This window comes from Castanea sativa, chromosome 10, assembly GCF_040712315.1.
Source record: "Castanea sativa cultivar Marrone di Chiusa Pesio chromosome 10, ASM4071231v1".
Taxonomy (NCBI): Eukaryota; Viridiplantae; Streptophyta; class Magnoliopsida; order Fagales; family Fagaceae; genus Castanea; species Castanea sativa.
Window position 1 is genome coordinate 24963524 of NC_134022.1, and position 72089 is coordinate 25035612.

The 72089-nt window shown below is 36.5% G+C and overlaps 4 protein-coding genes across 4 annotated transcripts; all 4 read left to right on the top strand.

Annotated features, from left to right (window-relative positions):
* Window positions 1–2161: 2161 nt before the first annotated feature.
* LOC142614315 (tocopherol cyclase, chloroplastic) lies at window positions 2162–24123 on the top strand. Its single transcript, XM_075786912.1, has 10 exons — window positions 2162–2682; window positions 3272–3516; window positions 4586–4665; window positions 7881–7957; window positions 10933–11102; window positions 18119–18216; window positions 21210–21317; window positions 22163–22279; window positions 22556–22705; window positions 23677–24123. The coding sequence occupies exons 1-10, from the start codon at window positions 2393–2395 to the stop codon at window positions 23851–23853; spliced, it is 1512 nt and encodes a 503-aa protein (XP_075643027.1). The 5' UTR covers window positions 2162–2392; the 3' UTR covers window positions 23854–24123.
* A 10863-nt stretch (window positions 24124–34986) lies between these two features.
* Window positions 34987–40683, top strand: LOC142613999 (bark storage protein A-like). Its single transcript, XM_075786525.1, has 5 exons — window positions 34987–35245; window positions 35402–35469; window positions 35607–35762; window positions 36365–36616; window positions 40181–40683. The coding sequence occupies exons 1-5, from the start codon at window positions 35029–35031 to the stop codon at window positions 40556–40558; spliced, it is 1071 nt and encodes a 356-aa protein (XP_075642640.1). The 5' UTR covers window positions 34987–35028; the 3' UTR covers window positions 40559–40683.
* Window positions 40684–54848: 14165 nt separating this feature from the next.
* On the top strand, window positions 54849–57244 carry LOC142612275 (uncharacterized). The gene is made up of 3 exons (XM_075784389.1): window positions 54849–55842; window positions 55954–56330; window positions 56639–57244. Exons 1-3 carry the CDS (start codon window positions 54849–54851, stop codon window positions 57242–57244), a joined length of 1977 nt encoding a protein of 658 aa, XP_075640504.1.
* A 6337-nt stretch (window positions 57245–63581) lies between these two features.
* On the top strand, window positions 63582–66637 carry LOC142612276 (uncharacterized). Its single transcript, XM_075784390.1, has 7 exons — window positions 63582–63758; window positions 63810–64106; window positions 64359–64674; window positions 64774–64917; window positions 65091–65257; window positions 65804–65944; window positions 66098–66637. Exons 1-7 carry the CDS (start codon window positions 63582–63584, stop codon window positions 66635–66637), a joined length of 1782 nt encoding a protein of 593 aa, XP_075640505.1.
* The last annotated feature ends 5452 nt before the right edge of the window (window positions 66638–72089 follow it).

Here is a 72089-nt window from a genome sequence, read left to right on the forward strand (position 1 = left end):
ACCTTTACTGGGCCTGTTCGAGGAGATACTCCTCCTCAGACAACTCCTCGGCCCCTTGTAGCGCGGACTGACTTGTGGGCCTCGAAGACTCTGACTGAACGGACTTATACCAACAAACCAGGCCCAAGGCCCAAACGTGCATTTAAGTATTTTTACCCCCCACATGTGTGATGAGGCTAGTATACATTAATGATATTTCCAATTACTTCTCTAAACAATTTATGGGCACAAGAGATTTTTTTATTTTATTTTATTTTATTTGAGAAGAGGCTCTAGGGTTTTTTTTTTTTTGAGAGAGAGTTTCAACCTATGGCGTCCGCTTCTAATGATGCTCATTATCATTAGACCAAGACACCAATTGGTTTTTGGTATAGGCGAGGATTGAACTCCAAATTTTTTATTCAATTATTAGAGACTTTACTAGTTAAGTTAACTGGAACCTACAGGCTCTAGGAAATTTGATTGGATAAGATTTACAAATTACGAGAAGAATTATTTATAAAGACATTGAAACTAGATAATTCAAGAACAACATACCAATATAAATATAAACTCATGATCTAAATCTTAGACTTAATTTTAATTAGTAATTTAAGCATACATTTTTTTTCCTCATCAATTTACATATTTTATTTTATTTTATTTAACTGGTAGTTCAAACTAGCTGCCTGGAGAGACATAAGGCCGTGTGGTGTTAGCCCCTTCACCTTCACCTAGCTCAGCAACAGTTTCAGCTTTAATTGATCCGCCCACGCATGGTTGGAACTCTTACATTATTGACAACACTTTCTTGCCTTTTGAAGCCGAGCAAATCAAGTTTATTCCACTATGACTCACCAAGCAACCCGATCACTTGTATTGGCCAAGGAGCAGGGATAGTTCCTATTTAGTAAGCACAGGATATCACTGGCTGTGTGCAGAAGAAAATAAAGAAGCGACATCACCTTCAAATTCCGACAAGACTCACGGTTTTTGGAAAAAATTGTGGAAGGCAGATGTACCAAGAAAAATTAAGCACTTCTTATGGAAAGCTTGCTCAAATGCATTGCTCACAAAGGAGAATTTACTGCGGAGAAAAATCATTGCAGAAAGCTTATGTCCACTTTGCAAAAATCAGGTTGAATCTCTCCTCCATGCTCTCTGGGACTGTGCTTCTTTCCGTCAGGTATGGGATGTAGATTTTAGCTGGGTTGATCGCCAAAAAACATCCAAGGGATCCTTCCAAAATTTGGGGGAGTTGATCTTGATAAACCCCATCAACTGGAGCTTTTCACCACCATTACATGGTTCCTCTAGTCAAGGAGAAACAAACTTAGGCTGAAAGAGGAAGACTCCCTCTAGGCCGTGTTGTCTTGGAGGCAAGAAGGTACCTGTCACTCCATCAGCAACCGGTGAGCAAGTTCCTAAGACAGCAAGCACATGCAAAAAAAGAAAAGTGGACACCCACAGATCTACATAGCTTCAAAACAAACTTTGATGGTGCCATGTTCGTAGACACGGGAGAGGTAGGCTTGGGTGTGGTGATTCGTGACCATGCAGGAGAAATCATTACAGAACTCTCTGAAAAAATTCCATAACCACCTTCAGTCACATGCTTAGAACTACTTGCAGCAAGGGGGGCTGCCATTTTTGTCCATGAGGTAGGTCTTCAAGATTCCATATTGGAAGGAGACTCAGAAACAGTCATCAATTCCATTCGAAAAGGTGATATGTTTCAATCTGCTTATGGTCATCTTTTTAAGGATACTTTATTTTATGTACACTCCTTGAGGAGTTTCAATTTCTCTCATTCCTATAGACAAGGAAATTCTGTAGTTGATGCTTTAGCAAAGAAAGCTAGATTCTGTTCTGATCTAACCGTCTGGATGAAGGATGTTCCACCAGATATCAACACTTTTGTATTGGTTGACAAATCCTCTTCTTAATTTAATAAAACATTACGAGGCGGATTCTCAAAAAAAAAAAAAAAAAAAAACTTGTGATCTACTAATTGACCCACCGGCCACCACTAATCCTCATTAATGTTCGAGTTTTTCTTTATTTTATTTTATTTTATTTTGAGAATCAATGTTCGAGTTTAATAACTCTGGTTTAAATGAAATGAGATAGTACCCATATTTATCCGTTAATTAATACTTATACTTTCCTAGTTTGCCCGCCACGACCTCTCATATCAACCTTTCGTTTTAAAGATTTTCAGAACACACAGCAGTCTGTAACTGTAACACCAACACTAACACTGTATGCAATTCCACTCTCTCCCCCTCACGAATCACTACAAATGTGTACTGTCTACAATCTCACACTCCCAAATCCCACACACATATCCATTTTCATTTCACTTCTATAATCTCTCTCTCTCTCCGATCAAAAATTCCAAAACGAATTCGCAATGGAAACAAAGCTCGTCTCTCTCTGCCATCAACCTCGCCATTTCTCTCCCAACTTAGGGTTTCCATCCACAAACCTCAATTCCACACTCAAACTCAAGCTCGAGCTCCCTCAACCTTCTTCGAAGCTAGGTTTTCGAACGAGTCTGATCGTGTTCGCTTCCATTTCGACTTCACAAGGTGAATCTAACGCGTCCTCCCCCATTGGAAGAGAGAAGCCAAGCTCGGCCTCTGTTAGTCCCCTCTACGTGCCTACCCCTCCCAATCGAGAGCTGCGAACCCCTCACAGCGGGTAATTTATAATTCATAATCGTAATTTCGTTCCAATTCAATTTAATTTACTTTTGAGTTTTTTAACCTCTAGGGATTTGAATTTGGAATTGTTTCGATTTTGAATTTTTGTTATTAAGATTTTTTCCCTTGAATTAATTTTGCTGTGGATGAAATTGAAGCAATTGAAAAAGAGATCAATGACATTAGCATTACTAGGTTGTAACACGTGGTATTCATCTCGGTTTTCATGTTGAGTATCATGAATGATTTACTTTATGTGATAAATTATCGATTGTCTTAAAAGTTTTAAATGTTAGGAGATGGTGAATTTAATTATTTAATCTAACACAGTCCTTCACACGTGGGAGTTAAGGTGTAGACATTGATTGTCACGTAACCTTATGCTATTAGGAAATGATGAATTTAATTATTTAATGGATCTCAGGATGGGATATGTTTTGTTTTACAGAGCTATAATTCTTTAGTTAAGTGATTTGGGTTTTGTAAATATAATTTATCTAGCAGGTGACTACAGTATTTTTTTTGGGCTAATTAACAATCAGCTTATTTTATAAGTACACATAATTGTTCCCCACTTGTTGAATCAGGTACCATTTTGATGGAACCACTAGGAAGTTCTTTGAGGGCTGGTACTTCAAGGTCTCTATTCCGGAACTGAGGCAGAATTTCTGCTTCATGTATTCTGTGGAGAATCCTGCATTCCGTAAGAAATTATCGGCTTTGGAAGTAGCACAGCATGGACCTAGATTTACTGGAGTTGGGGCTCAAATTCTTGGCGCAGATGACAAGTATATTTGCCAATACTCTGAAGAATCTCATAACTTTTGGGGAAGTAAGTTTCTTTGCTTTAAGCTGTTCAACTTATTGTCTTTTCTTCAAAAGGGATTTACATAGCATCAGATCGTTCATGTTAGTGTAATCCTTGTTATCCTATCTTAATCATGCTAGGTTGTAATAATCATTTTGTCATCCCCTTAGTATTGCTTGTCAAATTAGCAACTACAGTACATTATTACTTGTTGATTTGACACACAACATTAATTGAAACACATTTTCCCCCCCCAAAAATGAAATTATTGGGATGTGAAGGGGGAATTCACCCATAACGGTGCTTTTTTCTCCCCATTTTATATTATCATTCCTAGGCAAGGTACTAAGATTGCAAAAAATTTGGTGAGGGGCTTGCATGTTTCCTTTGAGGTCTGGGAAATGAAACGTACATGTTTCAATTTGTATTTACTAAAAACTTAATGTATATGTACATGGATGTCCCTTGACATCAGTATTCATGGATGTTTTGGGGCATTGTAGTTGCTTGATCCTTTGCATTTGTTGACATTTGGTGGTTTAGAATATATTACTTTTTTATTTGAATTATGAACCACCGTATTGATGGTGTGATTTCAATATATTATTCAAGAGAATTATCGTATGTTGTGATATTTAGCCAATTTAGTTTAGTTTAGTGTTGTCAGGTGTCATCCATATACCTTGAGACAATTGAATGCATGCATTTGTCATTCTATGCAGGTGTTGTATACTCAGTGCACTTGCTATGAAAAGTAAACACGCTTTTATTCTTCAAGCTGTAGTTTTTGTTTAATTTCATTATCCCCTGTTCTCCCGCTCCCCCTTTTTCCAACAGTTCATTTTGTTGGAGTGGGGGGGCTTTTTGGTGTTACTGTTTGGATATTCTTTTGTTTATTTGAATGCATTTTTTTTGGCTTCTAGGTAAGGTAGTATGTTAGAGGTCTGCTCTTTTTAATTTTTTGGTGAACAATGTTCTCTAACGGTTCAAATCTATGAAATATAGTGTTGAGTCTTTCCATATTAACACAAGGAAAAAGGTTTGTTCAAATTCTATAGAGTCTTGACTCTTACTTACAATTTTTAATTCATAGGTAGGCATGAGCTAATATTGGGGAATACTTTTATTGCGGAAAAAGAATTGAAGCCACCAAACAAGGAGGTCCCTCCTCAGGTTGATACACCACTTTGGATTTTTATTTTTGTGCATAAATGTTGAAATGATTTTCTTTTGATCTTTTTTGATAGGCCAAGAATGTATTGACCCATTGTGATGAATTAATTGATTAATTAGCCAAGTTTATTAATTAATCAAATTAACATGCAAATGCGTGGTAGTACAAACAAATCACCAATTAACTAAAGTATGCAACAGAAAATAAATTGGCACGGTGATTTGTTTACGAATGAGGAAAACTTATACGGCAAAAACCCCACCGGGTGATTTTAAGGTCACCGCTCCTGAGAATTCACTATTATTACAACAAGCGGTTACAAGTAAAAGAATCCCAGTACCTTATACCAACCTTCAGTTGAACCCTTACTCCAATACCCAATTGAACTTGTTCTGTAGTGACAATTTCTCCTTTCAATGCACGACTCCTAGTACGTGATTAACCAATTGCGTGGATCCCAGTACGCGACTTCAATCACCAACTAGAGAAGGTTGTTGGCTGCAAAATTCTTCAGTTCATCACACGATGAAGATCGAGAAGCTCTTTGGTCACAAAATCCTATGATGTACAAACACAGCAGCTTCTTCACAAGAAAGATGAATTAGGGCAAATTCTGTCTTCGGTCACAATTTGCATGAACAAACTTTGCTCAACACTTGCGTAACTTGTGTCACCTTTGACGGCCCTTAAAATAATCCTTTTATATGTCTAGGGTTGTGAGAAAAGAAAACCTAAACATACAATCACGGATTGGATGAAAAACATACTAGAAATTCTGAGTTTCATAAACCTCGACAGATACCTTAGCTGTCGAGCAGCTGTCGAGCCTTGGGCTTAAACAACTCTTTTTAAACCTCGATAGATACTAGCTGTCGAGTTTTAATGAACAACACTTTTCACACTTGAAACTTGTGTAGAGTTGCATGGTTTTAACACTTGAACTTGAAACAAGGTTTCTTGAAGCATCAAACACATCATAGCTCTACCCAATTACAAGTAAAGTGCGTTTTGTCAAAGGATTAACCGATTACATAAATAGTGACATATGTTCCTAACATTGAGTCACATATGTCCTAACATTTTTCTACAAATCTAATGTATTCAATACAATCACAGATTTGATTGTAGTCCTTGGCTATAATCAATTGCACTCTAATCTCTCATTAGTAGCTATTTTGGGTTATTAAATGTTTAAGGGTTGTCAAAGAAAGTTCCTAACCCCCCATTTTGTTTTGTAAGCCGGTACAAAAGAGGGGGGGGGGGTTAGGTATTAGGTGTTTGAGAATATTTAATTATGTCTTGTTAGGCTAATGGTTGTGGAGATATGGCATGGAGAGAGATGCTCTTTGGAGGAGGGTTGTAGAGGCAAAATATGGGAATGAATGGGGTGGTTGGTGCACAAAATTTGTGTCAGGTGTGTATGGTGTAAACCTGTAGAAATTCATTACAATTGATTGGTTGAATTTTTCAAGACTCTTACAGTATGAGGTGGGTGTTGGTGTTAGAGTGAAATTTTGGGAGGATATGTGGTATGGGGATTGTACTCTTAAGGAGGTATTCCCAGAATTTTACTGTATTAGTTGAGCAAGGGAGTCTTCCGCTATGGAGGTTATGTGTTTCTATGATGGAAGGATCCATTGGGATGTTCAGTTATGCCATCCAGTGCATGATTGAGAATTAGAATCATTGGCATTGTTTATGAACATTATTTACTCCATGATTGTGCAGGGTGTTGGTCCTGATGAAGTTTGTTGGAAGCCAACTAAGAGTCTAGGTTATGAGGTGTGAGGATATTATCATATTTTATCCCCTCCCACTATCATATCATTCCCTTGAAAAATGGTGTGGCAATCGAAGGTTCCTCCTAGAGTAGCATTCTTTTTTTGGTCTGATTCTTTAGGTAAGATTTTCACTACAGATAATCTTCAGAAGAGGCGAATTATTGTCCTCGATAGGTGTTACATGTGTAAAAGGTGTGGGGAATTGGTGGATCATTTTCTTCTTCATTGCCTTATATCATATGAGCTGTGGTCACTGATGCTTTGCTTCTTCATTGCTTGCTTGTGAATGGCCTATTCTCAAGATTAAGTCTTTTTTCTTTCATACTCTCCTTTGAATGGAGTTTAGTTTTACCAACTTTTTCTTATTTTTCTCTTCATGTTTTACCTGATCATTGTAATTATGGTTCTTGATTATTTTGCCTTTATAGTACATTTATAGTGTACTTTGGTTGACTTTGTTTTTTAGTAAAATTTGTCATTACTTATCAAAAAAAAAAATTTTATTTGTCATTTAGCAGACCTTTTTTTTTTATCGTTGGAGTGCATTTATATGCATATCTGGTACTCTATACATATTTGATTGTGGGCAAACTTTGTCCTTTTATATTTGAACTTTAGAAATTTTTCTGTTTGAGTACTTAATATTCAGGGACGGAACCAGAACTTGGAGTTAGGGAGAGCGGTTTTATTGTTAGCTATATGTAGTGGCTTCGGTTTTTGGCTCTATTGCTTAGCCAGTAAAGGCTTTCTTTTATTATTATTATTTTTATGTGTGTAGAGTATGTATTTTGTTGGTAAGGACAAAATTATTTTGTATAAAGTTTTTTTAAAGGGCTAAGTTGTTTGTTTTGGTAAAATTGGAGATTAGTCTCAAATTTTTTTTTTTTTGCCTATTGTTAATTTTTGTTGTTAGGCTAATATTTTGGGCTCGTATTTTTTATTATTATTATTTCAGATCCATAAATTTTTTTATGGACTTTAAAAGGAGGAAAATACTAGATCTACAAATTTGTTTACAATTTTTTGTTGTGATTAGTGGTTATTAGTAAGTAAAAAAGTGATGTAAGTGGTGGACCCAGATGCAAACCAGTAAGAATTTGCTACCTCAATAGTCTATAAAAATATTGTAAAAAAGTTTGTAATTGTAGCATTTCTCTTATAATGATCAATAAGGGGGACAAAATGTAATTTTATTGAATGAAGTTGCTAAAATTAGTACCTAAATATATAGTTATATAATTATATTATTTTTTAAAAGAAATTAGGGGGGCCATTGCCCCCCTTAGTCCACGAATGGCTCCGTCCATGTTAATATCTTCCATGATTTCAAGTTGATAAAGCAAGAGAATGTATATTTGCATGAGAATATCAATGGCTTGTAAGTTGTAACACACAAGTTTGTTCTAAACACTTTTATGTGTTATTTTGTTCAGGAATTTAACAAAAGAGTGGTGGAAGGGTTCCAAGTCAGCCCATTATGGAATCAAGGATTCATTCGTGATGATGGCAGGTAACACAATTTTTTCTGGTCATGTATTGCGATCTGTTAGATACACATAGAATGCATATGGGTTATTTAGCTGAAATTCTGATGGTATAGTGCGCTTCCTTATTTGGGCCTTAAAGTGAACTGGGCTTTTCTAGTTTTTATCCCAATCATTTTTTTCAATAAAATCTTTGTCAGTTTTGGGATGAATATATATATATGTGTGTGTGTGTGTGTTTTCCTTAGAACAAGTAATAGCATTAGAAATTCTATAAATTCACAAGCAAAATAAACGAATGTCATAAGATTGCAACAAAGTTTTTGCTAAATAAAATCTTGTTACATGTCTTAAAATTTTGGATATATATATAAAAAAAAAGCAAATCTCAAACTATGTAAACAATAGAAGAAAAATAAGGGTTAAAGACTTCAACTTAAATCAATAAACAAATAAAGCACAAAAAAAAAAAAAAACATAAACAAAAGAAGAGAAAAGAAGGATTAAGCAATAAACCATATAACATATACTGATATACTCATACCCACATGCTAACTGGTTACAAGAAATTGAAAAGTGATTTGTTAATAGATTACCGTATTATAATACATTATACAGTAAAGAATTAAGTGATTTGTTAATAAATTACCATATTATCATACATTAAACAGTAAAGAAGTGAGAGAACAATGATTTTTTTTTCTTCTTTAGGTTTTCGCTTATTTAAATTACCATATTATCATACATTAAGTAGTAAAGAAGTCAATAAGGTAGACCTATTAATGTAATTTTACACAATTCACAAACCCAACCGGTTCACATGGTTTGCTTAAAACCTGTTGGGTTTTATTGGTCACAAAAAAAAAAAAAAACATAAACAAAAGAAGAGAAAAGTAGGATTAAGCAATAAACCATATAACATATACTGATATACTCATACCTACATGCTAATTGGTTACAAGAAATTGAAAAGTGATTTGTTATTAGATTACCATATTATAATACATTATACAGTAAAGAATTAAGTGATTTGTTAATAAATTACCATATTATCATACATTAAACAGTAAAGAAGTGAGAGAACAATGATTTTTTTTTTTCTTCTTTAGGTTTTCGCTTATTTAAATTACCATATTATCATACATTAAGTAGTAAAGAAGTCAATAAGGTAGACCTATTAATGTAATTTTACACAATTCACAAACCCAGCCGGTTCACATGGTTTGCTTAAAACCTGCTGGGTTTTATTGGTTTTAACCGGATTTTGTACATATTTGATCCAATTGATGGGCTGGACCGGTCTATGTGCTGGGTCACTGGGCTACTGGTCCGACTGGCCGGGCTGGGCCAGGTTTAATTACTCTGATTCAGATCCAAGTTCTCCTTGATGGGAGAACCTATCAATGCTACTAAGGTACAAGCCTCTTGGCCTTTGGGATAACTAAAATTAAGAGCATCTCTCGTAGCCTCTTCAAATTTTCACCCAAGTTTAAAGGAAGAAGGAAAAAAAAGAAAAGAAAAGAGAACATATTTTCTACTTTTACTTATCCACTTTTTAACACTCCCTCCAATAACCTCTCTATCATTTCTCTATTTTATCAAAATAATATGTTTTATGAGAGAGGGAGAGAGGGAGAGAGAGAGAATCACATCGGCGGCACCCCTCCGCCGCTCTTGTCCTTGCCACTCCCATGTTAGCCCTCCACTGCGCATAGTTGTCCTTGTCCTTGTCCTCCTGACTTGCAAAAGATTATGTTGTTTTAACTGATCAACTGTGTTGATGAATTGGGCTGGGTGAGGAGAGAGATGTCTGAGAGAGAGAGAGAGAGAGAGAGAGAGAGAGGAAATAATGGGGTTGGGTTCTGGGTTCTGTGATGAAGAGAGAGGAAGGCGCTGGGTGAGAAAAAAATGTTGGTAGAAAGAGAGGGGACAAATGAATATTTTAATCAAGAATTTTTTTACAGAGCTACTCTCTTCAAAACAAAAAAAAAAAAAAAAAATTGATTAAATGGAGAGATTGTTGGAGTTTGATTTTGTGGGTTTACTCTCCAAAAATGAAGAGAAAAATGGCTTGAGAGAGTCTATTAAAGATCCTCTGATTATTGGAACATAGGACTATACCTCAACCATCTGAAACTTTTTCATTGAGGTAACATAAAAAGAACAAGAAGAAAAAGCCTCCAAACTTTGTCTTAAGAGTTCACCTTGGGGCAACCCAGCCAAACCAATCGGAGACCAACCAAGAATTTGGGCAAACCAAGGTTCAGACTTTGCAAACTGTGGTGGGCCTATGTTGAAAAAAATCTTACCCAAGATAAATCTGGGCTAGGCTAGGGTTGAATTTTTTTTTTTGGGATAAGTAGGGTAGGGTTGAAATTCTTACAACCCAACCCAACTTGTAGCCAAGACCCATTAGCCCAGCCCATAGCCCAACTTGTAGTCCAACCTCCCAACCCAAAAAATAATAGAAATTATATTATTTGTAAATAAATGTAAATTAGATGTTAATTTTTGATTGGCTATCATTATTTGATTAATTTCATGGTTATTTGATGTTGTTTTACCTTAAAATTATTTGTGGCTCTTTTATTTTCTTCTTTAAAGATATTTATATTTAAGTTTTTTATTCTTAGTTTTGTATTTGAAATATATCAATCTTTATCTTATTTGTAATACTTTGATATTTGTTCAGTTTTTAAATGATGAGTAAGGAATAAATAATTTATAGCATGTAAATACTATAAGTTAGACCCAACCTTGGATTACAAGCTAGACAGAGTTCAAAATTTTCATACACTCTGGGTCTGGCTGAATTGTAGGGATAGAAGGTTGGGCTGGGTAGGGTAGATCATGAGGTTGAAAAGCTTGGGTTTAGCTTAGGTTAATCTCAAACCCAAACCAGTCCTTTTGGGTTGTAGCCCAATTTGTCAAATTAGTAATGATTTAGTGTGAGTTTGCTCTTCATTTATTTGATAGATGTGACTTAGCTTTTCTTTGACAGGTCAAATTATGTGGAAACAGTGAAGACTGCTCGTTGGGAGTACAGTACCCGCCCTACTTATGGCTGGGGTAATGTTGGGTCCAAACAGAAGTCCTCAGCAGGCTGGCTGGCAGCTTTTCCAGTCTTTGAACCCCATTGGCAAATATGCATGGCAGGGGGATTGTCAACAGGCATGGCTTCTTCCATGCATTGGCTATTAATATCTGGCTTTTTAGCTCACAATTATCTTTTTGCTTTGTCATTCACATTGTTACTGGTTGTGAATCTTTTCACTTTTGGTTAGGCATAGTCATTCTGATATTTGAACTACTGATTCTAGTTAATTACTTACGTACAATGCTTACACCTATCAGTATAAGTAATAACTTTAGTGTCTGTTTGGAACAACTTATTTGATTAGCTTTTATGTACAGCTTTTTTAAAACCTTATTTTTTTCCGCACTTTTTCAAAGTATAAGTATACTTTAACACACTTTCAACAAATAGCAATCAGCTGGTGCCAAATGCACACATAATAATTGGTATTAGCATATCTGCATCATTTGCTGTGAATACCAACTCTTCACCCCCTCCCCCTTAATATCTGTTACTTTGATCTTCATGGGGGTGTAAAACTGAGAACTTTTTGAGATTAGGATGTGAATGTAGAACACCATTGCAAAATGTGGATAGAAAGCTAGAGGAACAGTTTTCTAATACTTCACGCCAATCAAGGGCTCACACAATACATCTACTTCATCCATGAATACATAATTTTTTAGTTACTAAGAGATCAGTCGCAATTTTTTCTTATTAATAAGTGATCAATTACATTTCTATGCCTAGTTTTATTGGTTTCCTATTAGAACTAATGGTACATAACATGTGTTTTATTATTTGGATCTCTTGAACTGTCAAAATTCATAGTTCAAATACAAAAACCTGGATGAATGTGAGTTTAATGCTTCACTAACTAGTGACAATGTAGTTGTTTATAAGTATGAATGGGAAGGGCTGAGAAATCATTTTAGGAATCTAGAACACACGGTGATTGGGGTTAATCCTAAGCAATTGTTCACGTTCAGGGAAGGGGATACAGCTTACACTTTGCAACTGGGGTTCAACTCATTTGGGCAGTATTTATTAGTGACAGAGCTTAAGGTAGGTGGGATGCGGAGAACTATCATTATTCCTGCTGGAAAATTACAAGAAGGATGGAGAACTTTTGGGATTGAATTAAGAAGGCTATTGGAACCTTCTCAATATGCGTTGGGAGGATTGAATTTGTACCGTACAGGTCTAAGCAAATCCCAAAATATCGTCCTGCCATGTCCTATGTGGAAGTTGCCAAAGCACCAGTGCAGGTAAGGTTGAAGCATATTCAGCAGCCCTTCATCAAAGAAAAGGTTAAGGACGGTATTGTGAAGACTATTGTGGAGCTTTCGAGTGACAATTCTTGCATGCAGGTAGTAGTTTCTGAAACTCAGGCCAAAAGTTTTCCCCAGGTAGCCGTGGGTGGTGGTGAGGTGGAGAAGGTGGTATTAATGGTAAGAATAAAATTGAGGAGAAAATTCCGGAAGGAAATAATCTCAATATTCCTTTGATGTACAATTTGACTTCAAAAATTGTTGAGTTTGGAACGTTGCGTGATAGTAGGAAGGCACGTTGGCTAGGGAGAGGGATGATTGTGAATGTGAATGAATTTGGAAAGAGGCGGGTATCTTGGGATGGTGTTAAGGGTGATAAGCAAGCTGGCAAATGGGTAGCAAGTAATAATGCCCAGACTAAAATAGTGGGACTGGGCCCATCCAAGCAGAAAGCCCAAGCTCTGTTGGGAAATAAAAAACCCATATTAGGCTTGGGTCTGTCAAGCCCAATTTATTATGAGGCTAGTGAGAGTTCCTTTAGTGGACTAAATGCTCTGGAGTCTTCATATCAGAATGTTCCGAGTTCAAGTAGGTGTGAACTCAATGCCATGAAGGATCTTGAGAGTTCAATGGTTTCGCCCACCACATTGGAGTAGCTTGTGATGTTGCCGAAGGTAAATTTGGACATGATCTCTTCCTTAGTATCGACGGACGTGGCAGGTGAGGGTGGTTAGCACAACCCGACTTGACGTGCCCAACCACCCACTGCGCCGACAGGACCAACAGTGGTGGCCCAAGCATCCCATAAGCCAATATCGGCGATCAGTGCTTTGAGTGGGCTGAGGTTGGTGCTGGTGGCGTCCTCAGCCACGATATCGGAACCAGTAATGACCTTAACCGACTCGATAGTGTCGATGTTGGGGTCTTTGTCTTCTCCAGGGGCTTCGTATGTTGGGGATGAGGACTTTGTGGGTTCGGAAGGATCGGTTACTACAAATAACGAGTCTGATTTTGAGGGAGCTCACCTACATAGTCCAACTATTAGAGAATTGGTCAGAGATTTGGATAAGTCTTGGGGTAATTCCAAAGAATGGATACTACAATTGCTTGATGGAAGGCAATTAGTGCTCCCACTGTCACTGTATCGATCTCCGGATTGTATGTCAGTCTGCCCAAGCTTGGAGGGAGAGTGTGTACTAGGTAATGCTTATATCACTAATGAAGGGCAGAGGGTCAAGTTGGGAAGATGAGGGTAAGGGGCTTGTAGAGTCTTCGGCTGTGGTTCCCGGGTCAGAGAATGAGATGTTGGAATTTGATGAAAAGTTGAGGTCTTGTGAGAGAGGTGATGAGCCATTAGTTGTGGTACCTTTGGCCACTGAAGGTCCTTTGGAGTTGGTGCCTAGTCATGTGAAGGAGATTGGGTGTAAGGAGAGTGTGGATAATTGTCAACTATCACAATGGGTAATCAATAGGATAAAGGCTTTTAAGAAATCTGTGGGCACTTCGTTGGAAGGTTTTAAGGAGCAGATTACAGGATTGTTATTAGCTATAGAGGCCAGAAAGAAATATAAACAAAAACCTGTGGTGGATGATCAAAAGAAGTTGGTCAATTCAGGCCAGAAAGGTCATCGGGAGTTGAAGAATTTGTTGTCATCCTTGAATGTTGAGTATGATCCAAATAAAGCAAGGAGTGCAAGTTCTGAGCGGGCTGTTGTGCCTTATCAATGAGTGTGAAGATTATTTCTTGAAACGTTAGAGGGTTGAATGAGCAGGATAAAAGACTTAGGGTTAGAAATTTGATTAGGAAATGGGGGCCAGATGTGGTTTGTCTTCAAGAAACCAAAATGGGGTTGATTAATAGAGCGGTGATTTGTAGCTTGTGGGGTGGCCAACATGTTGATTGGTCTTACTTAGGTTCTTGTGGAGCTTCTGGAGGGGTGTTAGTGATGTGGGATACTCGGGTAGTGAATAAAATGGAGGAAGCAGTGAGGAGATTTTCGATTTCTTGTAAGTTTACAAGTGTGTCAGATCAGTTTTTTTAGGCGTTCACTGGTGTTCATGGTCCTAATTTACATCAAGATAGGAGGTTTTTATGGGAGGAACTCTATGGCTTGAATGGTTGGTGGAGTGTCCCATGGTGTGTGGGTGGTGATTTTAATGTGGTTAGGTTCCCTTTAGAACGTTTGGGGTCTAATTCTTTCACTACTGCTATGTGGGAGTTTTCCAATTTTATTTCGGAACAGGGTCTCATTGATCTGCCATTGCAATGGGGTACCTTTACTTGGTCAAATTCTAGAGAAGTTGCTTCGAAGGCTAGGCTGGACAGATTCGTGTTTTCTGCAGATTGGGAGGATAAGTTTCCAACAATTTCTCGAAGACGGTAGTCTAGATTGTGCTTGGATCATTTTCCAATTGTTCTTGAGGGTGGATCTTTTTAGAGAGGGAGTATGTTGTTTAGATTTGAGAATATGTGGCTTAAGGATGAGGGTTTTGTGGATAGGGTTCGGTCTTGGTGGGATTCCTATTAGATTCATGGTGCACCGAGTTTTATTCTAGCCTATAAATTAAAGCTCCTAAAAAATGATTTGAAAAGATGGAATGTGGAGGTGTTTGGTCATGTTGAAGATCGGATTAAAAAATTGTGGAAGGACCTGAGTGTTCTTGAGAATATGGAGGAGAGTCGGGGATTAGCAGAGGAGGAAAAAGTAGAAGTGGGAAGAATTCAGGATGAGTTAGAAAAAACTACTCTGTTGGAAGAAATATGTTGGAGGCAAAAATCTAAAGTTCTCTGTGTTAGGGAAGGAGACAGGAATACTAAAATTTTTCACCGTATAGCTAACTCTCACAGGAGGGTTAATTGTATTGATAGACTTATGGTGGATCAGGAGTTATCGTCGGTCCCGGCAGCTATAGCAGAATGTATCTCTCAGTTCTATAGGCAGCTTTATTTCAAGGATGTGGCTCATAGACCTGTCTTAGATGATGTGGACTATTCTAGTATCTCGGTGGAAGATGCAAGTTGGTTAGATAGGACTTTTGAGGAGGAAGAGGTGTTTGGGGTGATTAATGATTTTAATGGTGATAAGGCACCTGGCCCAGATGGCTTTTCCATGGCATTCTTCTAATCTTGCTAGTGTGTTTTGAAAACAGAAATTATGGTTGTATTCCACAATTTTCACACTCAGGCGGTGTTTGAGAAGAGTCTTAATGCTTCGTTCCTTGCCCTTATTCCCAAGAAAGTGGATGCTGTGGAGGTCAAGACTTTCGGCCTATTAGCTTAGTTGGTGGGATTTATAAGATTATTTCTAAAATGTTGGCTAATCGGCTTCGTAGGGTGGCGCATGGGCTTATTTCGGATTCACAAAATGCTTTTGTGAAAGGCAGACAGATTTTGGATTCTGTTTTGATTGCTTCTGAATGTATTGATAGTAGATTGAAGTCATGAGTTTCAGGTGTGCTGTCTAAGTTGGATATGGAGAAGGCGTATAATCATGTGAGTTGGGATTTTTTAATGTATATGCTTCAGCGTTGTAGTTTCTCAGAGAAATGGAGAAAATGGAAAAGGTATTGCATTTCAACAGTAAAGTTTTCCATTTTGATCAATGGTAGCCCATCTGATTTCTTTGGAAGTTCTAGGGCGCTTCGGCAAGGCGATCCATTATCTCCATTGTTGTTTGATATTGTGATGAAGGCATTAAGTCGTATGTTGGATGTGGCTGCCTCCGCTGGGAAAATCTTAAGCTTTTCTGTGGGTTATTCGGCTGGTCCATTAGTGATGGTGTCTCACCTTTTATTTGCAGATGACATGCTGATTTTTTGTGATGCTGATCCTTCTTAGATTGCTAATTTGAGGGCGATTCTTGCTAGATTTGAGGAGGTATTAGGGGTTCGTATTAATTTGGAGAAATTTGAGTTGGTACCCGTTGGTGGGGTGCACAATTTGGAGGCTTTGGTTGGTCTGTTGGGGTGTGGGCAATCTTTTCTGCCCTTGAAATATTTAGGCCTTCCTTTAGGTGTAAAGTTTAAGGATTTATCTGTTTGGAATTCTATCCTAGGGAGAATGGAGAGGAGATTAGCAGGTTGGAAGAGAATGTATTTATCTAAAGGGGGTAAGGTGACACTCATTAAAACTCACTCTCATCTTTACCTACATATCTCCTTTCCCTTCTTCCTTTACCGGGTAAGGTGGCAAAGCGTATGGAGAATTATATAGAGATTTTCAGTGGAATGGGATTGGTGGTGAACTTAATACATTTAGTTATTTGGGACAGGGTTTGTAAGCCTTTGCAGGTTGGGGGGTTGGGTATTAGACAGTTGGGAAGCTTTAATTCTGCCTTGCTAGGAAAATGGTTGTAGAGGTATGGCATGGAGAGTGATGCTTTATGGAGGAGAGGCAAGATATGATAATATTTGGGGTGGTTGGTGTACGAAAAAGGTGACAAGTCCTTATGGGGTTAGCCTATGGAGATACATTAGAAGTGGTTGGTTGAACTTCTCTAAACTCTTTGTATATGATGTGGGGGATGATACTAGAGTGAAATTTTGGAAGCATGTGTGGTGCGAGGATTGTACTTTCCAAGAGGTCTTTCCAGAGCTTTAATGTCTTAGTAGGTCAAAAGATTCCTCGATGGTTGAATTTATGGATTGGTTTGTTGGGAGGGCTCACTGGGAAGAAGAAGCCTTTGATCGGTTTATGGGGTTGGTATATTCTTCGAAAGTGCGGGAGTTTGGCCCAGATAAGGTTTGTTGGAAGTCTGCAAGGAATAGAGGTTTTGAGGTTAAAGGATATTATAGCTCCTTCAATCCTCCTAACCCTATTTCCTTCCCATGGAGAATGATATGGCACTCGAAGGTTCCTCTAAGGGTGGCTTTCTTTTCTTGGTCTACTTCCTTAGGTAAGATCTTAATAACAGACAACCTTCGTAAAAGACGTGTGATAGTGCTTGACTGGTGCTATATGTGTAAGAGTTGTGGGGAGTCGATGGATCATCTTCTACTTCATTGCTCCATAGCTTGGGAGTTGTGGTCTTTGGTGTTCTGCTTGTTTGGTATTCAATGGGTTATGCCTCATACTGTTCTTGAGTTGTTTGAGACTTGGCAAGGAAAGTTTGCGTGACATCGTCACAATGATGTTTGGAAATTAGGACCTCATTGTTTGATTTGGTGCATTTGGCGTGAAAGGAATGCTAGAAGCTTTGAGGGTTGTGAACGTTCTTTGTTAGAGATTAAGTTTTTTTTGCATACACTCTTTGAATGGAGTGTGGTCTTTTCTCATTTTTCTTGTTCTTCCTTTCCTATTTTTCTTGACTGTTGTACTATTGCTTCCTGATTTGTGCCCCCATAGTACATTCCCAATGTACTTGGTTTGACACTTTTTCTTTTATTAATAATATTCTTACGTTGCTTATCAAAAAAAAGAATTAAGTAATGAAAGACAGATATTTCTGAATTGAAGAGTCTAATCAAACAAATGGAGTATAGATGTGGACCTTGGGAAGCTCTATTAATTTCTCTAAATCTAAAATGAATTTTTTGAAATATGCTACGAAACTATTATTGAGTGTGACAGGCTGACAACACTTGCACTGATAGATTTGATGTTTCCAGTGCTTATATCTAGCTTTTATTATATACTCTCTATGAGATCATTTAAAAAAAAAAACTGGTAGCTTTTAATGTTTTGTGTGACCTGCTTTGGAAATAATGTGACGTTATTTTTCTTTTGGGACTATTATGTGCATTTCACTTTGAATCTCTTTACTTATATTTAAAATTGTTTCTTTAGAAATCTGCATGCATTATTTGGGACAGGGCCTCAGGTTTTTAAGTTTGAATTTCAGGATGGATAGAGTGGGATGGTGAAAGGATTGAGTTTCAAAATGCTCCTTCTTATTCTGAAAAGAATTGGGGTGGAGCATTCCCAAGAAAATGGTTTTGGGTAATTGTTTCACCCTTCGTTTAGTATCTTGTTATAGCAAAACTTTACGTATTTATCTGTTCATTGTTTGTTAGGTGGATGTGTTATAGCCATTTTCCGTAATAATTAAAATTTTCTAATTATAAAAAAAAATTTGATTGAAAGAAATAATAGATAATTGAGGATATTTATCTACAATACAGAGAGAGAGTCTTATGCTCTTGCATTGCCATATCGAAAGGGTGTAGCTACTGTAATCCATTGCTTTCTGCCCATATATTCTGAAGAGGTAAATTTTTTGGCTAAAAAGAAAGGGAAATGACTTATGTTTTGTAGATCTGAATGGTCAAAGAAGCCCTAGTGACTTCATCTTTGGTGGAGTGATGCAGCAGAGTGGCCGAAAATATTTAAAATTATATTGTCTCATAATTTTTCTTATGTGAGGTGCCTTATCTCATATTTGAATTTTTTAATTTTGAATTTAGGCTTTAATGTTGTTGCGGACCTTATGGGATGTAACTGTGGCTTAAAGTTAAAAGTTGAAGCCTATTAAAAAGTGGCTTTAGGAATACTTTTGAGCAATGTATTTTGAATAAAATTTCTGATGATTCTCTATAACACGGCAGTGATTCCAAACACCCTTAGGTGGTGAAATCTAAGATTTCTTGTTTCTTCCTTTTATTCTTTATTTTTGCAAACCTTTTCTGCATCAACTTGGTCTTAGAGCATAATCTGATCTAGTTTAAGCCACTGTTTCCTCCAAATAAAACATGAAGCCCACCACAACTCCAATGAAACTCATCCTCTCCTTCATGCAAGACTTTGAGCCCCAAACCCCCTTTAGAGAATCCCACCCACCCACACCCATTACCATTGAAATCAACCACCGGAAAATTTTATGCCCACGAACCCATATCAAACTCAATCCCATATGGGTCCAACCAGTGTCCACAACTCATGACAGACCTAAGGCGAACCTGACCTGTAACATCTAGACCCATACCTTGCTACACCAGCCACTGTTGCAAGCTGACCCCCCGTAACTACCTGCATACAAATAGTGCTTTAATGAATTTTACATTACTATATCAACAAAGGATGTGTGCTTTCTGAAAGAAATGAAGAAGAGAGGGAGAAGAAAAAAAAACTGTTTGTTTGATGTGTGATGCTTGAGAACTCCAGTCTGAGGCTAGGTTAATTTTTATTTTTATTTTGTTTTCCTTCTTGCTTTCTATTTGTTGTGTTCTAAAGGCTAGGTTGATTTTTTTTTCCTCTAGTCTCATCTACTGAGTATTTTCAACCCCAAACTCTAATACCTCAGCCCAAACACACCCCTAACCTATACACCCTGATTCAACCCCCAAATCAATAGATTATTTATTTATTTATTGGGTGCTGAGTTTAAGATCTTGCATCAAACAAATTAGTCATCAGTCTAGGTTCTTGTTATAATTCTTTGTTGAAACTTATTATTATAGTGTAGTATGGTTATATTGAAAGCACCTAATTTTGATGGTCTTCTAGACCCATGGATCTTCACCAATTGGTTAGATGAGATGGATCAATTTTTTAAAGAAACAGGTTTATGAGATGACTAGAAGTTTAGGTTTGCCACAATGAAGCTCATAGGTAGAGTTAAAGATTACTGGTCCATTATTGAGAATCTTCACCTTAGAGAAACAAGCCTACCTTAAATAATTGGGTGGAAATGAAAAAAAAAAAAAACACTAAGAAAGAAATATATTCCCCAGTCTTACAAAGAGAAATATCTGTCCCAATCCTATTAAGGTGACTTTTCAAATAAAAGAAACAGTCTGAGACGGAAATAGAGCTGCTATTGGCTACGTGGCACAACTTTAAGAAGACAAGATGACTTTTCACACAATTTCTAGCCCTACACACGTGAAAGCTATATTGAAACCCGTCCTAGACTTGTTTGCGAAGGTCAAGTCAATGGCTCCTTCCTCTCAAAGCGTTATTGTTAGCAATGAAATTATTGCTTCCACTTATTATAAAAAAAAAAGGCAATAAAATTATTGCTTCCCACACAGGATATAACATTGGTAATGAGATCTTGGTGTTGAAGGAACCTCAAGTACACTAAGACTTAGTGCTGAAAAAGAAATACAAGTGCCAATTGCCAGTAGATGTATACTTAATACAACTTAAACCATGTATGGTATACCTATACAACCTGTTGAAAAGTCACTACTTGATGAGGAGGAAGTTCAACAAGAGAGCCAAGGATTAGAGGCCGCAAATGTTGTGAAAAATGAGTTTGGTTGCCTTTGTTACTCATCAACCCTCCATTGTGCAAGGAGTGGAAAGGCATGACACGATGGGGCTTCCTATGGAGCAAGATAAGCTGTATAATGTATTCCACTCTTTGATTTTATCATTCCAAACGAATTTTATACGGTGAACAAATTTTTTTTCTTCATCTTATTGCAGTTAGAACTTAGAAGTGTTTCATCTTAGAGGTCGAGTTTTCTCTAACTAGGGGAGAATGTTTTAGGGAGAGCAGCCAAATTGTTTAAAATTTTACTATCTCATTTTTACTTGTGTGAAATACTTGATCTCATAATTGAATATTTAAAATTTTGAATTTGGGCTCTAACTTTGTTGAGGGTTTTATGGGACGTATTTGTGCCTTGATTTGCTCATTGAAGTCTATTAAAAAAGAGGCTTCAGGTTTAGTTTTGAGCAATGTATTTTGAATAAAATTTATGATTAGAGATGACTTATTTGCAGTTTGGTGGTGATTCCAAACACCCCCCCCCTCCTTTTTTTTTTCCTTATTTTGCAAACCCATTGTGCATCATGGAGCCCACTTTTTGTTTGGTCCATCTAGAAATATTGTTAGACATTATGTTGTTTATTAGTAGAGCTTCTTCAAAAAGACATTTGTTCCCCATTAGTTGCTTATTCATCTTTTGGTGTATTGATGCTGAGGGTTCTGCTCAACTCTCTGTATTTAAAATGTCAGCATCTGACTGGCTGATGTCTTACTGCAGGTTCAGTGCAATGTTTTTGAAGGTGCAAGTGAAGAAGTTGCTCTTACTGCCGCTGGTGGGTTGAGGCAACTACCTGGACTAACAGAGAATTTTGAAAGTGCTGCATTGGTATTTTTCTTTTCTTTTTTTTTTTTTGGGGGGGGGGGGGTCATCTTCTATTTGCTTCACTTTCACTTATTTTTACTTATAAAAAATTATTGGGTTAAGTATACTTTTGGTCCTAAATTTTGGTTAGATCTTGAATTTTAAAGTGATTGCTTTTAGTCTCTTAGATGATGTGGCCGCCAAAATAAAAATTAATTGATATGTCATAGCTTTATTAGACACATTAGGACTAAAATCTGTCATGGGCTAAAGTTTCGTATGCTTTGTCAAGAATTTTTTTTTATCTAGGAATGTGGTGTTGTGGAGTTATTTGAGATTACCATCTTCTTGAAAATCAAAGGAAGAAAAAATGAAATATATTCCAATTCTTGGCCCAATTGTGCATAAAACATGCCTAAAATCTTTAGAGCACTTTTATCCCAAAAAAAAAAAAAAGGCTAAAATACAAATTACACTTTTCAATTTTGATATATGTTTTCAATTCAGTCCTTTAAGTTACAAATTATATTTTATTCTTTTTTCCATTTTAGTCCTTTAACTTTAATATGTTTTTAATTTTGTCATATTGTCTAATTCCAATCTATTTCACCATTAGTTTGCTTTTACTTTCCAAACAAATTTTGTTCAAGTGTACTTGACGGTGCAGATTGGACAGAAGGACTCTATTAGAAAAGAATGGAAGTTAAAGGAATAAAAGTTCTAGGATTGATTTGAAAACATATCAAAGTTAGAGGTTTTATTTTGTGATTTGGCCTGAAAATTAGACCATATAAAAGTGCTTTGTCTCAAACAAGTAATACAGTCTCCTCTTTATGTATTGACAAATGTTATGATGCTGATTGGTACAGATTGGAGTTCACTATGGTGGAATATTCTATGAATTTGTGCCATGGAATGGTGTTGTCAGTTGGGAAATTGCTCCTTGGGGTAAGTGGTGCATTGTTGCCGAGAATCAGACACATAAGGTAATTGTACATCTCTTAATAGATATTTCTATTGCCATCTCCTCTGTGTGCTAGCTTCAAATCCCAATACCTACTGCTGCCAGTGAAATCTATGATTTTGGTCATGTTATTCATTTGAAAATGTGAAGCACAACACCCCTGTGGCAGATACTGCAAGCTGGTTTTAAACATTATTGATATGAACATTTTAAGCCTTGTTTGTAGGGTCATTTGAAGGATCAAATGGTAATATTGGGATCGTATTCAATAACAGATAGTTTCTTGTTTATGGGGCAGGTTGAAGTAGAGGCAACGACAAAGGATCTGGGTACGACATTGCGTGCTCCAACAACTGAGTCTGGCCTTTCTCCAGCTTGTAAAGATACTTGTTTTGGTGAGTTAAGATTGCAATTGTGGGAGCGGAGATATGATGGCAGTGAGGGGAAGGTGTGTTCTCATCTCTTTCTCTCTCATGCTTACATATCAATCTGATCATAAATAGATTGCAAAAAAACACCACATGCTATACTGACTTATTGAACATAAAGTGTAGCATTCAGACACAGTTATTGAAATCTTAAAATTTATTGTTAATTATGATGAGAGAAAATCCTGCAATGAGGTCTAGATAATCTATTCAAGTAAGTCCTCTCACAAATAATAATTTCTTGACTGTGATATCTCGCAGTTCACTATAATGGACTGCCACATAAATCTCTTCACTGGGTAGAAATATTAATAAGATCTTCCTTTCATTGGGTTTCCATTCAGAAATTAGCATGAATTTTGCTTTTGGCCATTTGTAAGATGTGTGTATCAATACCTTCATTAATGTCAGACTGTTCTCTCTCTCAGCTTGCAGTTAGAGTGGACTGAAACTAATGCATTGTGGTTTTCTTATTTTTGGTATTTCATGCATCTTAATTTAATATTATCTACTTGCATATAAATGGACCAATGGTATCTCTTATTCGCTCATTTTAGTTTCATCAGTTATATTTTGATCCTATATTAAATATAAAATTTTTTCTTAAAGTCTGATTCACATGAATCATTTACAAGTGAAATTTCAATTAGTTTTATCTTCATTATTCCAGATATTTTGTCAGAATCCTCATCATGTGCGCTAATGATGGGGTGTATTTTATCATAAACTGCTGTTCTGCTATATTTGAGAGACATTGGGCTTATATCACACAATTATGGTTTCTATTGAGATATATATTAGATTAGATACATTCCATGTGAAATACCACCTAGTTTCATTGACTGAAGGCTATTGTACCTGCTATCTTTGAAGGATGACACAAATACTAGCATCCACCATTTCATCCTTAAGTTTTTAGTTTTTCATTGTTAGTTGATGATCATGGAACATTTTAAAGGAGCTCTTAACACTGAAAATTGTTACTTTACAGATTATATTGGATGTTACAAGTGACATGGCAGCTGTAGAAGTAGGAGGGGGACCATGGTTCAACACTTGGAAGGGAGAAGCGAAAATGCCCGAGCTCCTTAGTGGAGCTCTTAGAGCTCCTGTTGATGTGGATGGGATCTTTGGTTTGATTCCGTTATTAAAACCCCCTGGTCTGTAGCAACTTGCTGCGTTGCTTTACTCACAAGAGGAAGTATGGCATGACGATTCTACAATGGCAAAAGTGTCTTTTGGATGTGTAAAGAGTTTCGTGGATGTTTATTTGAAGTTTTGAACTGTGTATAAACCATGACACATTTTTTCACCTGGATAATTTCTTTTGCAATTGTGTCATGATAAAATTGGACCAAAAAAAAATTGAGAATGTGAATGCCTGGGATGGTTTAGACGCAAAAGAGTAAAAGACATGTAGTGCCGACTAATTTGCTACTAGCTGCCGACTGATTCGCATTTGTGCTTACTGTTATGCTTGGCTTTTAAACAACTCTTTAGTTTACAAATCAGAAGAGAGGATGGATACCATCTTCAATGTATTTGTAAGCATTTCATTGGTTGAGTACTCAGAACATCATAGACTAGGTTTTATAGGATTCTCAATGTTTGTAGAGAATTTCTAAGCATTGTTAGAGCTAGTTTCCGTTATTTTGGATTAGAAACAATTGTGATCCCAATTTTCCTAGGACTCGTGGGACGTATCCAAGGGTTGACCTACATAAGTAGGTTTATTGCAAGAGTTTTTTCAGATTTTTATTTGTGAGAAAAAATGAGTTTTTTCAGCTAAAGCTAATAAAATTATACCAGCCATCATTCAATCGGTCAAGTGACTCAAGTAATAAGTAATAACATAAGTATATCATTGGTGCGATGGTCACTCCACAAGTATAAGTGCTTGTGGGGTGTGAGAGGCAAAGGCCGGAGTTCAAGTCTCTAAGAGGGAGCTTCACACACATATATACACTTAGATTAGGCTAGAGTAGGATTTTATCTTGTAAAAAAAAAAAAAAAACATAAGTACGTTACACTAAAAAAAAAAGCAACAAAATAAATAAATTCTTTAAAAAGCATTCTCCTAAATAATGCCTCTCACATTTCTAATAGGTTTCACTTCATTGCACGCTGTGTGCGCTTCACCCATCACTTTGGAATTATTTAGAAGTATAGCCCTTTGGAGTCCAGATGAAAAACTCTAAAATTCACCACCCTCTTTTCTACCAATCTTTTTAAATACTTTTGGTGCCACCAGAGGGTCATATCCAGCTGATGCCATTAACATTAACCCAATGTAATCTGCTTCCACTTCCCCACTGTGAATGAAACAAATTGTAACATTATTATAATTTTTTTTTTTTAAAATTATCACCACAAAAAGAAAATTGAACCACGTTTGAGTTTTGTTTGACCAATGATAAGAAACGATGACAGAAAGGTAAATCCAGTCCATGTTAACTACAAGTCCACAAATAAAGAAGGTTCTAATCAATCCATGCAAATTCAATAAATAAGATTTTTTTGCCTTCAGAGCTCTTACGATTAAATTCAAATCCTTTCTCTATATATACAAATCCAAAGGCAATTCAAAGTAATTCATCCCTACGAATTTACCAAACAGTTGCTGGCCATATAGCATCTCCTGCCCTCCCAATCTAATTAGTTGGAAGTCATCAGAACAGCCTTATTGCCCTAGGGTTCTTTCAGCAATAATATGGAAATATACTTTAAATACAAACTCGTTCCTCCCACAAGAATTCAAATGGGGAAAAATTTTTTGATTGAAAGGATGCTCATTTAAAAAGTAAATAAATAATTCATTAAACATATAGGATTGAGATGAGTAGGAAGAAAATACCCCTCGGCGAACATAAACGTCTCATATTCCTTTCTAAATTATACTTGAATTATTCCTCCAAAAGAAGATCAAGCAAAAATCAGTGAATCCTTGGTATAATTTCTGCTCTATGTCGAGACACAATATGCCCGATCTAATAAACAAGGATAAAGTTAAGCTACAAAATTGATTGTAGCCTTAAGCTATAACCTTACTTAATATCATTAACATTACTACATGTTTTGAAGTCTAATCATTAGATTGCATGTTTTTTACACTCTTAATACACATGTAAGATCAATAATTTATTTTTTAATTGCAAAGTTTGTCAACAAAGCACTCTGTTGAGCACTTTGTTTGTCATGTATGCATTTTCTGTAAGTGGGTTGATAGCAAAGACCAAAATAAAAATAAATTTCTGTTGTGAGCTTCGGGACCTACGTACAGAAAATCAACTTGCAGATTTGGTGTAGGCAAAAGATCCTTCTAACGTGTTTTTAGCCGAGACATGAACAAATAAAGCAAGGCTAGAATAGGTACAAAGAAGAATTCAATTCAAGAATTTGTTTGAAGTTCCAAGGAAAAATAAAGCGGGAGGTTTGGCGATTTTTTGGAAGGAGGGTTTTCACTTGGATATTGAAACTTTCTCTAAAAACCATATTGATACCACGATCAACAAAAACAAAGAGAACGAATGGAGGTTTACAGGCTTCTATGGGGAACCAAATACACACAAGAGGCATGAATCATGGGTGAAACTACATGCCCTCAAGAACCGTGGCTCTTCCCCATGGTTGTGTGTTAGAGACTTCAATGAGATCACAAGGCAATCTGAAAAATGGGGAGTGCGATCAAGACCAAACAATCAAATGCAATCTTTTCGGGATGCAACCGATGAATGTGGTTTTATGGACTTAGAGTTTGTCAGATTTCCTTTTACTTGGCACAAACATTTTGCCGAGTTCACTGTGTGGGAGAGACTAGACCGATCATTGGCTACCAACGAGTGGTTCTTGATGTTTCTAGGTACAAATGTACACCACCTTAATGTAACAACATCTGATCACAAAGCCTTATGGATTGCAGCTTCTAAAAAACTTTCTGCTTCAAATAAATGTGGATGACCGAGAAGGGATGTAGTGACACAATTGAGGTAGTTTGGAGTGAGAGTACATCTGACCTGTGGGATTCAACAGTGTTAAATAAAATTGACAAGTGTGGAAAGGAGCTGTCTTGGTGGAGTAAGAAGTTCTTTGGCAATGTCCAAAAGCAATTGGAAACTAAAAGAAAACAACTGAAAAGGGTTGAACAGGTGGCCCTTCAGACTGGTGACTCAAGCCGCATGAAGCTCTTAGAAGATGAAGTGAACCTGCTAATTGATAGGGAGGCCAAGATGTGGCGGTAGCAGTCTAAGGTTTTATGGCTCCACAATGGTGATCGAAATACTCGATTCCTCCATAGCAAAGTCTAATAGTGGCGTCGAAGAAACTGCATTACCAAACTGCATAATGCTAATGGCAGGTGGTGTTCTCGGCAAGACCAAGTAAATGCCACTATTGTCAACTTCTATCAAACTCTCTTCACCACGGAAAATCCCAGCAATTATGAGGTGGTTGATTCAATTCTGACAGTGGTGACTGATGAGATGAATGAGATGCTTCTGGCAGATTTCACTCTTGAGGAAGTGGAGGGAGCCTTGAAGCAGATGGCTCCCTTAAAAGCACTTGGCCCGAGTGGCATGCCCCTCTTATTTTACCAAAACTATTGGACTTTGCTTGGTTTTGATGTCGCAACCTCTACTTTGCATTATCTCAATTCGGGTGTTTTACCTCAAGCTCTTATTCATTTATTTATTACATTGATTCCTAAAGTAAAAGATCCAAAATATGTGACGGAGTTCAGGCCAATCAGTTTGAGTAAAGTCTTGTATAGAATTTTTGCTAAAGTTTTAACCAATCGTTTGCAAGTTATTATGCCTCAGCTTATTTTAGAACATCAAAGTGCATTCATGTCTGATTAGTTGATCTCAGATAATATATTGGTGGCATTCGAGACTTTGCATTACATGCGAAATCACAATAAGGGTAAATCTAGTTTTATGGCATTGAAACTTGACATAAGCAAGGCCTATGACAGGGTGAAATGGTTGTATATGGAGAAAGTCTTGATCAAGATGGGATTTCATGATTGATGGGTGAAACTCATGATAGTGTGCATCACAATAGCCTCATACTCAGTTTTGATTAATGGTGAACCCCATGGGCATATCACTCCAACAAAAGGATTGCACCAAGGAGACCCACTATCTCCTTATCTCTTCCTCATGTGCACCAAGGGATTACATGGTTTGATGAATAAGGCAGCCACCAATGGTGCTATCAGGGGTGCTTCTATTTGTCAAAACGGGCCTAAACTATCACACCTTTTTGCAGATGATAGTTTAATCTTCTACACGGCCAAGGAAGATGAATGCCAAGGTTTGCTAGATGTGTTTTCAAAATATGAGAGAGCTTCAGGGAAAAAAAATTAATAGAGCTAAAACCATCCTCTTTTTAGTAAATCTACTATAGCAGATATGCAACTTGTGATCAAGGAGATGCTTGGAGTTAATGTAGTCTAGCAGTATGAGATATACCTTGGTCTCCCCTCCCTTATTGGTTGAAACAAGAAGAGTTTTACACATATTAAACAGCATGTTTGGAAAAAGATTCAAGGATGGGAGGCTAAATTACTTAGCCAAGCAAGGAGGGAAATTTTGATTAAGGCCGTGGCATAGGCTCTCCCAACATACACCATGAATTGTTTTAAACTTCCATCTTCGCTATGCCATGAGATTGAAAGTTTGATTTGTAGGTTCTTTTGAGGACAACGGGGTGACAATCGAAAGATTCATTGGGTAAAGTGGCTGGATTTGTGTAAACCAAAGACACAAGGGGGCATGGGGTTTAAGCACCTCTCCCTGTTCAATGATGCACTTTTGGCTAAACAAATATGGAGACTCCTACATGATACAAATTCTCTATTTTATCAAGTCTTTAAAGCTAAGTTCTTCCCTAATTCCTCAGTAATGGAGGCAAAAGTACCAGCCACGTCTATGTACACATGAAAGAGTATTATGAAGGGGAGTGATGTTATCAAACGAGGTGCAAGGTGGAGGCTAGGCTCGGGTAGATCAATCCACATATGGGGGAAAATTGGCTACCTTCCAAAGCTACACCCAAAGTAGTCTCACCAAGGGTTGAGGGGAGTAACTTGTCCATGGATAGTGACTTGATAGAACCCGTATACAAGGTATGGAAGGAGGATGTAGTTGACAGAGTTTTCTACGGATTTGAGGCAAACATCATCAAGAATATACCACTCTGTAGGTCCATACAGGACAATGTCTTGATTTAGCCTTTCAATCCTGATGGAAATTACACTATCAAATTTGGGTATAAGTTCTTGCACGAAGGGAACCTTACTAGTCAGCCATGCTTGTCTGATATCAAGGTGTTGAAGCCATTATGGAAAAGAATTTGGGGTCTCCACGTCCCAAATAAAATTAAGCACTTGGCATGGAGAGCATGTAAAAACTCTCTGCCCACCAAAATGAACCTGGTTTGCCGTAAGATCATCACTGAAGCCTGCTATGATGCTTGCAATTTGCATCAGGAAGACACTGTCCATGCCTTATTCCAATGTCCAACCTTGCGGCCTTTATGGAGTAGTATGGCAAAATGGAACCATAGCACACTCATGGCGTGCACCTCTTTCATTGACATGTTTTATTTCATTTTTGCAGGTAATAGGGAGCCAGACCTGTTTGCTGTTGTAGTCTGGTCATTGTGGAATCGGCGTAACAACTTATGAATGGGCAAGCCAGCATTACCACTTGACAAGGTGCTGGAGTTTGCCCGAGAAAGACTAAGTCCTTACTAGGCAACCCAATGTCCTTGCACCCTCAAAAAAGACTAGCTACATCATGGACTACACCTGAGACACACGGCTTCAAAATATTTTGATGGAGCCACATTTGCCGAGGAGGGAACTATTGGAATAGGAGTGGTAATCCGCACTGATGCACGTCTGGTCATGGCCTCACTCACTCAGCAAATCTCCATGCCATCCTCTGTCATTGAAGTTGAAGCCTTGGCAGCAAGGAAGGCTTTGGAGCTTGCATTGGAACTTGGTTTCGACGACGTAATACTTGAAGGAGACTTAGAGATCCTTCTCAAGTCATTGATGAACAGCGGCAGCAAACTAGCCCTCTATGGAAACCTTACATCAGATATTCTCTTCCTTATATCCCAATTCTCAAAAATTGGTCTATCTTTTGTACCGGGACATTGTAGTAGGTTAGCGCATTCCCTAGCAAGGAGAGCATCCATTACTCCTCTAATGTCCGTTTGGATGGGAGAAATACCACCAGACCTTACCTCTGTATTCTTGGCTGATTTAAACAGCTCCCCTTAATGATAAATCTCAGCTTTGCTTCTCAAAAAAAAAAAAAAAGATAGATAGATTGGCACAAAATCAATTTAAGAACCAAAATGAGATTAGGCTCAAAATGTAGGGACCAAAGTGTATTTTTGACTATAGTTTTTGCACAAAGCGGTCACTATGCCTTTGTGAATTATGACCACATATATTTCTTCATTAGTTCCATGTGATAAAAAAGTGTCCCATCATAATACACATGCAAGATCAATTATTTGTTTTTTAATTGCAAAGTTTGTCAACAAAGCACTCTATTGAGTACTCTGTTTGTCACGTATGCATTTTCTATAAGTGAGTTGATGGCAGGGACTAAAATAAAAATAATTTTTTGTTTTTAAGAACTCAGATAGACACAAAATAAATTTAAACAAAACGAAATTAAGCTCAAAATGTAAGGAGCAAAGTGTATTTTCGGCTATAATTTTTGCACAAAGCAGTCACCATGCCTTTGTGAATTATGACCACATATATTTCTTCATTATTTCCATGTGATAAAAAAAGTGTCCCATCATCCATTGTTTTACATTATCTTCTTTATCCAAAAAAAAAAAAAAAAAAAGATGCCATAGACACTAGCCCACCATTTCCATAATTGCAATTTTGCCAGCAGAATCCCTTTTTTCACATCTAATTCTATCATGTGATATTAGCACTTTATTAGTTTATTTCACTTTGACTTTTTTTTTTGGGTGAAAAGATGATTCATTAACAAAAATTAAAGAACTACAATCAGTTCATGATATATCCTATTAGAGTACAAACCATTAAGGTCGTCCTCAATAATATTTTCCATGTCCTCAATAATATTGAGTACAAACCATCATATCCTATTAAAAGAAGAGAAATCTGCCTCTTGCATAAAACTCAACCCAGCTTTGACTAGGTCGATAATAAACATACAAAAAATAGGAAGAAGGATTTGAAAAATAGATGAAGTTTTTGGTGCCCAGACTCGATAGACTTATTGCCATCAATCATTGCAGTCTGTAGATAAAAATTAACTTTGTACTCTAGATACAAATTGGAAAATACTAACAGATGCTTTTAGGGTAATAGTTAATAATTTATTTAAAGAAAAATTTGTTAATTATTTCTCTAAAAACACCTATTAACAAAACCTATAAAAAAAAATTAAGATTTTAAAAAACTGTATATAAAAGTCTAAAATTAAAAATTTAATACTAAAAACTAATACAAAACACATACTTAATATTCTTAAAAAAAATGTGGGACTCCAATTTGTAAAGTTAACAAAGAAAATCTCAACTTTTCAAGGAATCTCTTAACTTTTCCACTGTGGCATAAAGTTAACAAATCTACACCATTTATTCAATTTGTACACTTTTGGGCCTTTCCTTTGCACACTTTTTGAGGTTAGAGTACTTTACAGTCTACCGTCATTAACTAGAGATAGTATAATTGAGTTTAATCAATGCTTGAATTTCTTACTCCACGTTGTGCTAGGGTAATGTGGGCAAGTTGTGGTATAAGTTGTTTTAGTTTATATGACACTAGCATAATTTCATCCTAACCATATTAGTTATAATGTTCACAAATCATTTTCATTTATTCATTATTGTCAGTTCATAAACTGTGTGCTTTTTAAAAAAATAAATAAATTGTGCATTTTTTTCTCAAAAAAAAAGAGTAAAATCTCACGGCTAGAATCATTTTTTCATAATCGCTAAACATTTTATGCATGATGAAGTGTCAATTTAGATACAAGGCCTTAAACATGTACTCCACCTTTATTTATTTGATCATTAAATTGTTGAAAAGTAATTTAGATCCCATATTTGAAATTGAGAGGATTTAATAGTACTCGTTGCCTATAAAAAAAATGGTACTCATTGGATTAACTAATTATACAATATACAAAATATTTCTAGTTAATTATCACAAATTATGCAAATCATCAATTATAAAAGCAATAAGAAATAAAGTAATTCGAGATATTTATTAGTAATAAAGTGGAAAACTTATGGACACGACTAAAAAGAATATGCACTATCAGACATCACTATTATTTTATAGGCTGATTTTACCGGCCTTCATTAATAAAAATCATTATCTTTCTTCTAAAAAAAAAAAGAAAAGAAAAGAAAAAAAATCAATCGAACATGTGGTGGGTCTAAAATAATAAACTATAAAACCACATATTTAAAATGCACGTGATGACAAGATGATGGTGGGCCATGTAGAAATTAAATAAAATCATAATTGCGGGGACGCGAAAAATGGCAGATTGAAAATAATACACGTGATATCAGTCTGATGCATTCCGGACAAATCGAAACGACAAATAAACATAGTAATGTGGACCGTCAACTTTGATGCATGGTCCCTAAAGGATAAAGCAATAAGTTGTATATGCACGTATTGGTTGTATACGATAAGTTTATTTATTGATATATATATATATATATATATATTTTTTCCTTTCATTGTACAAAAAAAAAAAATCTTTTGTGTGAATTGGTTGACTCATGCCATCTTAGGACAATGAGTTATAATATACTACGTGTATCATTTGAGAAACACACACATATATATAAGAAAAAGAGATGAGATAAGAGAATACACTCATACGTCAACAACAAAACTGCATGCGGCAGTTAGTATCGCGGAGCAAGTGATAAACACTTTCTTAATATCACACCTTACCGATGTGGAACGACTCAACAACACTAAATATCATTTTTTTTAGAACACACACACACACACACACACACATATATATATATATATATATATATATATATATATAAGGGAAGGGGATGAAAATGGGTTTATCACTTACTCCACGACACTAACTGCTGCATGCAGTTTGGTATTGGCGTGTGAGTGTATTCCCTTATCTCATCCTGCTTTCCCTATATATGTGTGTGTGTCTGTGTTTCTAAAAAAAATACTATGTGTATTATTGGGGGCCATAATGAATGACGTTTCTTGAATTGTTTAACTCATACTAAATATCATGTAAATGATACGAGAATTCTTACCACTAAGTCACACTTCCACCATGATAACTCATCATGATATATATTAAAAAGAGAAAGAGAACTTTATTGTTATTTTTAGATGAGGGAGAGCACTTTAATTCAAACTATCATTTACTTGTTCAACCAGTAATAAGACAAATGATCTAAAAGAAGAGTATTCTTATAAAATAAATAAATAAATAATAAAAGAAATGTATTGAATCCGATTTCGTACTATTTTATAATTATGAGCATAATTTAATTAACATATAACAATCCAATGTTTTCTGAGGCATGGAAAACGACCAATGTTGCAATAATTATTGTTAGAATAAATTACCCAAACTTCCTTTAAAATTTGGAGGAATGAGTGAATGAAACTCCACTTTAAACCTTAAGGTAAATGAAATTTTTATTCTTTAAGGTTTGAGGAAATCAACACACTAGTTGTTTTATTAATAAATAATAACATAATAGAATATGTTTTAATGGTAAGAATGCCAATTCTATTAGTGAATTTCTTCTTTTGGTTTGGAAATCCTCATATTGGTTTGGAAATTTTTGAGTTTTCCATTTCATCACTATATTATTGCATTCTTTATTTATTGCTTTTAGCTGGTGACTTACTCGTGAATCTATGATAATTAACATAAAATAACTGAATTATATAATTGGTTTAAATTGTTTAAGTTATTATTCCGCAGTAATCAGCCAATGAGTCTAAATTTAACCCAAAAATTTTCATGAGAGTTTGAAATGCGAAAAATTCTAGGACCATAACTTAATTCACAATATTTGTCACAATTGTCCATATGACAAACTATGAATGGTGGAAAAAAATAAAGTAGGTCTATGTAAAAGTGACATATAACCAATCATAATTTTTCACATAAGATATTTGTGGTAAAAGTTGTAACATTTAGTACATTCACATCGGTAGAACTAAAAATTTTTAGCATTTAATACCTCAAAAAGTTATTTTATCCATTTTAACACAAAATTTCACAACAAACCTTGCATCAATTCTCTTATTTTTTCATCAGCTAAACACTATTCATTTTTTTATTAATTTCTTTCTCGTTTCCTCTCTCCCTCTTTGCCAAGAAAACCCAATAAAAGGCTCAAATGTAATAAAGTAATAGTGTTTTTTTATATATTATATTTCTTCTTACTACAGTGAACTATTAGTACTCTTGGCAGTTCTCGGTAATAAGTTGCCAAAACAATTTGACTTTTACACTATTGATGTTGGACATTTTTTTGAAGTTTTAAGGTGATAAAAATAACTTTATAGATAGCTTTTTAACTACTCTATTGCTGATGCTCTTAGTAACAGAATTACTCTTGAAATGCATTGTTCATTTTCTGAAAGCTAATATCTTATAGTGACTAATCAGATGAGAAATGAGTAAGAGATTCTCTTCATCCTTAGTGGGCTTGAGTTTTATAGTGCGTCAATCATGGTCCTGTCATGGAGTATCAGTGGCCAAGGCATACTTTCTTATGGAGCATTTTAATATTAATGAAATAAAATGAATAAATATTATATCCTAAATATAAAAATGTGAAAATGAATATGGAAGACGAGGAATTAGTGAAAATGTTTAATCTCATATTGAAAGGAAAAAAATTATTTATTACTTTTAATTGTAGTGATTAATGGGCTTATATGAATTAACTCAGATATTGAGTTAGATATGTACGCAAGGGAGAGGTGAAGGGTGAAGGTAGAGGTTCTTGACAATGAATAATGTTATTTTTGGTGTCTCTTCTTGACAAGTCAGAGAAGGTCCAAATAGTATTATGTAATTTTTTAATTTAAGTTAATAATATTCAGAGTATTATTCAGTTTTTCGTTATATTATTTTCATTATTATTGTGTTTGCACCAACACTTTTCACTTTCTACACCGTATATACTATACCATCCATACGATAGTTCTACGCTACTGATAGTATTACCATTTCTTCTATAAATTATGATTTCCTAGCTCTTTCAACTCACCAATCCCTCTCTCTTTTTCTCCTTCTCTCTCTGTGTCTCTGGAAATATGGTAGCTTTTAGAGTTGTGTGTGTGTTTCTTTCTGCTCTCATGCTGCTTAATGCACAACAAAGAAATGGTGCATTAACAGCACGGACACAAAAAATGATAGTTAAGATCAACGAAGATGGCCCTTATTTGGGGTTGTTGATTCCAAACCTATATGAAATGGACCCTCTTCTTGAATCTTCAAACTACACGGCTACCAACACCATAGATGTTGCTGGTATATAATGATAGACATACTGAAAATATTTTAATGGGTAGTTTTTTTTTTTTTTTTTTTTTTGGGATAAAAATATTGAATAGAATGTTCATTTCAGTATTTGTTCTAAATCCATTATTTACTATCCTCCCTTCACTATTTCTTTTGTGTTCACAGGAAGAAGATTTCGGTTTGGAACCATTGGTGAAAAGAAAGTCATACTAGTTATGACTGGACTGAGCATGGTATATTACAAATTTCTTTTTGACTTTCTTTCCTCTGGTGGTTCACCCACTTTTCTAATTTTCTCATCTACTTTAAAATTTAGTTAAAGTTCTTAGTTCTCTCTCTCTCTCTCATATTTATATTTTTCTATACCTAGATAAATGCGGGCATTACTACTCAGCTTTTGTTGAGCCTTTTCAACGTAGAGGGAGTAGTGCATTATGGCATAGCAGGAAATGCGAACCCATCCCTCAATATTGGAGATGTGACCATCCCTGAATATTGGGCACATGGCGCTCTTTGGAGTTGGCAGGTTATAAATTTCTACCTTTAAATCCAAATGAGTTTGAGGATCTTTTTGCGTATAACTTTCTTTCTCAATAGTTAATTTTGCACAAAGGCAAATTCTATAATGTTTTTTTTTGATCTACAGGCAAATAATATAATTAGATGTGATATCAATGCCAAAAAATGAAATGTGTGTAGCAATTTGAGTAATGCTACATTTATAAACTATTTTATAATATTTTTATAAACGGTTGATGTAGCCAGTTTCTTATTGGTTTTTATTTCATCATCAATATCATTTTTTTTTATTTACTAATAACCACTTACCACATCATTAGTTTATAAAATTTTTTGTAAAAAAATTTGTATTTCTAACATTACTCGTAGCAATTTTATACAATAATTTTCCTTTGACTTACTTTTGGCGTTATTACGACATGTGGTATATTTTCTTGTACATTCTAATTAAACACATTGATCATTAAATTTTAAGAACTCTATTGTAGAATTATTCTGAAAAAACATAAAGGATAAATGGAACAATGAATTATTCTGTAGTACAATTATTCATTTAGCTATATAAAATAAAGTAATGTTGATTTTGCTAATGTTTGTCATATGGTGCAGAGGTATGGGTTAGGTCCTGACGATGAGCTACCCCTGGAATCAGCTGGAGATTACACAAGGAACATTGGGTACTTAAAATTTGCAAATTATACAGTAAATGTCACAGAAGGTAGCCCATATGACAATCTCTTGAACAATATTTGGTATCAACCTGAGGAAGTTTTCCCAGTAGATGGGACTCCTGAGGAAAGACAGCATGCCTTTTGGGTCGCTGTTGATCCCCACTACTATGAAATCTCAAAACAGCTTGAGGTAAATTACTTATCTGTGTTCTTTTTAAATTTTTTTGGGTTTAATTACTTCATTTTTTTTCTTCAATTTATATAAATTTTTTAAGTGATAATTATAATATGCTGTTAATTCCTTAACTCAAACTCTTTGCCATTTTTTTTCTTGTTGAGAGAATCCCTTCGCCAATTTAACTACAAAGCTCTTGACCATTTTATATAATATAAGTATTTTATTCTCATCAATCATAACATTGATCAGTGGATCAGCTATATGTTTATTTCTGAGAAAGCGCATTCAAACCAATATTGATTTAAAAAATAATTAATACACTAACCAATAATGGTCATGCCTTCGTCAAAAAAAAAAAAAAAACCATGGTCATGCCTTCGTGTATTAATTTTCACTTCTTTATTCTTAATGACAAATTGGTCGGAGAATGGGTAATGTTAGAGAGATATATTCGCTTTGTCATATTTTGGTGATTTTTTATTTTATTTTATTAAATATTGTTAGAAGAGTTCTACCATTACAGTAGGGGTGTCAATGTTCGACCCAACTCGCGAACACGACATGGGTTTTTTCGGGTTAAGATTGGGCCTTAATGGGTTTGGGTCATAAACGGGTTGACCCGAAAGCAACACGATAAAAAACGTGTCATAAGCGGGTCAACTTGCGTAACCCGCAATAGACATGTTTGACACGCCAATTTATTTATGTCAACCCGAAGTGACCCACTTAACACAACCCGTTTAACTCGTATAACAAATAAATATTTATTTTATTTTAGATTTTTCAAATACCTTTTATATCCAACATATATTTTAAATTTAAAAAGAAAAGTGAGTAATACAAAAATTTACAAGGGATATAATTGAAAATTGAAATTTTACAAACCCTAGATCTCTAAACCCTACAAACCCTAAACCTCTAAACCTTTATAAATATCTATTTAAAAAAAAAAAAAAAAATCAGCCATACTACACTACTACTCTTCTCACGCCAATTCTCAAACTCAAGTCTTAAGCCGGTTATTTCTCTCTCTCTCTCTCTCTCTCTCTCTCTCTCTCTCTCATGTGTTTTTTTTTGTGCATAATGTTATTTTTTGAAGTGTGTTTCATATGTTGCAGATTGTAGAATTAAAAAGTGTTTGTGACAGAAAATAATAATAAAACGTCAAGAACAATGTTTATATTTGTATTGTAATGTGTTATTTATTTGCATTTTATGAACTATGTAGGTATAGATGGAGGAAACCAATAATAGCAACATGTCAAGAACATCTAAAAAAATTATTTCTAGATGGATGATATATTTAATATTATGCAGGTTAAAATAGGTTGTGTTACATTCGTATCAACTCAACATGACTCGTTTATTAAGCTTGTTAAATGGGTTGGGTCAGGTCAACCCGCCTTATTAACAGGTCGGGTTAGGGTTGAAGGATCCTGACACGATTATTAAATGGGTTGGGTTAGAGTTGGACCATTTAATCGAATACCTCTACCTCAACATAACACGAACCCGACACACTAACCCGAATTGATACCTTTACCATTACTCCTCTATCATTATAACAAAATCTTACAACATTTTTGACAATAAATTGAGTGTGAACCCACCATAAATAAATAAAATAATAATAATAAAGCACATTTTTTTAGTAAAAAAAAATAGTAATATTAGTGTTTTAAATCGGGTTTATAATATATTATTTAACCAAAATACAGCTATAAAAAGACCTAATCTTTGTAGTTATAGATTGAGATTATAAACAGTGGACACTAGACACACACAACCAATGTGAGATAAACATAATTTTTTTTAGTAAACAGTAATACTTATTAAAACAAACACAAAAATAGTAATATTAGTGTGAGATTTTATTGTATGACTTTATGTTGTTTGAAAGGTTAATACACACAATATTAATAACTTTCCTAATTTATCTTATGCTTTATTTCAAATTTCATTAGCATTAATTCCCTTTAAAAAAAACGAACATGACATTTTCAATGACCTCATTTCATATGAGCTTAAAAAATGAATAATAATTTTGAAAGCTATCTTTTTTTATCAAAGATAAGATATTAAAAGTCTCAGAAAAAAAAAAAGATAATAAAAAATATCCTCTTAATTAAAAGGTTAGCTTTTGGACACAAAACCCACCAAAAGGACAAGAAAAGCCTGCATCAACATGTGTAATATGTCTCCAATCCGGATGGAACCAATTATATCTAAAGAGATATGGGAACATATTCCCTTCTATCAACAAATATGCATTTTCCTCAACCAAAAAAAAAAAAAAAAATATATATATATATATATATATATATATATATATATATATATATACATACAAATATGCATTGGGTTCCATAAAAATTGGATGCCAACCATGTAACTTTAAATCCAAAATAACAGCTTTATACTTCAAGTAGTTGGCATTCATCGACATTTTCAATAGAGTCAATTAAAATTCAAATAAAAATTTATCATATAATTGAAAAAGTAAAAAAAAGAAAAAGAAAAAGAAAAAGAAAGAAGGCAATTCAACTCCATCTTCGTCGAGTTTCTTAAAAGAAGTCCCAAATTATTCTCTCCCTTAATTAATGTCTTCTCGGCGCTGCCTTTGGTCCCCTTAAACGTTCCATGATTAACCCAAAACGAATCTTCTAGTTGACCAAAGTCTAATCCCTTTCAACCTTTTGCCATATTGAAACCGACAATCTATTACCATTGCACACTCTTGGTACGATGGTCACTCCACAAGTATAAGTGCTTGTGAGGTGTGGGGGGCAAGGACCGGGGTTTAAGTCTCCAAGAGGAAGCTTCACACATATATACACTTAAATTGAGCTAGAGTAGAAATTCTATCTTGTAAAAAAAAAAAAAAAAAAAAAAAAAACCGACAATCCATTAAATACCTCACCAAGAAGCTTGGCCCCTTTATTTGACCCACCAGGGCCACAAGGTCACTTACAACTTGTTACATGTCGTCGCTACCATCTCAACACCTATTAAACAATAACCTCATGTCAAAGACATGTATATCCTTATGTGGGAATGAAAAGCAAACCAAATGATAGAAACAAGTATAATATACGGATATTTTAGCCAAAAAAAAGAGAGTATAATATACGGATATTTTTATGAGCTGGGTTGGCATGGAGATTCATCAAAAAAAAAAAAAGGTTGGCATGGAAATAAGTTACTGGCTTCTTTTTTATTTTTTTTTATAAAATTGACGTGACAATTTTGTACACATTCTAGTCATTGCACATGTTTAGTTTGAGGAGATATATATGCTCCCATATATCATGCATGGTATGTGGGGCTAGCTACTTTTTATATTTTCTTACAAGGAAAAAACAAACAATCTCACTCTTCTAGAAATGTTTTCTTACCATACCATTTATGAATGTATATGTTATAACTAAATGGCATTGTTCAGTTTCCTCATAGAAGAAAACTTGGATTCCACATTCAAATCTTCCAACCCAAATCTTAGAAGCTAATTTAAAAAAAAAAAAAAACAATACATGTATTTTGCTGGTGCCCTAAAAATTAAGTTCCTTGAATGTTCAGGACCTTGTTCTAGAAGGTTGCATTAACTCAACGACATGCTTGACCACAACACCAAAGGTGACCAGGGTCCAAAGAGGAACAAGTGCAAGCATTTACCTAGACAATGCTGCGTACCGAAGCTTCATCTATAACAAATTCAATGTAAGCCCTGTGGACTTGGAAAGTGCTTCTGTAGCATTGATATGTCTTCAACAAAGGAAACCTTTCATCGCTATTAGGGCTCTCTCGGACTTGGCTGGCGGAGGCTCTGCTGACTCAAACGAGGCTGACACCTTTACATCCCTTGCTGCCACTAATTCAGTGACTGTTGTTTTGAAGTTTATCGAACTATTGGCGGCAGTCAATTCCAAATCAAGCACCGGCTATGCTTATTATTAGGGATGAGTGTGTGTATTGCTCCTAATATCTTCTTGGTATATTAATGGGAGGCATGTCCATATATCCTTGTTCATGTACGTGACTTTGAATTTAAATAAAGGGGTATTGTGAAAATAAAGTAAAAAGTCTAAAAAAAAAATTTTAGCTAGTGATCTAGACAATTTCTTTCGAAAGAAAAAAAAAATTATTGTAGAGTCATTGGGCCCAAGAATATGTGTGAGGTGGCCCAAGAGTATTCTTTGGGCTAAGGGCCCAATTCGAGGACACTGAATGATCCGAGGATATATGAATGTCAACTCACAAAGCAATACTAAATAGTAAAGAGGTAATGTCTGAACAAGTATGTTTAAGAAGATGGTCCGAGGAGGATTATGTCCTCGGCTATTTAAAGCCGAGGTTGGTAAAAGGCTGGTTAACATCTATAAGCAATGTTCTAGAAAATTCTATAGGAAAGGGTAAACATGGTACACATGGAAGATAAGAAGAAGGGCGGTGGAATATCTATTATAAAGCTGTTACCACTGCCCCGCATTGAATGCTCTACACCGCTATTCTGGCCGCATTAGTGGGGAAGTGAGACCTGAGCATTAGAGTTTAGCTTGGCTCGTGTCTCTAAAGACTTCAGGGAAGGTGGATGAAACAAGTATCTAAACCAGCAATCTAACCCTGACGTGGAGGATGAAGAGGAGAAGAAGGAGGAGATATAAAAGGAAGAAGGGACCTTCAGCAGAAGGAGATCGGAAGAAAGAGAAAAACAACACTGTATACCTCATAATTCATAGTTGAAATCTATCTAAGGAAGAGATAATATAAATGATCCTATGCTCATGTCCGAGAAAAAGATTCTTTCATATAAACAGTTCTTTGTGTGTATCATTGTGAGAAAGCCCATCATTTTTGTTATCTAACATCACTAAAACCTAAATTCCAAGCCCACTCTTTACAAATTTTATTGTAAAAAGCTTTTCAGGCTCATCCCCTTCTGACTGTGGATTCGGGCTCGAATTGTGTCCTTACATATATGTATATATATTTGATGTTTAGAAAAAAATATTACATTTACAACATATGAAAGAAAAATGGTAATGAAAAAGTAAAGTCCCAAACTAAAAATTATTTCAAAACCCTAGATTTTTATTATAATAAAAATCCGCAGTCAAAATTTATTTCAAAACCCTAGATGCTTCAAGTATTCTCATGATCCGCAGCATAAGTTAAGACTTTGCCATTCATATTAAACTACAACTTGATTTATATCATTATAAAAATAAAATAATAATATAAAAAAAACCCTCACCTATTGAAGCATAATTTTATCAATCAGATCAACTTTCTTAAAATCAAAAAGGCTTGCATAACGAATGCTACAATCGACTCCTCGTATATGTCTCATTTTCTTGGTCGTTTTCCATATCTACAAGAACCAATATCCATCGTACAAAAAATGAAAGATTTATACTTGATTGCCCGAAATATTTATCCAATCAACAAAATTAACATTCAAAAGAAAATATATTATGGTAAAAGGAATATATGTGTGTGTGTGAGAGAGAGAGAGAAGTATCAACATCATATCTCCCAAAAAATCTATCACATTGTTCACCCAAAATATAAAAAATAAAAATAAAAATATATATTCTAAGAATAATTATTTCAACACGATTTCTCTCTGGGGATATATGTTTTTTAAGTAAAAAAAGTAAGAACAATTAGAAATAAGACGACCTATTTTGTATTTATGTACTATTAGAAATACTGAATAATTGTATTGTATTTCAAACTGAAAGAATATACATGAATGCCTTTATATAGGAGGCATATGAGTGCAGTACAAGTAAATATGAGTGCAGTACAAGTAAGAGTATAGTACAAGAATATGTGTTATACAAGTAAACTAGTTAGGCCTAAAGCCCACGACACTATACATGTAAACAACCCCCTCAAACTCAAGGTGGATGTGAGACCAACTTGAGGTTGTCAACCAAAGTACAAAGGCGTCCTTTAGGATTTGACTTGGTGAAGATATCTGCAAGTTGATCTGTAGAGGAGACTGAGATTAGCTTGAGAACACTATGGACAAGATGATAACGGATAAAATGACAATCGATCTCGATGTATTTAGTCCGTTCATAGAAGACATCATTGTGAGCAATATGAATGGCACTCTTGTTGTCACAATAAAGAGGCGTAGCAGAGGATGTAGACACACCTAAGTTTTTGAGAAGCTATCGTAGCCAAAGAAGCTCAGATGTGGTATCAGCAAGGGCACGATATTCTGCTTCAGTACTGGAACGGGCCACACGAGTTTGTTTCTTGCTTCGCCAATAAATCAGAGAAGAACCAAGAAAAAAGCAATAACCAATGGTGAACCTGTGTTCAGTGGGATCTCCTGCCCAATCAGCATCAGAAAATGCATGGAGAACAAGAGGAGACAGAGTAGAGTAGAAAAGACCATGGAAGAGAATGCCCTTTAGGTACTAAAGAATCCATAGAACAGTAGCATAGTGAGTCAATCGTGGAGTAGACAGATACTGGCTCACTTGGTGAACAGCATAGGAAATGTCTGAACGAGTAATAGTGAGATAAACTAGGCTGCCAACTAAGCGTCTGTAAAGAGAGGGATTAGACAATGGTTTCCCCCCTGAGGGAGTCAGATGCGCATTAAGCTCAACTGGAGTGTCAACAGTCTTGCTATCAGTGAGTCCAGCTCTAGACAAAAGTTTAGTGGCATACTTGGCTTGAGTAATGTAAATTCCATCTATAGAATGAGTGATTTCAAGACCCAAGAAGTAGCTAAGATGTCCAAGATCTTTCATCTCAAACTGCTGGCTGAGAAAATTCTTGAGTTCTTGAATGCCACTGAGGTCATCACCAGTTATGATCATATCATCTACATACAGGAGAAGTAAAATAGTGTCTTTGTCAATGCAACGAAGAAATAAGGCAGAATCATAATGACTGGCCATGTAACCCAAGCGAGAGATGGTAGAGCTGAATTTGGCAAACCAAGCTCGTGGAACTTGTTTAAGGCCATAAAATGCATGTCGAAGGTGACAAACCTTGTTTGATTCAACAGAGAGACCAGGAGGAGATTGCATATAAACTTCTTCACTTAAATCCCCATTAAGGAATGCATTTTTAACATCCATCTGGAAAAATGTCTCATTTACTGGCAGCAACAACAGCTAAGAGGGCACGAACAAATGAGATACGAGCAACCGGAGCAAAGGTCTCTTCATAATCAATCTCATACTCCTGTGTAAAACCTTTTGCAACAAGACCAACTTTGTAGCGCTCAATGGACCCTTCAGAGCGAGTCTTAATCTTGTAGATCCACTTACAACCAACCACAGATTTCCTAGGGGGGAGAGTGACCAAGTTCTAAGTATGGTTTTTAGATAATGCATCAAGTTCCTCTTTCATTGCAATTTGCCATAAAGGGTCAGTGGAAGCCTCACGATAGGTGTGAGGCTCGTGCAGTGTAGCAAGGGTAGTGTAACAATGATAGTCAAGTAAATGTGCAGGAATGGACCTTACTCGAGTTGAGTGACGAGGTGGAATGTCTTGTGCATGATCTTCAGGCGGAGCAGGAGCAAGGGACCTAAGATCAGGGTTGGGTAGCTTGTCTTTGACCTGTTCATTTTCCACCTGTTCATTAAAGAGGGAACTAGGAAAAGGATCAAGGATATCTGGTGGTTGGACAGAGAAGTCTATAGGAGAATCGGGAACAGCTACATGAGGATCAAGAGTAGCTACAGAAGGAATATGTGCCTCATCTGGAAATAGATCTAAGACAGAAGAGGAAGATAGAGAAGCACGGAAGTGAGAGAGCTCGACAAAGAAGCGATGTTCCTAAAAGACAACATTGCGGGAGATACGAAGACAATGAGAAACAGGATCATAACATCGATACCCCTTTTGAGTTTTTCCATAGCCAAGAAAACAATAAAGTCTTGACCTAGGCTCAAGTTTGTTATGCTCATGTGCCTGAAAAAGAATGAAACAAGCAGAGCCGAAGGAGCGAAGGTGGTGATAGTCTGGAAGTGACCCAAAAAGGCGCTCATATGGAGTTTGATTTTGGATGACAGAACTGGGAATGCGATTAATAGCATGAGCATAATGAAGAGCAGCTTCGCCCCAAAAAGGAGCAAGAACTTTGGCAGAGAGAAGGAGAGCACAAACAGTGTCAAGAATATGACGAAGTTTTCATTTGGCTCTACCATTTTGCTAAGAGGTACTTGGACAAGTTAGTTGATGAACAGTGTCATAGGAATGCAAAATAGCTTGGAAAGCATATTGAGTGTACTCAAGAGCATTATCAAATCGAAAAATTTTGATACGTTTGGAAAATTGAGTTTCAACCATTTTTGCAAAATTAAAATATACTTGCAATAATTCAGAACGATGTTTCATATTAAAAATCCAGCTATAGCGGGAGTAATCATCAACAAAGACAACAAAATATCGAGATCCACCAATACTAGAGACAAAGGAAGGTCCCCAAACATCAGAATGAATAAGGTCAAAGATATCAGTGGATATTGATTCACTAGTATTGAAAGGCAAAGCTGGTTGTTTTCTTAACTGACATGAAACACAATCAAAATTTTCTGTAGACACTGAACCTAACAAACCTCTAGAAGCCAATTGTTGTACACGAGAAGAAGATGCATGACTAAGTCGAGCATGCCAAAGTGCAAGGGAAGGAATAGAAAAAACCGCAGCTGCTGCGGCAACAAAAACAGAAGCAACAAGTGGAAGATGAAGGTTGTCCATGGGTAACATACGCCTAACTCTGGGATCGGTCCCAAGCTCCTGTCCCGTCCTTGGATCCTGCACAATACACCCAGAATAATCAAATATAATGCGATAACTCAACTCAGCTAATTGTCTCACAGAAAACAAATTGTAAGAAAAGTCAGGAACATTAAAGACCCTAGGAATTGAGAGGTTGGAGGTCGAAACGGAACCTATATTATGACCAGACATTGTGGAACCATTTGTTGTGCGAATATTAAAAAGGTGTGGTGCAGGTTTAAGTTCAGAAAATAAGGACGAGTGAGGTGTCATGTGATTGCAACAAGTAGAATCCATAAGCCAAGAGGAAGGAGGCATACCAGATAAAGCTGAGAGAGAAGAGGAACAAGATGCATTACCAACCATACGAATGACATTGACGATGATGTTTTTAAGGTCATCTATGGACATGGCGAAAGTGCGACCTGAAGACTTAGACTGTGCAGAGACGGGAGCTATTGGTTGGACACTCTCAGTGTTAGCAACAATGGCAGCAGAAATTGAACCGATCGATTTATTACGCTGATAGCAAGTCTCAATATTATGGCAAAAACGTTTGCAAAAATTACAAAAACGTTTGCTGCTTGAAAAAGTCAACTGTGGCAAAAGTCAACGGTCAACCCTACTGAAGGTCAACGGTCAAACTAGCAGAAAGTTAACGGTCAAATCACCAAAAGTCAAACGATGACGTTAGCTGATTGCGCAAGCAAGTGACATCAATGATGACACAACTGTGGCTGACATGGCAGAATGACGTCAGCAGGAGAGATGAGGAGTGTGGAGGGGCGTGCGAGCGCGTGGAGGCACGTGACCGACACACGTGGCGCGTGGGAGCGCGTGTATCAACAACCCAACTGTGCAGTGGTATGTGGAGGCGCGTGGGCGCGTGAGCTACGAAGCAGAACCTTTGGGAGGCGCATGGGGGCGCATGCGGTCTCCTATGGCTTCGAGGCTTCCACGAGTTTGTAGATCGGCGCAATGTGAACTCAGTGGTACCTGCAGAAAGTTGACCGGAGCAAGATGAGCGGCGGTACTGAAAAGGACAGTGGTCTTTGCAGTGTGGAACTCCTCAACGGTGGCTACAACAGGTCCGGAACCAAAGGGCGATGTCTGGAAGACGTCGGAGGTTCAACGGCAAAAGGCTGCGGCAGCTGCTGTGAAGGCAGAAGCGATGGAGTAACACTAATAAAGACAAGACTACTAAGAAAAGGTCAGAGCAGTGGCTTTGATACCATGTTAGAAATACTGAATAATTGTATTGTATTTCTCATTGAAAGAATATACATGAGTGCCTTTATATAGGAGGCATATGAGTGCAGTACAAATAAGAGTGCAGTACAAGAATGTGTGCTATACAAGTAAACTAGTTGGGCCTAAAGCCCACAACACTATACATGTTAACATGTACGAAATCTTATCAAAGCAGACATGGTAGCATCTACACTAATCAAGCATTTATCAATATATATATATATATATTTTTTTTTTTTTTTTTTTTACTATGAGGTGTATAAAATATCCCACGCAGGGACGGACCTACAGTAGGGTAGGGGGCGATTGCCCCCCCCCTCCTACAAAAGCTAGTATATTAAATTTTCGTCCTAATAGCTCCCCTCCCTCAGTTAAAAAAAAAATAATAAAAAAAAAAAAACTGGTATATGAATCAATCTGAAAAAATCACCGACAAACTCTCATAAAAAAAAATAAAAAAAAAACAACCGACAAACTAAAAACTACAAAATAAAAAATAATTATGGATTGAAGTCTGAAAACCTAAATTACAATTCTCAAATTTTTACCCTAACCTCACTCTTCCTCCACTCAACCTCATCAAGCATCAACGCCTCCTCTGCTGCCTGCTACTACTACTGCCTGCTGCTGTTGTTTTCCTCAGATCAGATCCGGACTGCTAGTCTGCTGTTGCTGCTCCTCCTCCTTCTTAGATCCTTGATCACAGTCACACACGGTAAATCTAAGAAATTTCTCTCCTCTCTCAAGTCCATATTTTTGTTTTTTTTGTCTTTGCTATATTTCTCTCCTCTGTTAGCCCTTTAAGGCTCTACGTTTTTTTTTTATGAATTGTGCTTTTTATGGACTGGTGTGTTGTGTCAAGACTTGTTTGTGTTTGTGGCTTTGTATATTGTGTAGTTGTTTGTAGCTGTGGCTTTTTGTGATTGTGTGGACCGGTTACTTGGTTTTATCTATAAAGAATTAAAGAGATAAAGTGGGACCAGGTCAGTGACTCAGTAGGATGTGAGTACTGAATATTTGATAATGAATTTGTGAGAGTTGTCTTTTGGTAGTTACTGTTTTGTCCTTTGTGAGTTTTTTTTTTTTTTGTTTTGACAAAGTGAGTATTGTCAACTGTGAAGAGTGAATCTTTGCTAAGTCATAAATGATTTTTTTGTGAGACTAATTGACCAAGCCTTTGGTATTGTTTTGGTTTTATAAAAAATTTTGTCTTTGTCTCTTTATGTGATATGGCTAATGTAAGGACACAATTCGAGCCCGGACCCACAATCAGAAGGGAATGGGCCTGAAAAACCTTTTTACAATAAAATTTGTAGAGAGTGGGCTTCAAATATAGGTTTTAATGATGTTTAGATAACAAAGAATGATGGGTTTTGGTCACAATGGCACTTACAAGGATTTGTTTAAATGAATACGAATAAAAACTGTTCCTCAGACCCAATCCGAGGATAATTTATATTACTGCTTCTCAAGATAGATTACAATCTAGGTTTACAATGTACTTTCTCTTTTCTTCTCCAAAAAAATCCCTCTCCCTTACCGAAGGTTCCCTCTCTCTTTTATAATCCCTTCTCCTTCTCATTCTCATCCTCCACCTCATGGTTAGATCACTGGTTTAGATACTTGTCCCATCCACCTTCCCTGAAGTCTTTAGAGATAGGGGCCAAGTTTCAAACCTGATGGTTAGGTCTCACTTCCCCATTAATGCAGCCAGAATATCAGTTGCAGAGCATTTATATAAGGTACGCAGGAAAGCACCTTGGTTCTGGCTATCTGAGGACCAGAAATTATATAAATGCTCTTTTTCGGGACCATATTTGCTATGTATACACCCAGAAGCAACGGAATTACTTTTAGAAGAGTTGCATGAAGGAATTTGCGGAAGCCACACTGGAGGAAGGTCTTTAGCTCATAGAGCTCTTACTCAGGGATATTGGTGGCCCAATATGCAGAGAGAAGCACAAGATTATGGGAAGAAATGTGACTAATATCAAAGATTCGCTCCTAACATACATCAACCAGGGGGTGTTCTTAATCCTCTGTCTAGTCCTTGGCCTTTTGCTCAATGGGGCTTGGACATTGTTGGGCCTTTCCCAAAAGCAGCAGGGAATAGGAGGTGACTACTCGTTGGAACAGATTATTTTACCAAATGGGTTGAAGCTGAGCCATTATCAAATATCAGAGACATGAAAGCAAAGAAGTTTGTATGGAAGAACATTGTCACCAGGTTTGGAATCCCTCGTACTCTCATTTCAGATAACGGACTACAATTTGATAGTAAGGCCTTTAGAAGATACTGTTGTGATCTAGGCATCACGAATAGATATTCTACTCCAGCTTATCCTCAAGGGAATGGGCAAGCCGAGGCGGTCAATAAAGTGATAGTCAATGGGCTCAAGAAAATGTTAGATGATGCTAAGAGTAGATGGGTGGAAGAATTGCCACATGTCTTGTGAACATATCAAACTACACCTCGAATGTCCACAAGAGAAACGCCTTTCTCTATGACTTGTGGAGCTGAGGCAGTAATACCTTTAAAAACTGGATTCCCGACATTAAGGATGAGCTCGTTTACTTCAAGCAGTAATGAAAATCTATTGGAAAAAAGCCTAGACTTAGTTGAGGAACGGCAAGAGAATGCTATGGTGCAGCTAGCTTATTATCAACATAAACTCAAGCAGGGATATGATTCTCATGTAAAGCTACGGCCACTTGCACTAGGAGACTTGGTACTGAGGAAAGTTTTGGGCACTACAAAGAATCCGGCATGGGAAAAACTGGGGCCCAACTGGGAAGGACCTTATCGTATTACCTTAGTCATGGGCATAGGGGCTTATAATCTTGAAGATCTAGATGAGTATGTTGTACAACGTCCCTGGAATGTAAATAACCTACGAAAGTATTATTATTAAATAAAAAAACACTTCTGCCTTTTTTTTATTTCCATTGACACTATATTGCGTTGATTATCTCCATTTGTTTAAGTATCAATCTGAAGCTTGGTTATGCTTGGATCCTCGGACCACATACCTCGTCTAAATTGATATTTTATCAAGTGTTAAACAGAATCTTAGTTATGTCTGGTCCTCGGATCATCTACTTTGGCAAAATTAACACTTCAGTTCATTTTATTGAGTATCAAACTGAAGTTTGGTCATGCCTGGATTCTCGGACCACATACCTCGTCTAAATTAATATTTTATCAAGTGTTAAACAAAACCGTAGTTATGTCTGGTGCTCGGATCATCTACTTTGGAAAAATTAACACTTCAGTTCATTTTATTAAGTATCAAACTGAAGCTTGGTCATGCCTGGATCCTCGGACCACATACCCTGTCTAAATTAATATTTTATCAAGTGTTAAACAGAATCTTAGTTATGTTTGGTTCTCGGATCATCTACTTTGGGGAAATTAACACTTCAGTTCATTTTATTAAGTATTAAACTGAAGATTGGTCATACCTGGATCTTCGGACCACATACCTCGTCTAAATTGATATTTTGTCAAGTGTTGGATAAAAAACTTTAGTTATGTCTGGTCCTCGGATCATCTACTTTAGGGAAATTAACACTTCTTGTTATCCATGTATCTCATATATGCTGATTTTCTATTGGCCATTGGTATAAATTTAGTTATGATTTTACCTCAGCCTGTTCATATATTAACTTGAAACTAGGCCTAAGATTGCGCTTCTGCTTGTAAAAACTTGTAGACTCTCAAGTATAGTGATAAATGGGTAGAAGCCCATGAGCATCACTTAATACATTTGCAAGTATATTGAACATATTGTCTAAATCATTCCATATTGCTTTCTTAGAATTGTTAGTTAATTTATGAAAGTAAACAGACTATTGTTCTAGGTAAGGTAAACAAACATCAGGAACCATAAACAAAGTAACCAAACAAGCATAAAATAAAATAAATAAACTTGCTTTTTTCATTGATCTGAAATTTCTTTGGAAGTACAATTACTCGCAAGTAGTCAAAATTACAAAGGATAAAAGTAAAAGGGAAAGCAGGGAAAGGGAGAGAGTAATCATGGCTTTAGCGTTATCTTTAGGGGGCCTTTGGGATTTTTTGGAAGCTGAGGTTGCGCCGAGGAGTCAGCAGCTATCCCTTTGCCTTTTAGATCTTCCCTCAAAGTTATTGGAACTGTCGCTAAGACAAGCTCCATTGTCTCGTTACTCTGTTTAGTAGGGACAAGATCTTCAGCTACCTCGCTTTGTTTGTCCTTAGCTCCTTGTATGTCAGCATCATCCTGGACTTGAGGAAGGTCAGAGGCTCGAATGCCTGGGGGGAAGTAGACATTCTCTGCCTTCCAAAGGATAGAAGAAGCATCAACCTTAGCTCGGGAAAGTACCTCATTCCATACTTGGAGGCAGTAATGCCTACATACCTCAGGGACTTGAGCCTTGAAAGTTTTTGTGGTCTCTATCACGCTGACCTCATAACCTTCTTGTTCAGCTCGGTCCTTTGCCTTTTCAGCCTCCTCTTTTGCTTGGATGGCCTCTTCTTTGGCCTTGATAGCCTCCTCCCTTGCCTTCTTCGATTCCTTCAAATCATTCTTAAGACCCTCAATCAACTTCTTCGTAGCAGCAAAGTTCTCGTCGGCTTGCCTGAGCTGCAGTCTCTGATCCTCGGCCTGTTTTTTGGTTGTTTTTAGAGCAGCATCCAAACCGGACTTTTCACTCTTTGCTTTGGTCAGTTTATCTGAGACCTCTTTTAGTTTCTTCTTCTGTAGATCAAGGATCCTCTGGGTATTGTCACGCCTTAATTCTTTGGCCTTAAGGGACTTGTACGTGCTAATAAAAATCTCCTCTACCCTGTGAGCAGACTGAACGGCCTATGTGTAGAAGACAACAAAGTTGTAAAATGAAAGTTAAAGCCTTTTCAAGTATAAATGGAGGTAAACGAGACTTGGATGAAATCCTTACCATAGCAAGTTCCTTCTTCAAGGTCATGAAGACATTCTGATCTCTCATTCTTCTGAGCTCACCCATGTCCTCAGGTAACAGTAAGGCTTGCCCCAGTACATCTGTTACACAGGCAGCCGTCCTTGCATCTGAGTTCCTGATGGTTGCATCAACAGTGACCGCCTGGTCATCCACGGTCATCTCAAGAGCCCAGATTGGGGCATGTGCTGCTACATGGGACTCGGTCCGTCTATCTGACCTCGTCTACACTGTGCGGGCCAGCTTTCCCCCTTTTTCGGGCTCAAGTTCCTTGGGGAGAGAGTCTTTCCCTTCCTCAATCATGTCTTTCCCTTTTGGCTAGTCTCTTTTCCTTTTATGGTCAGCTTGGTTAGCACGTTGAGATTGGGTAGGAGCAAGAGGAGGGATCTTGGATTCAGAGACTTTCTCAACGCCTTTATCTTTGACTTTGGGTTGGGGTACCTTAGGAAGCTCTTGAGTCCCCACTTGAGCTTCTAGTACGTCCTTGAGACTTGGCTTTGGCTTGCGTTGGATGCCCATGATATCAGGTTGTTAGGTGGTGTTTGGTAGGACTGAGGAGGATGTGCCAAGGACAGCAACTTGATCTTCGAGGGAATGAGGTTGATTAAAATCCTCGAACTCGTCCTTGGAATTAGATACTTCAACAATCTCTTCTTCTTCCTTTATACTGGGTTGAGAAGAGGTTGCTTCGCCAGATGTGGGTTGAGTTGGAAGAGAGATTAAGGGAATACCGTCTGGTATGGGTTGAGGGGGTTGTACGGGATGTGTGATAAGAGTGCCTTGAGGAATGGGAGTTCCCTCAGATAGCAGGAAACCTTCGACGGCAACGCTTATCCGGTGTAGGCGCGGGTCCTTAGCTCTAATCACACACTTCGGTGCTTGGAAAGCTTTGGAGATGGGATCATAGCCGAGGATTAAATAAGCCGCTCGAAGTTGGCCGTCAAAGTGTACAAAAACTTCAGCCCGCAGTATCCTGTCTAATCTTGCGAAATTAACAAGATGACGATGGCGATCCGCTGCTGTGGATCTGCAAAAACTGTTAACAAGGGAAAAAATTTATTATTATTATTAGAATAAGTAAATGTTTTATATAATTATAGGTTTAAAAAGAATGGTTCTAAATAGTTGAACCGGATCCTGAACTTCACCTGGGGTCCCCTCCCTTGTCGGACAGGGAAGGCCGTCGTGCCAATCCCCTGATATAAGTAGGAAGTCATTTTTCAGAACCTTGTTGGATTCGGGAAGGCATTGGATTAACCTAACTTCTGGATATCTAGATTTTAGATAATATCCACCTTGTTTCTTCAAATAATGAAGGTTATAAACTCAGTTTACATCGTGATGGGTGAGTCCTAAGTTCATCTTTTCATTCAAGGCATGTACAGAACCCAGAATCCTAAACATGTTTGAGGCGCATTGGGTATGGGCTAATCTAAACGCCCTAAGATAATCCCTAGTAACGGCCCCCATTGGGATTTTCATCCCTCCTTCTATGAATGCTATCATTGGGATTACTACCTCTCTCGTTGCCCTCTTCTCATACCACTCCCCTTTCGAACAGTATTTGACATATACCGTCGGTGGAATTCTGTACCTAGCCTTAAATTGTTCTATTTTTTCGTTTGAATCTACTAGTGATGCAAATCTGCCAATGTTTAAGAGTGAAGTGTGGGTATGAGGGAAGAGCTAAGAAATTATATGAGCCGAAGAAAAGTAAAAACCGGAGAGAGAAAAAGAGAAATAATGAAAGATTGAGTTTGGGAAACTTACTTTAAGAAATGACAGAGTCACCTCGGCCTAGTGATTGGTAAAATATGAGGGCGCGTGTAGATTGCAAAAAAAAAAAATTTTGGCAGATACACGGAATGGGTGTTGTAATGTGTGAAATGGTTTGAATTGTTGGTTTTTTATACTATGGAAAATTGTAATGGCAGGAAACTTCCCGCCTATGTCCCTATGTCATCCTCAACTGTTGGATGCGCATCATGTCGCTAGGCGTGGGGGACAGAAAGACGTCAGAATTTAATTTAAGGACGCTTCACATACCGATACGTCAGGAATGTGCTAGGGGCAGTTCAAGAGTCATCATCCTTGTCAGCGAAGATGTATGGTGTACACAAAGCTAAAACAATGACAGGTGTCGAGATCCTCTTTTCCTCCCGAAGTAACAAAATGAGAATCTCGAGGGCTATGCGCCAATTGTAAGGACACAATTTGAGCCCGGACCCACAATCAGAAGGGAATGGGCCTAAAAAGCCTTTTTACAATAAAATTTGTAGAGAGTGGGCTTCAAATCTAGGTTCTAATGATGTTTAGATAACAAAGAATGATGGACTTTGGTCACAATGGCACTTACAAGGATTTGTTTATATGAATACGAATAAAAAATGTTCCTCGGACCCAATCCGAGGATAATTTATATTATTGCTTCTCAAGATAGATTACAATTTAGGTTTATAATGTACTTTCTCTTTTCTTCTCCAAAAAAATCCCTCTCCCTTACCGAAGGTTCCCTCTCTCTTTTATAATCCCTTCTCCTTCTCATACTCATCCTCCACCTCATGGTTAGATCGCTAGTTTAGATACTTGTCCCATCCACCTTCCCTGAAGTCTCTAGAGATAGGGGCCAAGTTTCAAACCTGATGTTCAGGTCTCACTTCCCCATTAATGTAGCCAGAATATCAGTTGCAGAGCATTTAATGCGAGGACGGTGGTTACAGCTTTATCTTAGATATTCCACCACCCTTCTTCTTATCCCCCACATGTACCATGTCTTCCCTATCCCATAGGAATTTCTAGAATATAGTTTGTGGATATCAAACAACCCTTCTCCTACCTCGGCTTCACCTCGCCAATGACACAATCTTCCTCGGCCATATTTACTCAGACACTATCTCTTCGTTTCCTAGTATTCTCTTATGAGTTAACATTCATACACCATCGGTCCATTGAACGTCCTCGGACTGGGCTTCTAGCTCGAAGAATACTCTTGGGCCACCCCACATATATTCCTGGGCCCAATGACCCTACAGCTAATATTAGTAATATATATATATATATATATATATATATATATATATATATATATGAACTTGTGAACTTTGAATATGTCACTTTGTGTGATGTGGCTAATATTAGTAATATATATAAACTTGCACTTGTTTGATTGTGATTATTTTGGTTTTAGATTTTTTTTTGGGTTGAGAAGTTCCTTTTTTTTTTGTTGGTGTATAGAACTACGAAATATGGAGATAATGAAATTTTTTTTTTTAAAAAAAATTTGTAGATTATGAGTAAGTCCACCACAATATTAAATTTTTTCAAAAGAAAAAATATAAATAATTTTGAAGTCATAGCTGATGATGCAAGATTGCCAACTCCTAGCGTTGATGTCCCAGTTTCTGAAAATCTCCAAACAAAAGTTCCAAATGTCATTATTGACGAAAGTACAGGTTTTGTACGTGATCCTGGAATGCGTAAGAAAATATGGGAATATGATGCTAATGAACGGGATGAAATTCGACGAGCTTACATTAAGCTTGGTCCATACCAACCTAAACTAGATGACTACAAGAAAACTAAATTTGGAAGTCATTATCATAAATTTAAACATTCATGGTTTGCAATTAAGGAATTTAGTACATGGCTTGAATATTCACCTAGTAAAGATGATGCTTTTTGTCTACCATGCTTTCTCTTTGACAAACCAACTGGGAATTCTGGGAGTCATGTATTCATTAAGGATGGATTTCGGAATTGGAAGAAATTTAATGATGGAAATAATTGTTCCTATTTGAATCATATGGGGAAAGAACCTAACTCTTTTCATAGAGCTTCTGAGCAAGCCATGACAGATTTGATGAACCAGTCTCAACACATACAAAATGTGCTTGAAAATTTCAATTCTAATCAAATTGCAAGCAATCGATTGCGGTTAAAGGCCTCAATTGATGTTGTCAAAGTGCTTGCATTTCAAGGACTTGCTTTTAGAGAACGAGATGAAAGTTCTGATTCAATTAATCGTGGGAATTTTCTTGAAATATTGGATTTGGTGGTATCATATAATGAATATGTTGCAGAAGCAATAGAGAAAGCTCCCAAAAATGCCTCTTACAAATCACCAAAAATTCAAAAGGAAATCTTAGATGTATTTTCAAACAAGGTGAAGAAGACAATTCGTGAAGAAATTGGTGATGCAAATTTTTGCCTAATTGTTGATGAAGCTCGTGATGAGTCAATGAAGGAGCAAATGACTATTATTATAAGATTTGTAGACAAAGATGGTTTTGTTTGAGAACGTTTTTTTGGGGTAGTTCATGTCCCCGATACTACGGCATTAATCCTAAAAGATGAAATATATTCTATCTTGTTACATCATAGTCTGGATATTCAAGATATTCAAGGGCAAGGATATGATGGTGCAAGCAATATGCGAGGCGAGTGGAATGGATTAAAAGCTTTGATTTCAAATGATTGTCTATGTGCTTACTATATTCATTGTTTTGCACATCGCTTGCAATTAGCATTAGTGGCAGTATCAAAAGAAGTTATTCTTGTTCAAAGTTTTTTTAATAGATTATTATCTATTGTCAATGTTGTTGGTGCTTCATGCAAGCGTACAGAGCAACTAAAAAAAGCTTATGCTGATCAAATTGCATATTTTGTTGAAATTGGTGAGCTTGAAACTGGAAGAGGACTTAATCAGATTAGTACATTACAACGGGCTGGAGAAACTCGTTGGGGTTCTCACTTGAGATCAATTTCTAGCTTGGTAAATATATTTAGTCCAACATGTGAAATTTTACTTAAGATCATCAAGGAAGGAAATACTACTTCCCAACGAGAAGTAGCATACTCATGTTATCATGCTATGATTTCTTTGAATTTGTGTTAATTTTACATCTCATGAAAGAAATATGTGAAATTTTACTTAAGATCATCAAGGAAGGAAATACTACTTCCCAACGAGAAGTAGCATACTCATGTTATCATGCTATGATTTCTTTTGAATTTGTGTTAATTTTACATCTCATGAAAGAAATTATAAAAATCACTGATGCACTTTGTCAAGCTTTGCAGTGTCAGTCTCAAGACATTTTAAATACGATGAATTTTGTTTCATCCACTAAAGCACTTATTCAAAAATTCAGAGATGAAGAGTGGGATAATTTACTTACCACTGTGAAATCATTTTGTAAGGCACATGACATAGATGTCCCTGATATGAATACTCGTTATGTTGAGAGAGGAGGTCTAGCTCATTATCAACAAGATGACTTCACAATTGAGCATCATTATCAAGTAGATATTTTTTATGCTACAATAGATTCTATATTACAAGAATTAAATCATCGGTTTAGTAAGCATGCGGTGGAATTGCTTAATCTTAGTTCAGCTCTTGATCCTAAAGAGGCACGTGAGTCCTTTAGAAATATAGACATTTTGTTGTTAGTAAGCAAGTTTTATCCAAAAGACTTCACAAATCAAGAAATGACACTTTTAAAGACAGAAGTTGATCATTATGAGCACAATGTAGTTCGGCATCCGGACTTCATGAAGCTATCAAGTATTTCTGAGTTGTGCCAATGGTTGGTGAAAACCCGAAAATCATTATTTTACCCATATATTTATAGATTGATTACACTTGTGCTTACTCTTCCAGTTTCTACTGCAACTACAGAGTGAGCATTTTCAGCCATGAATATTATCAAGAATAGGCTTCACAACAAGATGGAAGATGATTTTCTAATGGACTCTATGATTTTGTACATTGAGAAGGAGATTGCTGCAAAATTTGGTACAGAATCAATCATAGACGACTTTGTCGACATTTTTATAATATCAAATATTTAAGAAATATTTATTTTATATGTAGTATTTTATTGAACATGAAATAGGTGTTAGCTTTTATTTTCATTAAAAAAAAAAAAATTGTTTTAAGCTTTGGCCCTCCCTAGGTTCAAATCCTACTTTCGTCCTTGATCCCACATGATACTGGGGATAAAAAAACACCAAATTTGATGACTTATTAAAGGAAAGACAAAGTAAGAGTATGCTATTGAAAAGTACGTTGCAATATATGTCGGGAAAGGCCTCTGAAGTTTATGGATTTTTTAAAATCTCCCACGTGATATTTGAGAAATATCGATCATTCATTACTCTAATTATTTGTCATGTCTTTTATGTATAGTGTGTTACTGTGTTTGTTCATCCTAGGGTTGGCAGAGCTTGATTCTTGAACCAATATGGTAGCATTTGTATTCATGCAACTCATCTGTTTATGTGCGCGAAGGTCCATGCTCACAAGTTTGATATAGATAAGATCCATGCCCACTTTAATTAATTAAGGCCCATATCTAAAAATGTTATAGGAAATCCATAATAAATATGGGCCTTATAGAAAATACTAAGTGTTTGGAACACAGTTTAGCCACCACAAAAAAAAAAAGTTTTTGGAACACAGATATACCAGTATATCCTATAAATACTATACTCGGAACAAATTTAATACAGAGCATATACACCAATATGTCCTATAAATACTCGGAACAAATTAAATATAGTTTGAGATATAAAATGATAACTTTTTTTTTAGAGAGTTTCAATTTATGGTGCTTGCTTCTAATAATAACTCTTTATTATCAGATCAAAACACCAATCAGTTTTTGGTGTAGACAGAAATTGACACTCAGTTTGTTTTGCTGGAAAACCTTCTATAAAGATATTTTTCCACATTTTCCAGTGTTTGGTAACATAAAAAAAATAAATAAATAAAAATTGGTCAATGAAAAACTCTTATAAAAATAACGCTTATTTTCTATAGATTGTTTAAAAAAAAAAAATTGGAAAACAATCTCTTTCTCATGCGGCGCATAATTCCTATAAATATTATCTTCTTCTGACTCAGGAAACAATATTTTCTTTCGCTCATTCAACCTTTCTCACAATAAACTCCCTCATTTCCTCTCTTCCCTTTGGTTTTTCTCTCTTCTCACACCCTCATTGTCACTCCTCTGGGAAGAGAACTTCCCATAGATTTCTCTTTCTATCTGCCTCTCTTCTCTTTTTTCTCCATATTTCTTCTTCCCTCTATAACACCGTTTTTTAATAAGTTTTTTTTCTCCTCACAAATCCGTCAACAGTTTTATAACAATTTTTGGTATTTATCAAACTATTTGGCCTATGTGGCATTTTGAACTATTTAAAATGGAACTTATGGGTATAATGGTTATTTTGAATTATGAGAAGTATAGTAAAAATATATATATATATATATATATATATATATATATATATATATATATATATCTCTTTCTATCTGCCTCTCTTCTCTTTTTTCTCCCTATTTCTTCTTCCCTCCATAACACCGTTTTTTAATAAGTTTTTTTTTCTCCTCACAGATCTGTCAACAGTTCTATAACAATTTTTGGTATTTATCAAACTATTTGGCCTACGTGGCATTTTGAACTATTTAAAATGGAACTTATGGGTATAATGGTTATTTTGAATTATGAGAAGTATGGTATATATATATTGCTGTTGATTTGTGCCACTATAGTACACTTCCAGTGTACTTGGTTGATTTTTTTTCTAATAAAATTTCTTACGTTACTTATCAAAAATACTGTTCATATGCATGAAGAAGATGAGTATTTGAGATCATGAAAATTGGACAGCTAATTTTGATTGTATCCGTTGTCAAAATTTTAGTTTGAAAATCAAATTCATTATTGGTTGTTTTATTATTTATTTATATTGATTACATTAGGTGGGCTTACACAATACACATATTATACATGTTTTAAATTATACAAGAAATGTTATAAAAATTGTGGATACCAAACACCAGAAAACGTTCATAAGCCCATTTTCAAGATTGTTACCAAACACCAGAAAATGAGATAGTTTTCCAGAAAATGCTCTCTAGAAAATGAACCATTTTTTAGAAAATGTTAATGCTAAAACAAACAGAGCGATATGTTGTTTGAAAGGTTAATGCCCAAATCTCTTATACAACCATTAGAGACTTTACCAGCTGAGCTAAATGGAACTCACATATAAAATGATAACTTTAAGTAGAAACTTTTTTTAAATTTAAATATCAATTATATATATTTTTATGTTGAATTTTTTTTTTCTCTTACTTTTTGAGATGCAAAATTAGTAATTAAGTTTTCATAATTAGGTTTTGCCAACATCTACTTTTTAGTTGATAATATAACTAGTCTATTTAATCTTCTTGTAACAATCAATCTTAAATAGAATTTTATTAGTTTTAATTTTGAAATACATCTTTTTGTATAATCAACTATATATAACAAGTCCAGTCAATAAAATTCTAGCAATAAATGCATTTGGAAATGAAAATCTAATTTTTATATAATGAATCATTAGTATATTACATATTTGAAGACCTTATGATTATTTTTTCTTGGTATCTTTATGTTATATTATTTCAAAATCTCCAACTCTTTTACATGAATTCTTATCATTTCTGAGATTTTCATCCAATTAAATTTTTTAATATTTATATTGCTAGCTAGTAACAAATTTATCAAAAGATCTTATTTGACATTCAATTGATTTCTCTCTCTCTCTCTCTCTCTCTTAAATTTTTCACATCAATACTTCCTAGAAGACATATTATTAAAAAATATTTACAAATAAAAGGAAAACTATCTACAAAATAAAATTATATAATGATGACAAGTATAAATTAAATTTTAAAAATGTAGACCAAAATTTATTTTATCAAAGGCACAATTGCAATTTCACTTAACAATGGGATCGCCAAATGGCCTCAATATGTCTAAGCAAAAATGGATTCAACACATATATTGATGAATTAATTAATGCTAACCAAACTAATATTAATTCCATATAGAGAATCATATACCATGGTTGAGGGTATAAAATTTAACAAAAGGAGATGCAATTGTGTTTTGTTTGTTTGTTTTTTTTTTTTTTAAATGAGTTTTAATTTACTTTAGGTAAGACAAGCATGGAGGAAAGCTTAAATCTAATTTTGATTTTTGATTTTGGTGTTGAGAGAGAGATTGCTTGGTGTATGACCACATGAGATATTGACTTTTAAAAAAACGCTTATTTAATTTTCTTTTTTGGCATGTGTATATGTCTACTAGATAGGAGAATAGATCTTGTAACTTGTAAGTTGTAACTATATGCGTCATGGTCTTTAATTTTTCTGAATAATCTGTAGTATTAAGAGGTTTATTCTATCTGCCTTTTCCACCTGTAAAACGACAAGTACAAAAGGTTAAGCAGACAAGGAATGGGCTAATACATTTGCAGCTCAATTTACACGAACGGCAAAGAAAATATTTTATCAATTACATGGCCACGTTACCAGTAATAGTATAGTATAGATAGATAGAACAGTGAGGACCATGATTGATGTTTTTTTTTATTGTTTTTTTCTTTTTTAAGTGAAGAACATGCATGATTGGGAGAATCTCCTTTTATTTATTTATTTTTAAATGTGATCTAATTTAGAAAGATGTGCTCATGGTGATTTCTCTAATACAGGTTCGGCCGGCTGTATTATGAGTCTGGTCCTTAAAGGCAATGAACAAGATAAGCTTTTGGTATATTTAAATATGTATACTTTTATATATAAATAAATAAATAGAAAGAATATATGGCCACGAAACAGTGAAAGCCATTTCGTAATCTAACAAAGACCAATAACTATAAGAGATCGAGGTTGAAATGATCAATTTTTTTTTTAAACAACAGTAATAGACAAATGAACTAAAAGAAGAGTCTTGACTCTTGAAGCCAATTTCTATAGGAACATAAGATAAAGAGTGTCAAATCTAATATTTTTTGAAATTATGGTCATAAGGCTTAATAAATAGTCCAATATTTTTTGGGTATGAAAAACTACGTCCAAAGTTGCCATTCCTATACATTAAGAGGAGGGGAATATGAAAATTCGAAATTAAAGGACTGCTCTCCTCTCTGTAGGAGTCTTTTCTCTCGTGGCTGACGAGACTCTTCCTCCCTCAGATTTGTTCTAAGGGTCTGAATTTTCTCTTTTCCTTTCTCTTTTCATTCTATACTTTCATTATGGCGGAAGATGTGATCGATAGGTTGGGAAACATGAAGTTGACAGCGGAGGAAGAGGAAGTTATTGCAATTCCTGATGAAGGGCGTATGGAGGAAATGGAGAGCTGTTCATTGAGTCTTATTGGAAAGTTTTTAACGTGTAAGGCTTTCAATAAAAGAGCAGCATGGACTACATTGCAAAAAGCATGGGGACTGCATACAGGATTACAGATAATAGAAGTTGGGTCGAACCTATTTCAGTTCAAGTTTCAGTCTGAATTTGAGATGTGCAGAGTGATTAGAGGAGGGCCGTGGACTTTTGATAATCAGTTACTTATGTTGAAGAAATGGCACAGGGGGATGACGGCAAGTAATGTCAGATTGGAACATGCTTCCTTATGGGTTCAGATATGGGGAGCTCCATTTGATATGATGTCTCCTCAGGTAGTGACAGAAGTAGGCAATAGATTGGGTGTGGTGGAGGAAGTAGAGAGAAGGAAAGTGCGGGATATCCAAAAAAAATTTATGAGAGTTCGAGTGGCTCTTCCTATCTCAAAACCATTGCGGCGTGGCAGCTATATTGTTGATTCTAGTGGTCAGCGTACATGGGTAAATTTCAAATATGAGAGGTTGCCAATTTTTTGCTATTTTTGTGGTCTGCTTGGGCATGATGTACGTCATTGTGCAAACCATTTTGCCATTGAGAAGAATGGAGGTGAGGTTGATTATCAATATGGTGAATGGTTGAAAGCAGTTGGTGGTCGTGCAAGAACACCACCAAGATCACCACCACGGGATGGTGGCGCCGAGGACAATCAACCATCAGATACATGTGAACTGAGGAGATCCGTGAATCAAGGAAAGGATAAGCCACAGTATGTTGATAATTTCGAAGTTTATGAAGCAAAGAAGGATACGCAAGGCCAAGGGATATATTCGAAGGTTCAGCCACATGTAGCCGAGAATGGGGGAGTAATTGAAGGAAGGAATATTGATATACCTATCCCTTTTGTCGTGGAGAAGTTTACGGTGAATTCAAATGTAGATCAGATGGTAACGCAGGATAATAATTTAGTTGATGAACTGAGTAAGTTGGAGCCAACTTCAAATTTTAAGCAACATGTGGGAGCAGATGAGGGCGAGACTCTTGATATCTCTACCCCTAATTTTGTGGAGAATATTAAGGTAAACCCAAGTGCAAGCCTTGTGGACACGGAAAGTAATCTGTCAGTGACTGGGCCGAGTGAACTGAAGTCAACAAAGAGAAGTCTACGTGGACAAGAATAGTGCGGATGGACTATGGGCTTGGTGGGCTTCCTAGTGTCAGTGAGATACCTTTACTGGGGAAGAGAGGAAAACCATGTGAAGTTGACTGTCCATCTAAGCTGGAAGCTGAAGAGGTGCAACATACTAAACGTGGGAAGGTAGAGGTGAATTCTTTAAACTTAGATGACGGATCGGCGGGGGTGGAGTACCACCCTTGCCGGAAGCGATGGAGCTATTAAGTTGGAACTGTCAAGAGCTTGGGAACCCTTGGACAGGTCGTAGCCTTCGCAAATTAGTGAGGGAACAAGCTCCCACCGTGTGCTTCTTGATGGAGACTCGGTTAGATAAGGAAGGGTTTGAGAGGTTGTATGGTGAACTACCCTACCCGAATAAGATTATTGTTAAACATCCTAATTCGGGAGGTGGATTGGCATTGATATGGAAGAATGAAGTACAACTACAATTAGTCAATTACACAAAAAATCATATTTTGGTCAAGGTTAGTAAGGATGATGGATTTGAATGGTGGCTAACAGGTTTTTATGGCTGGCCAGAGGCAAGTCAACGGTATAAATCTTGGGAGCTACTATCCTATCTTAAGACTTTTGTGGAGGGGCCATGGCTTTGTATTGGGGACTTTAATGCAATAAGCCAGTCTACAGAGAAGCTTAGTAAGCGGCCTTCTTAGATGAGTCAAATTGATGCATTCCGTGAGGCATTGGAGAGTTGCCAACTGGAGGATTTGGGTTATAGGGGATATCCTTATACTTGGAATAACAAAAGGCCGGGGGATGCTAACACAAAAATGAGGTTGGATAGGGCTGTAGCAACAAAGCCATGGAGAGATAAATTCCAGTTAAGTACAGTAAACCATCTTTCTCCACATGCATCAGATCATCTCCCTATTGTTCTTTAGACAAAGCATTATGGGAGGAATGGTCCAAGGGCAAGACCTGGTTTCAAGTTCGAAGAAAATTGGCTTCTATGGGAAGATTGTGAGACAGTGATTAAAGAAGCATGGTGTGTGGATGTGGGTGGCATGCATGGGATGGCTCGGCTAAGACATAAAATTAAAGCTTGTGGTGCAGATTTACGAGCATGGGGTTCTTCAAAGTCTAGGCCGAATGATGAAGAGATAAAACTGATCCAAAAACAACTTGAGATTCTGAATGCAGCTGAGAGTACTGAGGAGTCTAGATCTGAATATCTGACTGTGAGTAAAAAGTTGGATGATCTTTTGCTGAAACAAGAAATTTTTTGGGCCCAGAGATCTAGAATTTCTTGGCTGAAACATGGGGATAAAAATACAAAATTTTTTCACTCTAAAGCATCTCAAAGGCGAAGAAGGGATCATATCCATAGAATTAAAAATATTAATGGAGAGTGTGTGGAAGAGGTGGAGGAAATAGCTGAAGTAGCTACTAACTATTTTGATAGTTTATTTACTGCAGGTGTATGTGATTAGATTCAGGACTGTCTTAATGCGGTGGTACATCAGATTACTCCTAACATGCATCAGATATTGTCTAGTGATTTTACTATTGATGAGATTAAAGCGGCGTTGTTTCAAATGGGAACAACAAAGGCTCCTGGACCTGATGGTATAAATGCTTTATTTTACCAAAAGTTTTGGCATGTAGTGGGAGATAATGTTGTTTCTGCTGTATTGGATTATCTAAACTCTGGTGTTATGCATCCTGATATTAATCATACTAATATTGTATTAATCCCCAAAGTGAAGAATCCTGAGAAAATGGCTAATTTTCGACCTATTAGCTTATGTAATGTTAGTTACAAAATTATTTCTAAGGTGTTGGCTAATAGGCTAAAATAGATTCTTCCAGCTATTATATCTCCTACTCAGAGTGCCTTCATCCCAGGTCATCTTATCACAGATAATATTTTGGTGGCGTATGAGACTTTGCACTCTATGCATGTAAGGAAAAAAGGTAAAAAAGGCTCCATAGCACTAAAGTTAGATATCAGCAAGGCATATGATCGGGTTGAATGGCCTTTTCTACAAGGTATGATGCAAAAGATGGGTTTCCCTGAAAGATGGATTGGGTGGGTGATGGGTTGTGTGACCACACCCTCTTTTTCTATTCTCATTAATGGTAAACCTTATGGGATATCAACCCCTCTAGGGGTATTCGTCAGGGTGATCCACTATCACCTTATTTGTTCCTTTTACATGCAGAGGGATTGACTTCACTTTTAACAAAGGTTGAGCATGATGGACGAATTCATGGGGTATCTGTCTGTAGAAGTGTGCCTAAAATTTCAAATCTAATGTTTGTTGACGACTCCTTACTGTTTTGTAGAGCTACACAGGGTGAGGTAGAAGTGATTAATGAGGTGTTGCAGGTATATGCTAATGCATCTGGCCAATGTATAAATATGAATAAGTCATCGGTATATTTTAGTAGTAATACTCCTAATCAACAAAAAGAGGAGATTGTGGCAGCCTTGGGTGTTAAACAGGTGGAGAAATTTGAAGCATATTTGGGGCTGCCTACGTTGGTGGGAAGGGCCAAATATCAAACCTTTTCTTATCTAAAGGATAGGGTTTGGAAAAAATTACAAGGGTGGAAGGGTAGGATGCTATCACGGGCCGGGAAGGAAGTGCTTATAAAAGCGGTTGCCCAATCCATACCAACTTATACTATGGGGGTTTTTTTACTACCGCTAAAACTTTGTGATGAGTTGAATGCTATGTGTGCAAAATTTTGGTGGGGGCAAATTGGTAATGAGAGGAAAATACATTGGAAGAATTGGAGCTTTTTGTCTCGGCCAAAATATGAAGGGGGGATGGGATCTAGGGATTTAAGGTTTTTTAACCTTGCCATGCTAGCAAAACAGGGGTGGAGGTTGCTGCATGATCGAAGTTCCTTATTATTTCAATGCTTTAAGGCAAGGTATTTCCCTCGGTGTAATTTTCTGGATGCGGTTGAGTCACCAAATTCTTCATATGTTTGGAAAAGTATGGTTGCTGCATTACCTATTCTTAAGAGTGGGTGTTGTTGGCGTGTGGGAAATGGTGAATCCATCAAGGTATACTTAGATAAATGGATACCTAATTGTACAGCACATAGGATTCTGCAATGGGAGTAAGATGCTGATAGGGAGATGCCAGTATCGGAGCTTATTGATGCTAAATTAAATTGGTGGAGGCGTGATATAAGTATGTAAAAATTTTCTGCAAAGGAGGCTGCTGCTATCTGCAAAATTCCTTTGAGCCGAAGAAACATAGCTGATTCTCTTGTGTGGTTGCATACCAAGAATGGGAAGTATTCTGTTAAATCCGGATATCATGTTGCAAGGAAAGTGATGAGGAATGATGATGGGGTTGGAAGCTCAGATGGTTGTCGTGGTCAGCAAATATGGAAGCAGATTTGGCAACTACATGTGCCAAATAAAATTAAAATATTTTGGTGGAGAGCTTGCCAAGATATCTTACCTACACGGGTGAACCTTGCTCGAAGGAAAATAATATTTGAAACGGGCTGTCAATTCTGTATAAGGGAGCCTGAATCTATAATACATGCAGTTTGGGAGTATGGGGTGGCGCAAGATGTGTGGGTTGGCTGTGCTATTAAAGTGCAGAAGTGTAATACATATTTCCCTGACATTGTTGCCTTGTTTGAGTATGTTTTGGAAAGATTTTCAACAGCTGAAGTTAAAGTGTTCCTTGTTCAAGCTTGGTTTCTTTGGAATCAGAGAAATACAATTATACATGGAGGATAGATGCGAGACCCAAAATGGCTGAATCAGAGAGCATTTGAGTATTTAGATGAGTACAGAAGTGTTCAAGCTCAGATGGACATCCCAAACGCAGCGCCACAGTCCGGACAGAGCTAGAAACCACCTCCTTCATCGTTGTACAAGCTTAATTTCAGCGCTGCGGTATCTGATAGAACTCAGAGCTCGGGCTTTGGAGCAATAATTCGAAACTCTGCAAGTGAAGTCATGGCGGCAATGTCTATCAAAGGACCCTCAGTCAGTTGCAGCGAAGAAGTAGAGGCGTTGGCTTGCTAAAAGGCTCTTGAATTTGCTGTGGAGTTAGGATTTACAAAGATGATAATTGAAGGGGACAACGTTGCTTTATGAGAGCAGTGGCGAGCACTTCAGGCAATCTGTCATTGCTGGGACATGTGTATGAGGATATCAAATGTAGCATCCGTGGGTTGCATTTTGCTGATATTAGCTGTGTTAAAAGAGGGGGAAATAAGGTTGCGCATATCTTGGCCCAATACGCCAAAAATGTTGATAATGAATTGTATTGGATGGAGGATTCTCCTCCCCTTGTTTTAGACGCCTTGTATCAGGATTGCTTAAATATGAATGAATGAATATATGTTTCCTTTTCAAAAAAAAAAAAAAAGTTGCCATTCCTATTCATTATTGTTGTTGTTTATATTAGACATATTATAGCCCAAATTTTTTTCAAAAAATAAATATTATAGCCCAAGTGGCCCAAACTAATTATAGGCGATCATATCAACTTCAGTGTCTGACCATTCAATGCTAGCTCTTTGGGTAGATGGAAGAGCTCCAAAGCCGGTTCAAAATAAGTTGTTTAGATTCGAAGCGATGTGGCTTAAAGATCCAAGGTGTGATGACATAGTCACGGATTCATGGCAGGAGGGTCTGAACAAAGCTACAGGTTGTCAATTTACAAACTGCATATAGCAATGTAGGGAAAGATTGAGGCATTGGAATAAAGAGGAGTTTGGACATGTGGAGAGAAAAATAGCAAGCTTTCAATGAAGATTACAAATTCTGGAAGCTCGCCGTACTAGTAGCCATACTAAGAGGGAAATTAGAGAAGTTCGAAAAACTTTGATATATGGCTAGACGCTGAATGCACTATGTGGCAACAAAGATCTTGCAATACTTGGCTGGTGAGTGGTGACCGTAGTACTAATTTTTTCCATGCCAAAGCTTCTAATCGATTTTGAAGGAATGGTATCAAAGGGATGTGTGATGTGGCTGGAGTTTGGCAGGAAGATGACCGAGTAGTGGAGCAAATTGTAATAGACTATTTTACTTCCATCTTTCAATCGCAAGGAAGATCAAATGCTACTCTAGTAGTGGAAACTGTTAAACCAATTGTTACTAGCTCGATGAATGAGTCTTTGATCATGGAGTTTAAAGCTGAGGAAGTGCAACGAGCCCTTAAGCAGATGCATCCCAAAAAAGGGCTAAGCCGTGACGGTATGCCTCATTCATTTTATCAACATCATTGTTCATTTGTTGGGAATTGTGTAACGCAAGCAGTGCTGGATTTCTAAATAAGGGTATCATCCCTCCAAAGTTTAATGATACTCATATCATTCTTATACCCAAACTCAAGGAAGCTACTAAAATCACACAGTACAGGCCTACTAGTTTAAGTAAAGTGGTTTCTAGGCTTGCTTCCAAAATCCTTGCTAATAGGTTGAAACTTGTATTCTCACATATTATTAGTGAAAATCAAAGTGCTTTTACATCTAACTGTCTGATCACAGATAACGTCTTAGTTGCCTTTGAAACTATGCATCACATAAGCCAGAAGAAGAGTGGGAAAGTTGGGAAGATGGCTCTAAAGTTAGACATGAGTAAAGCTTATGACAAAGTCGAATGGGGATGTCTAGAGCAGATAATGATTAAGATAGGTTTTCGTAATCATTGGATTGATATAATGATGTGTTGCGTCCGTTCTGTAACTTATTTTGTAAAAATTAATGGGCAACCCTGAGGCCTCATTACCCCTACTAGGGGACGACGCCAAAGGGACCCTCTTTCTCTTTATTTGTTTCTAATATGTGCAGAGGGCTTATCATCTATGCTTAAAGCCTCAGTAGATCAGGGCACTATCAAGGGAGTTGCGGCTTGTGCAAGGGGACCTAAGATCTCTCATTTATTTTTTGCGGATGATAGCCTAATTTTCTGTTGAGCTACTTCTGAGGAATGCTCCAACTTTCTTAAAATTTTGGAAAATTACAAAAAGCCATTCGGTCAACAATTGAATCGTGAGAAGACATCCTTGTATTTTAGTCGAAATACCCCCCAAGCCACACGGGATGAGATTAAGAGCAGATTTGGGGCTGAAATAATAAAAGAGCATGAGAAGTACCTGGGGCTCCCTTCTTTGGTGGGGAAGAATAAATGCAACATTTTCCGCCAATCGCATAAGCAATTGAATAATAAATTGTCAAGCTGGAAAGAAATTTTTTTTATCTAATGTGGGTAAGGAGATATTAATCAAAACTATTGCTTAGGCTATTCCGACATATACTATGAGTGTCTTGAAGCTTCCCAACGCCTTGTGTGACGAGATAACAAGTATGGTTTGTAAGTTCTAGTGGGGTCAAGCTAATGAAAAATTGCTTGGATAAGTTGGGAAAAAATGTGTTTATCTAAAGATGAAGGGGGATTGGGTTTCCAGGATCTAAAGGCACTCAATCTTGCTCTTTTAGCTAAGCAAGGTTGGTGGTTGCAAATGAATACAAATTCTTTAGTTCACAAGGTCTTCAAGGCACGATATTTTCCTAATAGGGACTATCTTTCAGTTGAGTTAGGTAACCACCCTTCGTATGCTTGGAGGAGTATTTTAGTAGCTCAATCAACTGTTCGGTAAGGTCATTGGTGGCAGGTCGGGAATGGGCAGAATCTTGACATATGGAACGATAAATGGTTGCCCCAACCATCTACTTTCAAGCTTACGGCCAATCCTTTTGAGAGTTCCATACAATGCCAAAGTGTCTATCCTCATCGACCCTCAGACACGAGCATAACGGAAAGATCTGTTATGCCATTTTCCCCTGATGATGCTGATTCTATTTTCGACATCCATTGAGCATCCGGTTGCCTCGAGATAGAATGATTTGGGCTTACACTTCTAAGGGGACATTCTCGGTGAAAAGTGCATATAAGGTAGCTATGGCAATGGATAGTACTGGGAGTTTAGGAGAGTCGTCAACCAACCATCATCAGACTCAATTTTGGAAGAAACTATGGCGGCTCCATATACCAAATAAGGTTAAGTCCTTTGCATGGAGAGCATGCAAAAACATCATTCCAACTAAAGCTAATCTTTGTCAGTGGAAGGTTATTGATGACTCAATTTGTGAGGCATGTAGTGATGAAGCAGAAAGTGGTGGACATGTGTTTTGGGACTGTAGTGTTGCTCGTGAAACACTAAGAATCACAGGCATTCCATTAGAAGTGCAGGGACTCTTCTTCCCTGAATTCGCAAACTTCCTTTGGTACTTGGTGTATGTCCAAAATTTTGGGGATAAGGTGTTGGAGCTTGTTGTCATGGTAGCGTAGTGTTTGTGGTTTAGTCGAGATCAAGCTAGGTAAGGAAATGAGAGATTACAAGTTTCGGCTATAGTGCAGAAGGCTAGGTACTTATTGGATGAGTTTCACACGGCTAACCTTGCATTGCCTCGAGTTTCAAGTGTGGGGGACACTCGGTGGATACCTCTAGCTCAGCCTTGTTATAAGCTCAATGTTGATGGAGCCACGTTTGGAGCAACACAATCCTCTAGAGTTGGAGCTGTGATTAAATATGACGCGGGCTATGTTTTAGCAGCTTTAAGCAAAAATATACCTTGTCCACTGGGATTGTTGGAGTGTGAAGCGAAAGCAATGGAAGAGGGAGTAACTTTTGCTTGGGATATGGGCTTTCGTGACGTCGTGTTTGAGTGTGACTCGAAGGTTGTCTCCAATTCTATAAATGAGTATTGTGAGTGGCCAGCTACTATCGACAATATTATTGATGGGATCAGGCACAAGCTCAAGGATTTCAGGCAAATCTTGGTATCTCATGTGAGAAGACAGGGCAATTGCCCTGCACACCTTTTAGCTCAGCATGCTAGGAGTATTGTTAGTTTTGTAACTTTGATAGAGGAAAATCCTACTTTTATTGAGTCAACTTTAATTCAAGATGTAATGTTTTTATTTTTTATTTTTTCTTAATAAAAGTTACACATTTCTAATATAAAAAAAATTATAGGCTCATATACTCATTACAAAAAATGCAGGCTATAGCTGCGTTTTTAAAACGCAGCTATAGCTCCTAAAAATGTGGCTATAGGTCCATTTGGTCTATAGTTGCATTTTTTATAGCTACGTTTTAGGCATGGCCTATACACTATAAATATAGGTCCAACAGGTCTATAGCTATTTTTTTTTTTTCAAATGCGGCCATATGCTGTAGACCTATAGCCACGTTTTTTCAAATGCGGCTATAGGGTGTACATTATCTGTATTTATTAAATGTGGCTATAAACTTTATTTATAGAGTATTTCACTTCATATAAACACTACCACTGTATCAATTCACTCATGCATCTAGCTACTTTTTAATTTTTAACATCAATGGCAAATGAACCCTTAAGAAAGGATAAGCAACAAAACCAATGCATTTAAAATTTGGTGGATTGCAGTGCCTTTCAACACACAAAAACTAGTTTTTCTGGTAAGCATATATGATACATATATGCCTGCTTGATTTTTATTAGTGTATTAGAACGAACAAAGGCAAATAGAAGATAATTGCAGTTACAAGTTGGGTTATGGAAATAAGATGGAGAACTTGTACTTATTACATTTTTTGAAGTAAAAAAAATGACAGATTTCTTACTAAAATAGCAATGCAAATAGATAGAGATATGTATTCTGTCATACACGCTTTATCAGAACCCTTTTCAAGGATGCTTAATAAAGATTCTAGAATATGCATATCTATAGATGCAATCCATAAAGATGATGCATAAGATTCCAAGCTGAGTCAAAAATTAAACATGATTTTCTGTTTGGTTCTATACCTACAGAACCAATCTTTATAAAAGTCCCCAGCACACCATAATCACCCCAATCCATATACTCTAGGATCTTTCGAGTACCAGCAAGCTGCAATGGCATTCCCGCCAATGCACCTTCCCCCATAGATCCTTTCACACAAACCTAAAAGAAAAAAGGTGCGGAAGACTAAATAAATGAAAAGTTCACTTTAGGATATTATTATTGGAAAATCCATGTTAGAGGCAAGCCAGATAAAATCACCTTGACTTGTTTTCCATCATCGGCAAATAAAAGAGCAAGAACTCAAACAAGTTCCATTAAAGTACCTATTTGATAAACATCCTTTGCATCATAAGATATTATTAAAAACAAAAGGACACTTGTAAAATTAATGAGTGCATGGATA

Bases quoted from the DNA above. Each gene is read 5' to 3' on its own strand.
- LOC142612276 (XM_075784390.1), top strand. From the start codon at position 63,582: ATGAGTCAAATTGATGCATTCCGTGAGGCATTGGAGAGTTGCCAACTG. The intron at 65,258-65,803 runs GTATATGCTAAT...CAATGCTTTAAG, and splicing joins TGATTAATGAGGTGTTGCAG to GCAAGGTATTTCCCTCGGTG. The intron at 65,945-66,097 runs GTATACTTAGAT...TTTTCTGCAAAG, and splicing joins GAAATGGTGAATCCATCAAG to GAGGCTGCTGCTATCTGCAA.
- LOC142613999 (XM_075786525.1), top strand. From the start codon at position 35,029: ATGGTAGCTTTTAGAGTTGTGTGTGTGTTTCTTTCTGCTCTCATGCTG. The intron at 35,246-35,401 runs GTATATAATGAT...TTGTGTTCACAG, and splicing joins CAACACCATAGATGTTGCTG to GAAGAAGATTTCGGTTTGGA. The intron at 35,470-35,606 runs GTATATTACAAA...TTCTATACCTAG, and splicing joins TTATGACTGGACTGAGCATG to ATAAATGCGGGCATTACTAC.
- LOC142612275 (XM_075784389.1), top strand. From the start codon at position 54,849: ATGAGTAAGTCCACCACAATATTAAATTTTTTCAAAAGAAAAAATATA. The intron at 55,843-55,953 runs GTTTTGTTTGAG...TGGATATTCAAG, and splicing joins AAGATTTGTAGACAAAGATG to ATATTCAAGGGCAAGGATAT. The intron at 56,331-56,638 runs GTAAATATATTT...CAAGCTTTGCAG, and splicing joins TGAGATCAATTTCTAGCTTG to TGTCAGTCTCAAGACATTTT.
- LOC142614315 (XM_075786912.1), top strand. From the start codon at position 2,393: ATGGAAACAAAGCTCGTCTCTCTCTGCCATCAACCTCGCCATTTCTCT. The intron at 2,683-3,271 runs GTAATTTATAAT...TTGTTGAATCAG, and splicing joins CTGCGAACCCCTCACAGCGG to GTACCATTTTGATGGAACCA. The intron at 18,217-21,209 runs GTAATTGTTTCA...GTCTTACTGCAG, and splicing joins TCCCAAGAAAATGGTTTTGG to GTTCAGTGCAATGTTTTTGA.